General features: G+C 36.8%; 7 protein-coding genes across 14 annotated transcripts in view; 6 read left to right on the forward strand and 1 right to left on the reverse strand.

Moving 5' to 3' along the window:
- Positions 1-18501: 18501 nt before the first annotated feature.
- Positions 18502-19607, reverse strand: LOC110938259. The gene has a single exon (XM_022180723.1). The coding sequence runs from the start codon at positions 19458-19460 to the stop codon at positions 18573-18575; it is 888 nt and encodes a 295-aa protein (XP_022036415.1). The 5' UTR covers positions 19461-19607; the 3' UTR covers positions 18502-18572.
- Positions 19608-23598: 3991 nt separating this feature from the next.
- On the forward strand, positions 23599-24639 carry LOC110934254 (probable carboxylesterase 12). The gene has a single exon (XM_022177433.2). The coding sequence runs from the start codon at positions 23599-23601 to the stop codon at positions 24637-24639; it is 1041 nt and encodes a 346-aa protein (XP_022033125.2).
- Positions 24640-27606: 2967 nt separating this feature from the next.
- On the forward strand, positions 27607-28965 carry LOC110938258 (probable carboxylesterase 12). Its single transcript, XM_022180722.2, has one exon. It carries the CDS (start codon positions 27704-27706, stop codon positions 28742-28744), a length of 1041 nt encoding a protein of 346 aa, XP_022036414.1. The 5' UTR covers positions 27607-27703; the 3' UTR covers positions 28745-28965.
- A 522-nt stretch (positions 28966-29487) lies between these two features.
- LOC110938257 (probable carboxylesterase 12) lies at positions 29488-31049 on the forward strand. Of its 2 annotated transcripts, XM_035988859.1 has the most exons (2): positions 29488-30242; positions 30288-31049. In XM_035988859.1, exons 1-2 carry the CDS (start codon positions 29940-29942, stop codon positions 30894-30896), a joined length of 912 nt encoding a protein of 303 aa, XP_035844752.1. In that variant the 5' UTR covers positions 29488-29939; the 3' UTR covers positions 30897-31049. The 2 variants fall into 2 exon arrangements, with proteins under 2 accessions (XP_035844752.1, XP_022036413.1); XM_022180721.2 differs by having other exon boundaries at positions 29490-31049.
- A 20786-nt stretch (positions 31050-51835) lies between these two features.
- On the forward strand, positions 51836-53308 carry LOC110938256 (cyclin-dependent kinase inhibitor 7). 5 transcript variants are annotated; one of them, XM_022180718.2, is made up of 5 exons: positions 51836-52246; positions 52371-52487; positions 52570-52622; positions 52736-52990; positions 53098-53308. In XM_022180718.2, exons 1-5 carry the CDS (start codon positions 51974-51976, stop codon positions 53165-53167), a joined length of 768 nt encoding a protein of 255 aa, XP_022036410.1. In that variant the 5' UTR covers positions 51836-51973; the 3' UTR covers positions 53168-53308. The 5 variants fall into 5 exon arrangements, with proteins under 5 accessions (XP_022036410.1, XP_022036411.1, XP_022036412.1 ...); XM_022180716.2 differs by having other exon boundaries at positions 51837-52246; positions 52338-52487; XM_022180717.2 differs by having other exon boundaries at positions 51837-52246; positions 52338-52487; positions 52739-52990.
- Positions 53309-58978: 5670 nt separating this feature from the next.
- LOC110938254 lies at positions 58979-65630 on the forward strand. Of its 2 annotated transcripts, XM_022180714.2 has the most exons (7): positions 58981-59288; positions 60543-60600; positions 60900-60980; positions 61058-61093; positions 62012-62251; positions 63207-63348; positions 64904-65630. In XM_022180714.2, the coding sequence occupies exons 1-7, from the start codon at positions 59101-59103 to the stop codon at positions 65383-65385; spliced, it is 1227 nt and encodes a 408-aa protein (XP_022036406.1). In that variant the 5' UTR covers positions 58981-59100; the 3' UTR covers positions 65386-65630. The 2 variants fall into 2 exon arrangements, with proteins under 2 accessions (XP_022036407.1, XP_022036406.1); XM_022180715.2 differs by lacking the exon at positions 62012-62251 and having other exon boundaries at positions 58979-59288.
- Positions 65631-69189: 3559 nt separating this feature from the next.
- Positions 69190-72089, forward strand: part of LOC110938253 (B3 domain-containing protein Os01g0234100) — a 4514-nt gene continuing 1614 nt past the window's right edge. The window contains exons 1-4 of one of the 2 annotated variants that reach the window (XM_022180713.2): positions 69190-69399; positions 69489-69554; positions 71073-71107; positions 71191-71350. In XM_022180713.2, the coding sequence (XP_022036405.1) occupies positions 69349-69399; positions 69489-69554; positions 71073-71107; positions 71191-71350 (312 nt within the window). In that variant the 5' untranslated portion in view covers positions 69190-69348. Of the gene's footprint in view, positions 69400-69479; positions 69555-71072; positions 71108-71190; positions 71351-72089 lie in introns of both variants that reach the window. The other variant, XM_022180712.2, reaches the window with a different exon arrangement.

Below are 72089 nucleotides of genomic sequence, written 5' to 3' on the forward strand. Positions count from 1 at the left end.
TAGCAAAGTGCTTGACTTGTGCTCAAGTCAAAGCCGAGCACCAAAAGCCGTCTGGCTTGCTACAACAGCCTGAACTTCCCGAGTGGAAGTGGGAATGCGTAACTATGGACTTCATAACCAAGTTACCCAAGACCAGGAAAGGAAATGATACAATATGGGTCATAGTCGATAGGCTGACTAAATCGGCTCATTTTCTACCCATCAAGGAGACGTATAGCTCCGATATGTTAGCCCAACTTTATGTTGATAAGATTGTAGCCTTACACGGCATACCTGTGTCTATTATCTCCGACAGGGATACTAGATACACATCACACTTCTGGAAGAGTTTCCAGCAATCTTTGGGCACGCGTTTAAACTTTAGTACGGCTTACCATCCACAGACGGACGGTCAAAGTGAGCATACTATCCAAACGCTAGAAGACATGCTTCGTGCATGTGCGATCGATTTAGGTGGTAACTGGGATAAGAACCTACCCCTAATCGAGTTCTCCTACAATAATAGCTACCACACCAGCATAAAGGCTGCGCCTTTCGAGGCATTATATGGTAGGAAATGCAGATCGCCTGTTTGTTGGGCGGAAGTAGGAGAGGTCCAATTATCAGGACCAGAGATTGTTTTCCAGACAACGGACAAGATTGTCCAGATCCGGGAACGTCTCAAGGCTGCCCGCGATAGGCAGAAGAGCTACGCTGATCCAAAGCGTAAGGATTTTCACTTCGAAGTGGGTGAAAAGGTATTACTTAAGGTGTCACCCTGGAAGGGGGTGATGCGTTTCGGCAAGAAAGGCAAACTGAGTCCGAGATACATAGGACCTTTTGAGGTCATTGAACGAGTCGGATCAGTTGCCTACAAATTGAACTTGCCTGAAGAGCTCAATGGAATTCATAACGTATTCCACATCTGCAATCTCAAAAAGTGCTTCGCCGATGAATCATTGGTGATTCCACACACAGATGTGCATATAGATGAGAGCTTAAAATTTATAGAAAAACCTTTGTCGATTGAAGATCGACAGGTGAAGAAGCTTCGCAGAAAGCACGTACCGATTGTAAAAGTCAAATGGGATGCTCGTAGAGGTCCTGAATATACGTGGGAAGTCGAAGCTACAATGAAAGAAAAGTACCCCTATTTATTTGAGTAAATCTCGGGTCGAGATTTATTTTAAGGGGGTGAGGATGTAACACCTCGAATTTTTGTGTCCAATGATGTGTTAACATGTGTCATTTGATTACACGTGGCATCTATAATAAATAAAGGACTAATTTTGACAAACCTTGAAAGTATATAAAATCGAGGGTTATAAATGTCAACAAGGGTAAATATACTGTATAGTAACCCTAAATAAATGCTTGTACCTTCAAACGAATAAATCATAAATCATACGGAAGCGAAACGCGGAAGAAAGTGAGAGATTTCGAGCTACAGGGGTTAACGGTGTCAACATGTTTAATTGTACCTCTGAGTGACCCTTTAACGTTCCCAAAGCTTCGTAACAGTATTATACGCTCACTAGAATATACTGTATAAATTCCGCGAAGTTCCGTCTTAAAACGAAAGAGTTATACTCAAAATCGTATAAGAAGGGCTAAAAGCGTCATTAATGAAAGTTAAGGCTTTCTGTATAATTAATAAATAAACCGGGGACTTAATAATGCGGGTAAATAACACGAGGCCCCTATCGGTAAATAACCGAGAGCCAAACCGCAAAGTTACCCCTTCAAAACCGAAAGGTCAGGTAAATCATTACGAAAGATTTCGTTATTAATTACCAGGATTTCGTAATCATTTCAAAAGATTTTAAAAATCTGAAAAACAGGCCCTACGCGACCCGCATTGCATGTTGGTTAAGTTGAGGCGGGCCGCGAGCCTCCTCTTTTACTCGCCTGATATTTAGATCCCAGGCGGCCCGCATTGTAAACGCATGGAACTCCCATGCGGGCCGCATTAGACGCCCAGATACAGAAACATTGTAACTACTTGACCTTTGGACCCTTTGAACGACCAACAACCAATTAATGGGGCATGGGCACTCTATGCTCGACCCATAACACTTAGGGGACATCTGCCCATCATCCACACTCAGTGTAGCATGAGTTGTAATGATCTTAGAGCCTAAGTTTCACTATAAATAGCCACATTGGCTCATAACAATTCACACAACACAAATCAACTTCTCTGGTCATTCTAAAGAAGCTCCAAGCATCTTTCTCTGCTCTATAAGCAAGAACACACTTCTGTAAGTCGTTCATACTCATTTTGGTCCTGCATTTCCATAGTTATAGCTCATAAACGCAACTGTCGTAACTAACGGTTGTCATTACGATATCTTGCAAATGGTTCAGTCTTATGACGAATCAAAAGTGGTTATGAGTAGGTAATTATGTGGGTAATAAACCCCTAAAAAGGTTCCCCCTGATCACCACTCTAACTATGTCAAAAATCGAGTCAAACATGCGGTTAAAAAGTCAACAGAAAGCTATTTTAGCGATTTACGCATAATCTGTAATGTATATGTTATGAAACCTGTTTTGACACTTATAAAACATGATATTAAGTATATAAACTTGTTTGCGCTCGTTTGAATCGACCATTTGCTATATTGAACCGGTTCGGAGCCGAATGTCGCAAAAGTTTGACTTTTGCTTTGACTTCAGTTCTGACCCGTTTTAGTGAGGTATAAATATACCTTAGGACTCTCTTAGGACCAGGTCACATGTTGGTATAAACCTCTGTGGTCGGTTCATGAGTTATCCGAGTCTTTTGCGCATTTCCGTCATTCGCCTAAAAGTTGACCGTAACGGCTTTTTGAAATTAAAACGAGTATTTCGGACACGTGAACGGACCAGAACCTTGCTTATTAAATTATAAGCATGTCCGCAAAGTTTCACGTCAATCCGAGGTCTAGAATGAGAGTTATGCTAATTAGCGCAATTTAAATAAACTTTTGTAATAAACGGCGCAATTAGCATAACATCTATCTAAACCAAGATTTCGCCACCAAAACTTTTACCCACTGTATTAAAATAATATTTTGGGAATTTTAAAGATTTTTAATAATTTTTACCTCGCTCATAACCTACGGTTATGGCTACGGTTCGGTAAATACCGAATATGCCCTTTTCGGCCAAAACATGAGTTCTACAAGGTCTTTTGACCCGATTCCAGTTGCTACTGGTTTTAAATAATAAATAAAGTATTTTAAGCTTTATAAGCTGTTCGGGAAACTCAGATTTCCTGTAGAACTCGAAAAGCCCTTTTAAAGTCTTTAAAATGACCGAAAAGCCCCTACGGGGCATAATACTAACTTAAACTCGTTACGGGCGTCACGGAAGGTATCCTACTGATACCACAACCCATTTAAGGCATATTGACTTAGGAAATAAGCGTACGACTCTCATGGTTAACCGTTTCGCCTATTGAGCGCACGGTTCGGCTTATGAAACTAGTTTTCATAAATTAGCCGATACGGGTCAAATTATATTATTTGAACCCCAAATTCCAGAGTGTGAACCATAAACCCATATAAAACAAGTCTCTGAACTTGTTGGGGGCAGAATCACACTCCATTCTCGGTTTTCGCCTTTCACGCGATTAAACCATGTCTATATATATCGGAACCAACCGGTCTAGGCTACGGCCATTATAACGACTCGTTAGGATTCTAAGAGGTTAATTAAAACCTTCGTTCCAGATTAGGAGCCCCAGTAAAAGCTATCGGTGATTTAATCCAAATTAAGGAAATATACTTGCAAAGGTAAATACTTTTGACTTATTTCCCCTATACAGGCTTGGGTTACGGTATACTAATACCGCTTGATTGAGCATTATATAATTCCATCGCTTAGGTGGTTAATTGATTAAATATGATTGGCTCATTTAAACAGTTTTGTTGCTTATAAGCCTTTGGGGGGTTTAATGACCGTTGTCCCGGATATCCTTGGCATCATTTTACGAAATGGCCACGACCATCGACATCCCGGTGTAGGCGTACACCCGGTATAAAGTGTCGACATTAAATTAAAAGACGTAGCCGTTGGTTTTTATACTACGGTTTTACGCAAACGTGGTGTGTCTATAAATCTTTAACCCGGCACGACCCGGGCTACTGAACGCACAAAAGAACATGTAAAACGTTCACAAGATTTTATTATAATTTTCCCAAGTTATAAAAGAGTTTGTGCCTTGTGCATTCAAATCAATTTTAATAAACATTTTCAAATGTGTCAGTTGAATGTATTTACCAGTGTAAACTGACGTATTTTCCTCAAAAAGATTAAGTGCAGGTACCTAAACGTAAATTGGCTGGTATTAGCTCCCTAGCGTCGTGATAAGTCTCGCAAGCTTGATTGCAGTATCTGATGGAACAATACTTTATGTTTATTTACGATCCGCTGTGGATTTATTCAACTTCTGTAATACATTTGATATTACAACCAGAGGTTGAAGTTTATATATTTATCTTTAAGCTTCCGCTGTGCATTATATAATTGTGTGGTTTGACTATATTGTTGCCAACATCGTCACGGTAATCCCCCACCGGGCCCACCGGTGAGACACGTGGAAAATCGGGGTGTGACATTATCACAACTCAACTCAACCAGTATTACTTCACACCTTGAATGGCATCACAAACTTGGTCACCCATCTTTTAAAGTCTTTAAATATTTAGCAAAATGTTTAGACCTTCAATCTAAAATTCCAAAACTTCATTATAACTAATGTTCTACAAACAAAAGTCACAAGGTACTTTTCGGTACCAACTCATAGAGTGCATTAAAACCATGAAAACTTTTTATATTCGAAAATGTGAGGGCCAACTAAAAAATCCAACGATGGTTTTACTTATTATGTTAATTTCGTGAACTTTTACTCCAATTGCGTGTAGTTATATCCGAAGAAAATCATGTCTGATCTTTCCAAACTCTTTCTCCTGTTCAAGCTTTTGGTTGAATTTTTTTATTCAAACTACTTTGATCTCACTTTTCACTAACAATGGTGGTGGGTATGAAGGACTTATCCAATATCTTCAATCACAAGGCATCACAATTTTATCACATCTTTGTATACACCGGAATATAATGGTGTTACTGAGAGAAGACCGATGTGCCTGAAGGACAACATAGTTTTTAATGTCTAAGACCCTCATTTTAGTAGTGGTTTAGCGCAATTTCAACTTGAATTGATTAAATTTTTGTCTAGTGGTTTTTGCAGGCCCTTTGGTTAAGGAGATGGATTTTCAAGTTAAAAGACGAGCTTAATTGAAAATAGATCTATTATAGTTTAGATAAGTGTTTACCATTAAGCTTGTGATGTGTATATCTATATGCCATTAGTTTATCTTTGAATGAGTTTGTGTGGATAATCTAGATCTTTCTATGAGGTTTTGTATGTCTCATCTGATTAGTCTATCTCTAGGTTATATATTGATTGTTAATCTAGGGCTTGAAACTTAGTAGGTAATAGATAGATTTGTTTAAGGATTGGTAAGGTATATGGATTGCCTATGGAAAAGGGTAAACATGCATATAAAACATGTATAAATGATGGCACATGAGTGGTTTAATTCATTTAAACGATTAACTGTGTTGAAAACATTGGTTTAATATTCATTAGTTTTTTGTATCTTTACATCAAGAGAAGTTTGAAATTGGATTTTGAATTTGCTAAGTTAGATTGATGCTTTGTGAATAGAACCTTCACAATATGTTCTATAACTATCACCTCAATCAACTCAACTTACAAAAGTCATCAGTAAAGACTTTCCACTAGGTGAAACTAGGTTAGTTATCATTTTGCTAAACCTTAATCTTGGATACGTGATTACACATTCAATATAAATCTTAACGTGATTACATATTCAACATGATATGTTAAATTGATGTTATTATAGTTATGCTTATTACGTGATTACACATGCAATAATAAAAACTTAATTGTTTATGTTTTATTACGTGATCAAATATGTAATTTATGGTATTACGTGGTTATTATAGGTTGATTGGTTAATGTTTTGTATTGCATTGAATTGCATTTATACTTAAAACGTGATTAGACCGAAATATTATTCCGTGAAATATTATGTATTATATGTCTTGTTTTTTATGGTAAAGGATCCTGTACAAAGTCATACTTTTGTAAGAAGTGTGAGAAATAATTTGGTGATTACAAGTGTCCTCTATCTTAATTAATTCAAAAGGGTATATTAGTAATTTACCTTTCTTATCAATTAAATGAGTTTCAAGATAACTGAAAAAAAAACTGTCGTCCTATTTTTTTGCAAGATCCAATTCCATTTTCACCTATGTATCATTTCTTCATCATTTTAATCGCAACATCTTTTAATCGTATATTGTTCATATCTTCTTTTCATCATCTTTAAATTGCAATACAATGTTTTTTGGATTCCAGATAAAACACCATGACTTGAATCATAGTCAATGTCTCCAGAATGTATCCAGATGTTTTAAAACACCACGCCATGAACAATGTCTACAGAGAAAACACCATGACTTGAATCATACTCATGGTGTTTTAAATTCTGGGAATGTTTTGTATTGATTCTCCAGATGTTAATACACCATGGATGTAATCACAATACAATGTTTTTTGGATTCCAGATAAAACACCATGACTTGAATCATAGTCATGGTGTTTTAAAATCTGGGAATGTTTTGTATTGATAAAACACCATGACTTGAATCATAGATGTTTAAAACACCACGCAATGAAAAATGTCTCCAAATAAAACATCATGACTTGAATCATAGTCATGGTGTTTTAAAATCTGAGAATGTTTTGTATTGATAAAACACCATGCCTTGAATCATAGATGTTTAAAACACCACGCCATGAACAATGTTTCCAGATAAAACACCATGACTTGAATCATAGATGTTTAAAACACCACGCCATGAACAATGTCTCCAGATAAAACACCATGACTTGAATCACAGTCATGGTGTTTACGATTTTTATAAGATGTCTCCAGATAAAACACCATGACTTGAATCATAGATGTTTAAAACACCACACCATGAACAATGTCTCAAGATAAAACACCATGACTTGAATCATAGTCAATTTATCCAGTTGTTTTAAAACACCATGCTATGAATCTGATTACAGTTCTCGTTATGATAATGTATGACGAATATGCAACCAAAGACCTCCTACAATTAAGGTGAATCATTAATTCCGATATTTAAGGAAAAAGGAGTAAATGTAGGAGTTTTTTGGTCGTGTATGATATGGTTACCATATTTCAAACATTGAAAAAGACACTATTGCCCTTCAATTCTACATAAGGTCACTCTAATTAAAACACAATTTACATTTTTATACCCTATTGATCTCAACCATTAGATCAAATATCCAATGGTTTAAAACACTTCTTACCCTTCTTACATTTTAGACACTTTTTACCATATCCCTACCCTGTTTTTTTATTATTATAGTTATAGTTAGTACGTAATCACTTAGTGGGTTTTCACATAAATACTATAATGAAATCACGTAACGGGTATTCAAAATCACCTAATAATATATAGTCAATTATTGTTACATAATTACGTACTGATACATAATCACGTAATGTTACACTTGTTTCAAGAATAAAATGCATATTACATAATTACGTACTGGAACATAATCACGTAACTTATAGCTTGTAAGATAAAAGGTTTTTTTTTAATGTAAGAAAACTATACAATAGCCTACTCAAATTAAAGAGAATAGAATGCTCGTTAGTATATCGTAATTTAAAAAATATATATTATCGTATGAAAAAGTTATAAGTGTTTGAAAATCGTAGTGGAAGTGAGTTTATAATCACGAATATGGATGTTCCTGTTTTGCCATTTCCTTGCGTGTTTCCCTTGTTTTTGTCACGTGAATTCTATATTTGGGGCCACTTAATCTCAACTATTGGATTACTTGATCAATGGCTATAACTCTCTCCTACACTTTGTACGAATTAACTATCTTGTACATGATCCTTTGCCTATAAGATATTACTAGTAGGTGCACGCGCGATGCGTCGGGAAACACAGACACTACAAGGATGTGCATGGTTCGTTTGGTTTGGTTTGGTTCCATAACCGAACCCGAAACCAAAATCGAAGTAATCGATTAGTCTGTTTTATTAACCATTATGTTTTCAGTCAATCAGTTTGGTTCATTATGTTAAATTGGCGGTTTTTGGTTCGTTTCGTTTAATTTTGGTTAATAGCCAAAACCAGACTTTGGCTAAAACTTTTGTTTAGAAATAAATGAAATCGAGATATAAATACATGAAATTGAGGTATAAATACATGAATGAATGTATAAATAAATGATATAAAAGTATAAATATATTATATATGAAAAGGATGTATAAAATATGAAATACATAAACTGAAGGTACAAAAACTAGAAATGTATAGAAATATGAACTGTTCGGTTTGGTTTAGTTAATTTTGTTTAACAGGGTTACGAAAAAAACCGATAACTAGTTTTTGGTGAATTTAGTTTTTTTGGTTAATCAGTTTTCAGTTGATTTAGCTTTTAATTGGTTTCGGTTCGGTTTCCTCTGATTTAGCTTTTAATTGGTTTCGGTTCGGTTTCCTCTGTTTTCAGTTCAGTTTTAGTTAATGATTTAGTTATTGCTCACCCCTAGATACTGTTAATCGCGTAATATATCGAGTTTTTAATTAAAACAATTATAGCAATACTATACTTAAATTAAAGAGAATAAAATGCTCGCTTTATGGTGTAATTTTTTACAAAAAACATATATTAACATACGTAAAAGTTATGGTTGTTTAAAAAACATGGGATAGTTAGTTTTTTATAAGAGGGGTAAAGTGTAACTACTAAATAATTATCCATGATTTAATTAAACACGAGGAATTTAAAGTCTAATTAAAATGAATGATTAAAGTGTAATTTGTATTTGAAAGACTAATTTATTCTCATTTTAGGATTGTATCTTATACATTAAACTAGAAAAAAAATTCTTAACTTCTGGATATCTTATACTACTAAATAATTATCCATAATTTAATTAAACACGAGGAAATTAAAGTGTAATTAAAATGAATGTTTAAAGTGTAATTAGTATTTGAAAGACTAATTTATTCTCATTTTAGAATTATATCTTATGCATTAAACTAGAAAAAAATTCTTAACTTCTGGGTATCTTATAATGCTCTCTTCAATTCATTAATTATAGTATAGTTTTGGTATGTGTTGAGTCATAAGAATTCATATTCTTTTATATTTATTTGGCTTGACATTTTGAATACTAATTTTTAACTTTGGTTGAATATTAATTTTGAATTTTGGTGGGACTTTTTTGCATAAAGTGGCATGTGGCATGAGTCCTAAAGAAAGACAAGTTGCATCTAGGTTTATATAATGATCATCATCACCACCACCAAACCTTACCTTTATTAACATTGCTTTAGTCATTTAATAATATTAACCAAAATAGTATTATGACTAAACTTCCAATAATTGCTCTTGTGGATCATAATTAATGAACAGGCTGCCTCCAAGCAAGGAGGGGGAAAGAATGAAAGCTCAAAAATATTTCTTTTAAGAAAATATGAGTCTCTTTAATCATGTGAATGTTTTAGTTTATATAGAAAAAAATAAACTTTATAGGATTGTTTCAAAGGCTTGTATCATTTTATATATTTTTGGCAATTAATTTGCAATAATAAAGTTTACGATTTACTTGTCATATTGTCTCTTTCTAAAGTGATACTTCGAAGTCATCGGTAATTCTACATTACATGTTACAATTGGTTTAATATAAATTGTCTCGCCGGTATTTGAAAATTAGGTTATAATTGATTTAAAGGAAGATGATATTATACAAAGTATAATTGTAGGGAGTACAAAAGACAACATAACATAGTCCATTGATCTAAGAATTCAATTATTGAAATTTTAATGGTCATCAAAGAGCATGTTTGGCTAAGCTTAGACTATGTGTAATGGGGTTGTATATGACGCCCTTATCCTTCATAACGCCCTCATAGCGCCCCGAACACCACTACGGGGGGCGTTATGGGGTAAAAATTTTCTCCTCCCGTTATATATTTCGTGGCGCCATGCTTGTTGTTTGTTTTCCCTCCACTCACACAGACATATATATATACATATATATGTATAGTTTAAGGGTTTATTAATTAATTGGGTAATGATTAGGCGGGGGCTTTATGACTACGGGCTTAAATGCATAAGGCCCCATAACGCCCACACGCTGACGTGGCGCGCCACGTGTCGCATAACGCCCACAAAGGGGCGTTATGACTACGGATGGCCTTATTATAGTTAAAAAGGACTTTTGGAAAAGTACTTTTGGGAAAAAGGACTTTTTAAAAAGGAGATTTAAAAAAAGTGTTTTGATTAGCTTATTGATGTAAAATGACTAAAATAGGCATTCTTTTAGATATAAGAGGGTAAAGAAGAGGTATATTGGTAATTTGTAGTTTGAAAAGTTAAAAGCTGGCCAAAAAGTCACAATATTGTGACTTTTTGAAACCTCCTTTTTCTTCTTTGCAAAAAGTCATTTCTAAAAGGACTTTTGGCTTAGCCAAACACAAAAACAACTTATTGGCTTTTTGATAAGTCAATAAGCCAATAAGTTGTTTTGAAAAGCTTAGAGCATTCACATCCAACCCCCTAAAATTATACATACATTCCACTAAAAAACAACTCCTATATCAATATATTTCCATTAAAAACAAATACTTTTTCTCTCTCCTTTTCAATTAAATAATATTTTTATACCTTTATCATTACATTTTTCTCTCTCCTTCACTCACAACACTTTCAATATATATTAAAAAATTATAGTGGGTGAACAGTGTCCCCCCAAAATATACAGATGAACAGTAACATTTTCTCTTTCCTCCACTCACAACCACTTTTTATACTTTTTATATTTTAAAAACACCACACTGAGAATATGATGCCTTGGATGTGAATGCTCTTAGCCAAACATGCCCAAAGAATTGAATCACATTAAAAAAACAAGTGGGAAATGATAAAATAGTAAAAACCACTATTGTTGACTTTTAAACTCAGTTTCCCTATTGTTGCAGCGATTGCTTTTCGTTTTCTACAAGTTTTTTCTTGTATTGTTGGTTTTTTATAACTTTAAGCGGTTGAATGATGTTTTCTGTAGTATCAACCATTCCCTTGTCGTTATTGGCTTCTTTGATGCATTAGGGTTTTCTGTTTGAGAGTTCTTTATCGAAATTCAGAGGTAAACCTTCAGATGATCTTTTTTTTGGGTAAAAACCTTCAAATGATCTTTCGAAGACGACATGAACTTTTCTCTGAATGAAGGTCGTCTTCAATCTATAATTAATGTGCAAGAGCAAACATGGGTAAATTAACCATAATGCCCCTGAAAAGCAAGACACGCGGTTTAAATGAATATTTTTATCATAATTTTAATCTAGGTTGTTAAGTAAATAATTAGATAGACTAGATTGCTTCCTAACCTTCCTACAAAAACACAACTTATTATATCCCCACCCCGAATATGTTATATTTCTAGAGTTATAAAAGAGTAAGGCAGCGTTGGGTATGAAGAAATAGAAGGTGAAATGGAATGCATCATTATGATGGAATGAAAAGAAACATGTTTGGTTATCATATGGTAATGGAATGGAGTATTCCAAAGAATTGTAACTCCTTCCAAATATAACAATTTTCATTCTTTGGTAAGGGTGTTTTTTTTTTTTTTTTCATTCCTTCAATGAATTGGAAAGAAATATTATTATTATTATTCTTATTATTATTATTATTATATTTATATTTTTCATAATTTATCATAGTTCTCAACTAAAAGATGGGTCACATAGAAGTGTAAGGAGACGAGCTTGTCAGCTATTTAAAATCAAGCCTATAAAAGCTCGAAATGAATCGAGCTAAAACCGAAGCTCGAGCCTTGCATATTGGTCATTTCCATAACAAGCCTCAACCCAAGCCTTTGTGTACTAAAATCCTTTAGGCTGAGTTAAAACTTAAATAACAACTAGTATTAAACATCCCCCGCGTTGCGGCGGGGGCGAGCACTAATGTCACACTACTATCAGCGACCACCGACAATGAAGTTGCGGTGTTAATGCGAAGAAATTTAATCAAAACGTAAAACATATAATACAATAACCAAGTTGATCTAGGACTCGCGTGTTACGATGAACCTGCGCCTATTTTTTCCCGTTTGACAGGTTTATTGTAATCTATATATAATATATAATATATATCATTACCCCTATACAAACCATAATGCATACATTACAACAACCATTGCATCAATATGTTGCAAATTATATTTATACAAGATTTTGGCTAAATTAATTAGATTATTATAAATAATAGTAATTTACAAATAAAACAACACAACTTTGAATGAATCAAACCGATTGAATATGGTAAGATAATGAAACCATTATTTGATTAGGGTACAACACTTAAGCACAATTTACAACCATACATGCATACAAAACATATTCAATTTGGTAAGGTAAAGAAACCATTATTATTTGATTAAGGTACAACCACTTAAGCATAACTTACAACCTATATTTGACTAAGATACAACCACTTAAGCACATGTTACAACCAATGATGTTGTGATTAAGTTGTAAAATTATTAAAGTATTTGGGTTAAAAGTAAAATAATAATTAAAGACAAAATAAATTTTAAAGACAAAAAAAAATCAAGTGGGTATAACCATTTTTGCTAAAATTACAACTAATAATACGACAAAATGTTATAAATAAGTGTATTGATAGGGTACAACCCATTTTATTTTGAAAATTACAACTAATAATGCTAAAATTACAAGTAATAATAATGTGTGGAGAGGTGTGTGAAGTAGTATCACACAATCCATTTTATTTTGAAAAACCCCCAAAGGCTAGGGTACAACCAACCATTGCCTAAACTTGTTGCTTAATTATAGTTTTTAATGGCTTAAGTTTATGTATTGAGACTAAGGGCTGTTTGGCAAGCTTGTGTTGAGCCAATAAAAGGCCTAGCCAATTAAGTGGTACTATCTGAATCGCTCAACGTGTTTATAAAGCTTACATATTATTAAAATACTCCATGAACCATCAAGAGTTTTCTTTTAAGTAAATCAAGCCCACGCCATCTCTGATCGATTAAGATGTAGTCTCTGAGGCTACCAAATAACCCCTAAGTGGTATCCCAACCCAATACCCACAAACTATCTATATCTATGCAAGTCTATTACTGGTTGCCCTTTTGCTCATATAACTTCCCTTACCACGCCAATGAGGTAGTGGTGGAGTGGTTGGGGAAAAACTTGGTGTTTCTTGTGGCTCAGGTTCAACTCACACTCTCCCCATTATTTTCTGTGGCATCCAGGTGATGGGCGGGTGGAGGTCGGGTTTCCGCGCATTTGTGAGAGCCAAGAGGCTGGCGCCGGTCGAGCAGTCGACCTTGGCCACAACACCCGGTGTCACGATGATTGGAACATCATTCCTTGCCGTTCAAAAAAAACTTCCCTTACCACAATTTGTCTTTATGCATGTTTTAGTTTGCACACGTTTGTAGATCAACTTTGTGTGTGAGACTTTCATTGTCTTGATTTATGAGTGAGCGTGAAGGATCAAGTTGAGATTTAAGGATTTTGATTTGATCTATAAGTTGTGATTTTGGGGTTTTGGGGTTTTGGTTTGTTCCTAATATAGTTTTAGGGGCTGTTTGTTAGCCTCTGAATGGTCATTAAGAGGCTACCTCTTAATGGAACCATTAAGAATTTTACCAATGAAAAGATAGAAGAATGTGACATGTGATGATTTACCATTCAGATGTTACCTCTTAACCATTCAGACTTGACGTTACCTCTTATTCATTCAGAGGTTTTAAACCATTAAGAGGTAGCATCTGAAAGGTTATTAACTTGAGTAGATTTTGTAGTTCGGAATAATGTGATTTGGATACATGATTCACAAGTTAAAAAACACATTATGTCATGTACTTGTAATTTTTCATATAAAAAACATTATTACGAATATGGTCTGCATGGAAATGAATCAAGCAATGCAATAGAAATTATAGGTAAACCTACAAGTGGTTTTCCCATCACATCATTTTATATTTTTTTATTATTTAAGTCAGTGTTTTATCTACATGTTTTAAGATCATATATACGTTTACTAGGTTATAACCCCGTGTATTACACGGGTCGAATAAATGAATTTTATATGTAAACCCCTTTGTATTGTACGAATTGAATAATCTAATTTTATATATCAAATAATAAAAAAGTTATATCTTAAAAAACCTCATCTAATACACGGGTAATGTAATTTTGTATAGTAAATAATAAAAAAAGCATATCTATAAAAAAACCGCGTGTATTACACGGGTTTAATAAATCTAATTTTATATACCAATAATGAAAAAGTCATATATTTCAATATACTAATTGATAATACTCGATACGCGATGGATATGGTGATTGTGAAGATGATTCTTGAAAAGAAGATATGTTATTCAAGAAGCAAATCAACATCTATTTGATTGATAAAATGTTGGTACCAATTCTGATAATTTGATTTATAAATTATGTAATAAAATTGATATAATAATTTTTTTAGTAATGAAAATAAAAATATTTCATACATTAATACAAAGTTTGGTTTTCGTGATAAATAATTTGTTTTGTTTAAAAATATCTTAAATTAACCATTTAAATTTTAGAATCATATTTTATTAGAAAAATAGAAGAATGGTATTCAAAATTTAAAGTAGGATGAAATTTAATATTAGCTCATTATTCATTTATTTATTTAATTAATATAAGATAAGTTTGAAAGTGAGGCAAGAAACTCATTAAATAAATGCTTACATTGAATGATAGGTGTTACACATTAATGTTTTATTATATAGTATAGTATAAATATATATTTATATTAATATAGCGGAAGGTTCAAATAAGAAGAAAAATTTTGTAAGAATAAAAAGAATAAGTTTTAAACCAATAGAAATGCTCCATTTACTTCATTTAATACGTGCATTTAATGTTATTAATAAGGGCATATAGGTAAATTTCTAATTGTAATTAGTTAGTAAATAATTAAACTTGTAACTCACTTTTAAATATACTTTTTCAAGATAAAATAATTTAGGGTGAAGGGCAATTTTCGACATGTGTAGGATAAATTTTAGTATATGTGTAGGATAAATTCTTAAATGTGTATGATAAATTTAGATATGCGTAGGGTAAATTTCGGTAAGTGTAAGATACATGTAGGATAAATTTTGAAATGTGTAGGATAAAATGTTTTTTTTGCTTTATTAATTAGAGATAACATAATTAATGGGAGGAATTATAAACTATTTAATGTTTTACCATTATGTCATTTCTTCTTTTTCTTCCCACACTAAATTTCTTCTCAAATGAACCTTCTCCTATTGATATAAATAGATTATTATATTGTACTAAAATTTGTTAACAAAGTCTCAATAAATTTAACCCTTTATTTAAAACTTGTAAATGTAACGAAGTCTCAATAAATTTAACGATTTATTTAAAACTTGTAAATGTAGAAATGATAAATAATATTAGTTAATTTTATTTTAAGTTTCGTAAGACGTTGAGGGCTCAGATGTTAAAAAATTCCTTTTTGGGCTAAAAGGGTAAAAGTGATATAACCACATGGGTCAAAATCGTAATTTACTCTAATATCAAATTAGATAACTAAGTTTGAATTTGAAGTAAATAGATAAATATAAAAGTAATAATTAAACTAAATAATATTAAGTAGGATGATTATCTATAATTAATTAGAATAGATTAAATTAAATTATAATTATCCATAAGACATGGCTTAATATGATGACAAGTGTCCTCAAAGTGGTTTCTTTTATTATATGTATAGATTTCCAAGGACGTATAAAATTTACATTTATAGTTATAAAAAATGGTATGAAAAAATTGGCTATCCGTTTTTTGCTTATTCGTTATCCATTTTGTTGCATATTCGTGAATCGTTAAAATTATCTTTTGTATACCTAAATCTAAAATTCCTTTCACCTTTTTAATAATCTCAAGTTCTTATGAAAAATGTTTATTGGATTTTATCACTCCTAACTATTAGGTATTGGTTGTTGTCACTTCCAACTATCACTTTGATTCCTATCACTTTCAATTTAACACTTTGTGCGTTGTGTCACGCTGGAGTTAACCAGAAAACTAAAGAAGAAACCCTAACTTCGATTCAACGTGATCTCTTCTTCTACTTCTGCATCTAGCGTCATCAGAAAACATGAACTCCCACCACAAAACATGTTTTCTAGTTAACTCCGGAGTGACACAATAAACAAAGTGTTAAGTTGGAAATAGTGAGAGTTAAAGTGATAGATAAGAGTGACAGTGACCAATATCCAATAGTTGAAGTGATAAAATCCAATAACCCTGTAAAAATTCAAATAGATCCACATATAAAAATACAAATTAGTACACCAAATATTGTGATTTTGAAAGGAATATGGCCATTTACACTAATTACTATTACTACTAAGATGATATACTAAAAAAATAGATGTTGTGGTGATTTTCTATTTTAATATATATTCCTATTCCTATTCCTATTGAATAGTCTACATATTTTATAAGGGGATACGGTGTGGTTGCGAGATGGGGGCGGCAAACCCGTTTGCCGCGCGGCAAACACCGCCGCCGACCAAGTTTGGTCGCGGCAAAAGTTGTAAAGCGGCGAGGCATTACCGAAGCGAGAAGAAGAGAGAGAGGGTAGTGAGAGAGAGAGGGGTATTGTGGGTGGGGTCCATTCCTATCTCAACCAATCACACCTTTTCCTTTTTTAAAAAAAAAATAGTTTACCACTTCACCAAGTGTTTAAACCATTGCCAACATTTTTCACCAAAGTTTAAACACTTTTGCCAAATTGACATGGCGCGCTCTGATTGGTCGGTTTTTTGTTTTGCCACTTTAAAGTGTTTAACCACTCCTTATACCCTAACTAGTCTTGACATCATATATTTATAACTGATTTTGACTTCACATATTTTTGTACTTTGTCTTTACTAAATTGCATTTTACACACTAGACATATAATAATATGATTTAATTATTTATAGTAAAATATATATATCCGAATTTCTGTGGGTTAACTGGCGGTGGCAAACAATAAACTCTCGACATTTTACTCGTAATGTGAAAACGAAAAAGCCATGAATGGTGTGAGGTGTCTCTATCACAAATCTAATTATGACTTTAAGCTTATTTTACGTTTTAAAATATGCAAAATGCTTTACACCCTTGTGGCTCTCATCTTCTACACCCACCACATTTTATTATTACTTCAGAATTTGGGAAGTACACTTAAACAAATATTGGCTAACGTGTATAGACGCATGCTTCTTAGAGAGAAGTCTCAGCTTCAAATATTTTAGGATTATTTGTTTTAATATGTAACATTTGCCGTTCTAAAAAACTTTAAAAATATTGAAAAAGCGGAAAAACATTCCCGGCTTGAATGTTCATAATACACCGCTTTCTTGTGAGATGACGACTTTAGAATGGTTCCGGACATGTCTTGGAATTTTATAGTGATTGGAATGAATTTTTACCTGACTTAATATTAAGGATATGACGTGGAACAGAAGTTTATAGTAATAAATAGATATCATAGGTCGAAACTATTAAATCAAAGTTGTATAATGCATATTTCATTTTTTAGGGAGGATCCACTCTAATTTAATTATTTAATGAAAACTAAGAAGTAAATGTTAAAGCATTAAAGAGTCAATGTTAAAGCATCAAAGATTTATTATATACGTCTAAAGGTAGATTTGATCGGGTTTCGAAAGATCTAGCTAGTCATAAGAACGAAGCTGCCTTAATTATCTTCATTAGTTTTCGAATCTGAAATGTTGTGTTAGGGCGAAGGGGCACTCATCTAGCAACCCATAAGTATCTACCCGAGCATTCAATAAGACTGTGTCATCTCATCTAACTTTATTCAACCTAAATACGAAGGAACACCCACCTAGTTCAACTATCTACCACTCTCCTCCTATCCCGAGCAGTATAACCTGTAGAAGTAGAAGGTTACTCGCTTGAGTTGTGGCGGCTTACTCGCAAGTACCCACCCAACCTGAAAACTTTATCAAAGCTAGTTTCCAAGATACTAAACAAAAGTTGGCCAAGTAGATTGCTTTCACCACAGTGTTTTCACTACTTAGAAATTTAAATAGAGTTTTTGTTAAAAAAATATATATCATAGTTAAAGTAATTGTAATAACCTTTGAAATCCATTACACCTACGGTAACTTTTTTTTTTAATTTAAATTAAACCAAAAATAATATTTCAACACACTTACGAAAACCAAACAGTAATTACATTTTTTACTTATTATATATTTATATATTTAATTTAATATACAAAAAGATAAATTACAAATAATTTCTTCAGACCAAAACAAAAGAAAATAAAAGTTAAAATCGTTAGAACACGAAATTAAAATACAAAAAAATACAGAATATTATTATAATATGAATTCTCATAATCTTGTTCATCGTTGTTTCATAACAACAGTAGTAATCCCTTTAGAAATCTGATGAACACTACCAGCAGCACCATTGTTATGGAACCCCAAGCAACCAAACAACCCTGACTTGTACGGCAAGTAAGTCTTCCGCCGCATCTCCTCCGCCACCGCCCTGTTCGCCGTGTAATGCATTTCATGCGCCGACACCTTCCGACTCACTCCCGCCACCGACCTGCAACTCTCTGCGCTTCTAAAGCTTGAATTCTTCACATCTTCATCGAATTTCGTTGTTATTCTTGAGTATTTATTCACTGGGTCTTTGCTTCTTCTCGCACTCCCCTCTGACACACTCCGAAACAGTATCAGATTCTTCAGATTCCATTTACTGTACCAATTTGGAGAATTTTTGTTATTATTATTGTTGTTCTCATCGTCGGATAAAATATCGGAGATTCTGAACGGAGACGAGGATCGTGAGAGTTTGTCTCTGGTTGTTCTGGCGCTGGTGATGGTTTTACGGCCTCGTTTGGGCGGGTTTTGGGTTTGATCACCAAGTGTTTGCGTAAATGCCTGACTGAAATAATCTTGATCACCAGGTGTTTGTGAAAATGTTTCAGTGAAAGAATTGATGTTTTTGTTGTTACAACGAGATGGGTCATCGGGAACAGGCTTTAAGGGCTTGATTATACCGGCGTGGAAGAGTTCGTCGGCGGCGGAGATGGAGGGGGGTTGTGGGTTTCCGGTGAAATTGAATGCGAAATCAGTGTCGTCGTGTTGTTGGAAGCCGACGAGTGCGTGGATGGGGCTGGTGGGTGCGCTGTAGAAGAAGCTGGGGAAGCGGTGAGGGGAAGAAGGTGCGGTGGTGTAGGGGGTGGCCGCCGGTGAGGGTGTCATGATTTGTATCTCCTCCATGTAGCAATTTGGAACTGGAGATGGGAATGAGTGAAACCTTTTTTTTCTTTTATACGGACGGATTCATGTGGGTGGTGGGTTTGGTGAAGGTGTAAAATAAATATTTAGTCTTTTCATAACCACATAGAGAGTAAACCGGATGTCCCAAAATGAATTTTCTTGTGTATTTGTGTCTACGTTTTATTACCATTTTCATTCTTGAGTTTAATAATTTATTGCGACTTTCGTCCATTAATAATGAAAATGGTAAGATTTTAAACTTTTTGGATAAAAAAAGACACTTTAGGGACGAAAGTTGCAAAAATAGTCAAACCTTAGGGACGAACATGACATTTTACTCTTTTTTTTTTTAAATCTGGTCCAACCATTGAACCATGTCACCGGTTCAATCACCCAACCACCTGACTAATTCAATTCATAAATGGCCCAAACCATTGAACCAGCTCCATGCTTGGGTCCCGGTTGGATTGGACTGGTCGACAATCCAGTGCAGTTTTCAAAACAATGGTTTAGTTAATCACAATGGTTTTATGTATTCAAAATCTTTAACGTCATTGATATGGGGCAACAAACCTGGACGGCTGGAGGAGGACGACCGAAGGTGGTCGCTGAGGGAGGAGGAGGGTGACTGGGTGAGGATGAAGGCGTTGTGTTGTTGTTCACTTGTTACCGCGAGTGTCTGCTGTTGTTTATTCTTGTTCTGCGCTAAATGGGTGGAGGCGATGTTTTGTTGCAACCCTAAAGGGGTTTTTTATTAAAGAAAAAAATAGAAATAAAAAAAAAAAGCGGAACAAAAGTTTACCAATTGCCTAATACGGGATTCGAACCTGGGTGTCAAGGGAAGAAGAACGCGGATTAACCAGTGGACAACCAAAGTTTTTTTGTTTATTTGTTCACTATATATTTTACTTATGGGTTCCTTTTCAATTTGTTACATATATTTGCACTAAAAATTAAAAACCGAATGAATTCTTGGGAACCCAATGTTTGTTAATAAGTCCGCCCCTGTTGGTAATTATACATATAATAAAATAAAGTACTTACAAAAAACTAGTATGTAACTTACGGTTTATTAAAGTACTTATAACTACTTCTAAAAAATAGTATGTAAAATAGCTGAGTTACAAAATTACTTCAAAGCAAATTTGATAGAATGAAATAAGCACATTGGAATAAACTTATCAAATTTGGTTGTAGAAGTGGAGTCTTACTGAACATATCTTTTTCTTTAACGGGTTAAATTATATCAAATCTGTATTCGGCGAGGCTCAAACCTTTAACTTCAAGGGGAGCTGTTGATCCCAGATAAACAATCTTTGATCAAAATGGCAAATGATTTCAACAAAGATAGAAAATAGTGTGTGGAATTAGAAATTGAACTTTCAAGAAACCAACATACATGATTTTTAAGTTTATATCACTTTGAAATGTTTACACGGTGATTGTGGGATTACTGAATATTACAAACGAATATTTAAGAATTATGTGTAAGTGAGCAGCAGTTGAGTGTGTAGGATGTATTAAATACAAGGCACAACTCATTTACTCTTCGTTGATTTTATTCTCTATTAATAAAAATTGTTTGGCATGAATAAACATTTGTAAAATTCATGCAATTTGACCTATGAAAGTTATGATTTGGGTACATTTATTGAATCCGTTACTTCCGCTAGTTGTCTTAGGGTTTGTGCATATCTTATACAATATGCAAGTGGGATCATTAGAATTCTGATGATTTGATCATCAGATTTCTGATGATCTGTCTTAATAAGATCTAATGATATGTATGAGATTATCATCAGAATGATCAGAAAGTTCTGATCCAGTCTTCTTCATTCAATGTAGATGACTATCTGATCTTCCTTGATGATGATCCTTCTTTAATTTATCCCTTGTTATATTTCTCCTTTTGATTTGACTTATTGACTTGTTCAGCACCAGCACCAGATCTAATCAATGTGATCAGAATCTTCATCATTTTTCTTTAAGTACATATCTTAATAATGGATTCTAACAATTTCCCCCTAAGGGTTAAGTAAAAATGATCATTCAAACAAACATTTCAAACACAAAATACATCTTGTTTATACTTCAAACATAAAATAAAAGATTGTCAAAAGCATAGAGTAATTATAAGTGTTTCTAGATAGTGAATATGTCTGGTTTGCTGCACTCCCTATAGAGTGCCTTGTAAATCTCCATGTAATGAGTTCATTCTTCTATGAACTTCATGAGTTCCTTTGGACTTTAGCTTTTCCTGTTTCTTCTTCATGCAATCATTGATGTAGGCCAGGGTCTGACGACCGAATAAAACAAACTACAACTCCGGCTAAATTGCAGACATATGACGACCGAATCACTCGTAAACTCACGCATAAAATGGTATGCTTTTGTATTGATTTTGGGTTAAATCTACTTTAAAATTTGTATCGCAATTGTGGTTGTGATTTTGATGTGTATTATATATTTTTTCATTCCAATCAACAGGGTAAATTACATAAGGATAGTAAGTATACGGGCAACAAACTGCACCGCCATCCCCTTCTGAATAGAAACCCTAATCAGTAGTACTAAAAACAAAGTCTCGCCCCTGAGGGGTCGAAAAGTTGCTGTGGACCACACGCTGAACTCTAGCCAAGAACCGAACCGCCTCCGGCGCCAAGGAGCCGAACATGTCAAATGCAAGGGGGACAAAGACATGCTAATTATCTTCACAAGCTTTCGCGGATTCATCACCCGCAATGCAATGGACATGAACGAAAGTGACAATTTATTAGGGATGGACATGAAGGAAAGTGACGATTTATTAGAAAAAAAATTACTAAACCTGAATCAGAAAATGAAGCATACACGTTAAGCTTAACCCCATTTCAACTTCAAAAATCTAAATATTGTCTACAAAACCATAAAAAGAATATCTTAGGAATCAAGCAAAAACAAAATAGAATCCACTCTCATCGTAGCAATATCTAATGGTTAAAAACAAATCTGGAAGTACCAAACATACACCATGCTTTCTTTTTTCTTCTTTCACTTAGGCCTCAATGGGTCCTTAACAAAATTGAGAAAAAAACTCAAAAAAGAAACAAAAGAATGTGTACGATCACCGGATCAACAATGAGCAATACAAATTGTGTTAAATCGGTTCATACATTCTCTCTCACATAGGCCGTGTGTCAAATCAGTTAATAACAAACAACACATTCTCTTTCACCTAGGCCGGTCCTTCACAAAATTAATGGAAACGCAAAAAAAAAAAAAAAAAAAACCAACAAATTAAAATTGAACACCAAAGCAATCGCCGTAATTAAAAAGAAATGTAGTCCAATCGGAGAAGTCGGAGGAAGACGACAGACGAAGAATGAACATGTCCTGTCTAAATAAAGAAACAGAAAACAGATTAGAAAAATCAAATGCCCAAGTTAACCCAACTTCCCTATTAATTAAAAAAGGAGTACAAATTATAAACCATAAACCAACCCCTTGTCTCTTCAAAACCGAAACAACGAAATGTACGACACTAACAGCCTAGACATGTTGCTAATTATAGGTTATAATAATAATTAACAAGCCGCAAGGAAACAAAGATACAACAACGATAACTTACATTCTCTTTAATTCTACTATTAAACTATATATTATTTATAATCCAGCATGAGGTAAACCTTAACCATTTAAAAAGTTAAGCTTAATCTAATATCTTATTAGAGCATTCACATCCATTCCACCATGTTTTTACCCTATATTACACTAAAAACACTACATTTTCTCTCTCCTTTTCAATTAAATAATATTTTTTTATACCTTTATCATTACCTTTTCTCTCTCATTCACTCAGAATCTCTTTCGAAATATATTAAAAAATTATAAGGGGTGAACAATGTTCCCTCAAATATACAGATGAACAGTAACAATATTATTTTAATATACAATAACAATAAGTCAATAATATGATAAACGTAAAAATTGAAATGTGCATTTATGTCCAAAAAATGTGATAAACGTTAAAAAGAAAAAAAAGTCAATTCTTGTCCTTTTACCACAAAACCTTCACATACCAATATCGTAGAAACACTATATAAATGGACCAAGCATTTCATGAACCAAATTAATTCCATCTTATTAGTCCCCTCAAACAATGATGTGCTACAGAATGTTTATGGCTATGTGGATGGCTATGTGCTTGGTACCTATTGCCACCATATCACCGAATTCAGTGTTGATTAGATCCCTATCACCGAATGATATTGTCGTATACATTCCACTCCACATCATAGTATACCGTGATGGCCGATACGAAAAACTCGTCGGTTGTGATACCACTCCCGCGGGGGTTGATCCTTCTTCCGGAGTTCAATCTAAAGACGTGGTTATCTTACCCGACGCTCCTCTTTCCGCGAGGCTTTACATTCCCAAGTCCCAAAACCGCCACGTCAAAAAGCTACCCCTTTTATTCTATTACCACGGTGGCGGTTTCATATGTGGAACCGCCGCTGAACCAAACACGCATAACTTGTTAAATCTCATCGCGGCGGAATCCAACGCCATGATAGTTTCTGTCGACTACCGAACTGTGCCGGATAATCGCATCCCCACAGCCTACGACGATTCGTGGGAAGCAATCAAGTGGGCCGCCCAACACGTTGACGGGAATGGACCGGAGTCATGGATTAACGAATACGCCGATCTCGGACACGTGTTCTTTGCGGGCGAGAGCTCGGGCGCCAATATTGCCCACCAAATGGCAATCCGGGCCGGGTCAGAAAATATGGGTGGGAGCATAAACCTTGAGGGAATCATCCTGCTCCACCCATTTTTTTGGGGAGCAACATCCGTCGGGTCGGAAGATCCGAACTCCAAGTATATTGAGTATGTTGAAATGATATGGACATTTGACTACCCAGAAACAAGTGGGCTAGATGACCCGTTTCTTAACCCGGCTATGGATCCGAAACTCTCGAATCTGGGAGGCTCCAAAGTACTTGTTTATGTTGCGGAGCTTGATAACTTACGAAACCGGGGGTGGTATTACAAGTACATTTTGGAAAAAAGTGGGTGGAAGGGGAAGATAAACGTTATTGAGGACAAAGGGGTGGGGCATGTGTACTTTTTATCCGACCCTTCTCTTGAAAGTGCTCGAGCAATGCGCACCAACATTTCTACCTTCATCAACACTTAAGCATGATTGGTTTCAGTACTCACAGATATCAACTATAGTTGATCTTTCATGAATAAAGCTCGACCAATCTTTCTACATTTGTTTGTGTGTTTTTGTTTTAGTATCAAGAATTCATTGGGCCTATCATTTGCACAATTACACCATGGCGCTAGGGCTATCCAAAAAGCTCGCTCGAAGTTTATCTTAAAAAATATATATGCCTTTCCTAAGGCAAACTTATACCACGATACGAAGACACCCTTATCACACAAACGAAACGACCTCACAAAAATCGACGTGAAACCCTTATTTTGGTGACGACTTTCAATCCGCATTTACATCTTTACAAAATTTACCATTAAGATAGGAGTGACTTCCTAACCTTAATGACAATTTCGCCTCTCTCATTCTTGTGGACCCTTACCAATGAGTTGGATTTATTTCCTTATCTCGATGTGTAAGTAACAACCATGTTTAGGGAACGACATCACCAAGTTAGGAGTGACATCCACATCTTGGTAACTAGTCTCATTCCTCGATTTTAAATCCCACCGAATTCTTGAACTTTCGATTGACTAGGGACTTGTAGTAACCGGAAAGATGAATATCGTTAACCGAAATTTTCGGCGAGAGTATTCTACCTATTAGGCCAAAGCATGATTACTGAACTCAAAAGAAGGTTTGATTACTTTGGATTAGTCTTGATTCATTCCGAAACATTCCAAGTTTTATAATTGAATCTATTTTACGCTTATATCAATTTTTATGTGTTTTAAACTTTGAACCTCTCTCTTCTTTTCAAGTCAAAATTCCCGAATCACGCAACTACCGCAACCTAAAACAATAATAATACTCGAAGAACCAAAGAAATTTCAAACTCTTTCAATGTTGTTTAAATTACTATCAGTGTGGATACATGCTTCGTTTACGTGAACCTATTTGCAACCTACGTGCTACGTATCATACTATCATATTTGAACATGCAAAAATATTTTTACCATTGATCAAGTCTCATCATTCTCTCTCCCCAACCTTGTAGATGTCTTCTAGTCGTTTCTCCAACCCCAAGAGGAACTCCAACAAGAAGATGTTGGCATTCGTGGCCAAGGCAATGGCCCAAGTCATCATGAGCAAAATCCAAACCTCTTCTAGTCCTAACTCATCGGTCGATTCCAAGGACGAACTCCCCAAAACCACCTTCACCTACAAGTAATTGAACGCATACAACCCCATACCTTTCACTGGGAACGTTCGTGCAACTAAGATGCTTCAATGGTCTGACGCCATCGAACTCACTTTCATTCATAGTGAGTGTCCCGATCACTTGCGCACCCGCAACGCCACCGGGGTCGTCCAGTCGAGAGACCTCGATTGGGGGACGAATGAGAGAAACAGCCGCGGAAACGACGCCGCTTGGCTCTACCTTGAGACGAGGTAAAACAACTAATAATATCGGAGTTCTACCCGCCACACGAGTTGCAAAAACTCAAAAAGGACTTTTGGTCCCTCAAACAAATTGATGGCGATAACTTGACCTACACCACCCGGTTCAAGTAACTTACGTGTTACTTCCCCACCTAGTTAGCACCACCAAACACGCCACCGCCAAGTACATTAGGGGTCTACCTCCGGTCGTTCGCGACGCTGTACGCACCACCGAACCTCAAACTCTAGAAAAGGCTTTCCACTTAGTTGCCGCCTTCACTAACAACCACGTAGAGGATGGAACCTGGTCTCACAAGGGCTCTACCAAGACCGTTTACCAACCCACCATCGAACCTACCGCCGAGCCCTAACTTATTACCTGATTACTGATTTATTGGTAAAAAGATAAATTATACGCCTAGCTTCAACTCTAAAGATTATTTGATGTATAGAATTTGATTCTGTCTTATTGTTCTAGTAACTCAATATACTGGTTCTAACATGGTTGGTATGTGACGGAAATTTCAAAGTCAAGGTCTTGATTTTATTTCCATGTTTAAACCATTGAATTTTCTAGGATTAATGCTCTTCGTTTTGCGATGGTTACAGGTTTAGCAACTCCGATGACCCCATATCCGAAAGCAAAATAACTTCGACCTCATGTGTCCAAAAAGACCGACTATTTCTGTAAAAAGAAAATCCCTATTAAGAAAGCAAGTGAGGTATAGTTAACATCATGGTACATATATTTTAATTTAATGAATGGCTAAAATCTTCATCATATCTCTTTCATTCCAGGAACGTGACTGTTCCATCTTGTCCATTTCATATTTAGATTTGGTGGTTCTAGTTTTTAAGTTTCAATGCCAAGAAGTCACAAAATGTTAGGAAATGTATGTGTATACATGCTAAAGACAAAGTTTAACCAGGCATAATAAAATTATTAACTTGGTTTAAAGTTTGTAACTTTTCGGTTAATAAAAAATTGTTGTATATTGAAACTAAATTCTCAAATCACTTAGCCATCTTTTTTTATAAGGCAAAAGCACAACGAACTTGTTTTATTACGCCGATATGGGACGTTTATAGAAACTCTTTTTATTAATGCATAGCCACTTCGGTTAATTTTACATGGATTTTGGTTCATTTCAGTTAGGAACTTGATCGTAGCATAACATAGTTAAACCGTGCCTTGTAGTCTCTAATCTTGTTGTGATTGTAATGATTACACATAAAGATAGATTAATAGCATTTTGATAAACCATTTCTTTTTTATTTAATTGTTTAAATCTTCAAGTTGTTTGTCTGCCGTGCTTTTGACTATCGCGTTTCATATTTCCACCATTGCGGTACGGGGTATCGTGTTGTAAGTTGTCGCTCCCGGAACATCGCATGTTTACTACTGGTATAAATAACATTAGAACAAAAGTCCTTTGATAATAATATTATTTTGATATACAATAACAAGCAAATGATAATCGTAAAAAATGTAAAAAAAAGGAAAGTGCATTTATGTTCCTAAAGATGTGATAAACGTTTGAAAAAAGAACAACAAAAAGGTCCACAAAACCTCCACATACCAATATCGTAGAAACACTATATAAATGGACCAAACATTTCATGAACCAAATTAATTCTATCTTATTAGTCCCCTCAAACTATGATGTGCTACAGAATGTTTATGGCTATGTGGATGGCTATGTGCTTGGTACCTATTGCCACCGTATCACCGAATTCAGTGCTGATTAGATCCCTATCACCGGATGATATTGTCGTATACATTCCAAACCACATCATAGTATACCGTGATGGCCGATATGAAAAACTCATCGATTGTGATACCACTCCCGCGGGGATTGATCCTTCTTCCGGAGTTCAATCTAAAGACGTGGTTATCTTACCCGACGCTCCTCTCTCCGCCAGGCTTTACATTCCCAAACCCCAAAACCGCCTAGTCAAAAAGCTACCCCTTTTATTCTACTACCACGGCGGCGGTTTCATATGTGGAACTGCCGCTGAACCAAACACGCATAACTTTTTAAATCTCATCGCGGCGGAATCCAACGCCATAATAGTTTCTGTAGACTACCGAACTGCGCCGGATAATCACATCCCCACAGCCTACGACGATTCATGGGAAGCAATCAAGTGGGCCGCGCAACACGTTGACGGGAATGGACCGGAGTCATGGCTTAACGAATACGCCGATCTCGGACACGTGTTCTTCGCGGGCGTAAGCTCAGGCGCCAATATTGCCCACCAAATGGCAATCCGGGTCGGGTCAGAAAACCTGGGTGGGAGCATAAACCTTGAGGGAATCATCCTGCTCCACCCATTTTTTTGGGGAACAACATCCGTCGGGTCGGAAGATCCGAACTCCGAGTATATTGAGTATGTTGAAATGATATGGACATTTGCCTTCCCCGAAACAAGTGGGCTAGATGACCCGTTTCTTAACCCGGCTATGGATCCGAAACTCTCGAATCTGGGAGGCTCCAAAGTACTTGTTTATGTTGCCGAACTTGATGATTTACGAAACCGGGGGTGGTATTACAAGTACATTTTGGATCAAAGTGGGTGGAAGGGGAAGATAAACGTTATTGAGGACAAAGGGGTGGGGCATGCGTACTTCTTATCCGACCCTTCTCTTGAAAGTACTCAGGCAATGCGCACCAACATTTCTACCTTCATCAACACTTAAGCAGCCTAATTGGTTTCAATACTCACATATATAATCTACAGTTGATCTAGTTTCATGAATAAAGCTGGACCAATCATTCTACGTTTGTCTGTATGCTTTTGTTTTATTCATAGATATAATCTATAGTTAATCTTTCATGAGTAAAGCTGGACCAATATTTCTAGATATTATCATGAATTCATTGGGCCTATTATTTACACCATGGGGCCATCATCATTTAATCGTGTGTTAGGCCATGTCCATCGGGTCGTTTGGCTGCAAATCTGGTCCATAACTTTTGAAATATATGCAATTCCATAAATGGCAAATATATAAATATATATTGGTAAGGATGATTACATAACACTAATTATTTCGAAAACAAAAAAACTCTAAATCACTAAATTTTGGGCTTTAAGGTTCGTAATTTTTTTAAATTTTATATTTCTTACATTCATATGCGTATTATATATACATAAATAAACCATATATTTTTATATACACATAGCATACATACATGTAGGTAATTTAACCTACACATGACCAACATATATGTAAGTTATATAAAAACCGAAAATTTTCCATACTTCGTTTATAATTCTAGTGTAAGAAACAATAAATCTTACATTTGTAACATTTTCATTTACTTTTTAGATTTTTAGGATTGAAAAAATAGGTATTCATTTTGTTCTGCGTGTTCTCGCAATATTTAGTGTTCTGCATAGAACCTTCCCCATATTAGTAATAGCTTATAAACGTTTATTGTCGTGCATTGCACCCGGGTTCGGTTCAGGTTGTGGAGCGGGTTAACTGAGGATATAAAGTTTGAAGACCCATCTAAGTTCGTACAGTTCAAATCATATTACACAATACGCCACTTTCTCTCTTAGGGTTTCAAGTCGATCCCTGATTTAGAGCATTTGTAATCTTCTTTCGTTTCTTCGTGATGCCTCGCTTGAAATTCTCCGGACACATCACGTGCATGATGTCTCGTTTGAAAGACTCATCCCGCACATGATACCGCCGTTCCAATGGGACATAAGCTGGATATTTTCGTAAGTAATTTTGGTCTTTGACCATTTTGGTAATTTTCTCTTGAAAAAATCTATGAAGAAAAAAACAAAAGAGCTCACTCCATTCACTGGGATAAATGTAACACCAAACATATCATTGTGTTCAAACAAAAATATCATATTATCACACACATTATATCGAGATGGACTCATCAGCAGATCAAATCATCAAAGAAATCCTTCCATTCATTCGAGTTTACAAAGACGGCCGGTACGAAAAACTCTCCGGCAACGACACTGTCCCTGCCGGCATTGATCCTTCTTCCGGCGTTCAATCCAAAGACGTCGTTATCCTACCGGACACCCCCCTCTCCGTCCGCCTTTACATTCCCAAACCCCACAACCCAACGGTGAAAAAACTCCCCCTCTTAATCTACTTTCATGGCGGCGGATTCATCATCGAATCCGCCGCCTCACCTCCCTACCATAGGTTATTAAACCTAATAGCGGCAGAATCCGGCGCCGTCGTAGTCTCAGTAGACTACAGAACGGCGCCGGAGCATCCTGTTCCCGCATGTTTTAACGACTCATGGGAAGCAATCAAGTGGGTCGGGCAACATGTTGACGGAAATGGACCCGAGTCGTGGCTAAATGAGTTGGCCGACCTTGGACACGTGTTTTTCGCGGGGGATAGCGCGGGTGCTACTATTGCCCACCACATGGCAATCCAGGTCGGGTCAAGTGACCCGACCCGGAGTGTGAGTCTTCGGGGTGTCATCTTACTCCACCCGTTTTTTTGGGGAAAGGAACGGGTGGGGTCGGAATCAGACAACACACGTGCCACAATAGTGGGCGATCTATGGAAGATCGCCCACCCGGAAACAAGTGGGGAGGATGACCCGTTGATTAACCCGGCTATGGATCCGAAGGTCTCGGATCTTGGATGCTCCAAGGTACTTGTTTATGTTGCTGAGAATGATATTTTGAAGGATAGGGGGTATTATTACAAGGATATTTTGGGAAAAAGTGGGTGGAGAGGAGATATAGAGGTTATTGAGGATAAAGGGTTGGGTCATGTGTATTTCCTGTACAACCCTTCTGTTGATGCTTCTTGTACCATGCGCACCAGGATTTGTACCTTCATCAACGATCGGGCGTAATCTTGTCCCTTGTTTGCGTGTTAGATAAAATAAATCGTGTTTGTGTGGATATGACGGGTTTCGCTACACACGCAAAGTGTCCGTAGCGAATTAGTGTTAACATAATCTCAATCTAGATTGTAACTTTTTTTAATCATCAAAATATGTTTGTCACTCCTTGTGTCTAAATCAACTGTCATCTGGTATTGGAGTCCTATTAATTTTCTGATATTGGGTGGTTGTACATGTGGGTTGCTTGGTAGCTAATAGCTGGTGGGCCTTAGCCATCGGGCTAATGCTTTATTTTAAAAATTCAAAGTTCTGACTTGTATATGTGAGTATCTAATGGGATTTCCCCGCATTTTGCGGCGGGAATTTGGTCAACATTGGTTTGTTCGTTATAATACCGAAGCTCATTATTGCAATCAAGAGAAAACTCAAAAATAAACTCGTGATATGCCAACAATGGTATTGACACGTACTTATCTATCGAAAACCATAAATATGAATATCGGTCCCGGTTCTGATTCGGATAATACTTTTATTTGGTTGGAATCAATTTGGTTCGTCACGTTATCGGCACTTTTATAGTTTATGCTAAGTACTATATGTCATATACAACCCTGTTTTCAACATAAATTATATTAGAATGTCGCAAACCAGCGATGGGATTTGATATATATAATAATGTCTAGTAAAAAAATTAACAGAGTTGTATTCAATTTTTTTAGAGTAAATTACAAGTTTTGTCCTTTATGTTTACACCAATTGCAGGCGCTGTTCTTTAGCGCAAAAGTTGACGAGTTCTGTACTTAATGTTTCAAAATCATGCACGTTATGTTCTTTAGCCCTAATCCAATACGTCTTGTACAATACTAAAAAGTAAAAAGAAGATATAAAAGGTAAAAGTTGACGAGTTCTTGTCATTTCACCTTCCGATGGGTTATTTTGTAAAGATCTGTTAGTTATTCAGGGACTATTTTGTATAATACTAAAAAGTAAAAAGAAGATATAAAAACTCCCTTATTCACCACCCACCCTCTCCCTCACTACCTTCTGCTACCATCTTCTACCACCGACATGCTACCACCACCCAACAAGCACCACCTTCCACCTTCTGCCACCATCATCTACCACCCACCTGCTACCACAACCCAAGAAGCACCCTACCCTTTGACCCAGAACAAGTCGCTTCACCTTGTTTCCTCTCTCCGACCCTCAGACATGTTGCCACCATCTTCTACCACCGCCTTCTATGACGTGCCCGCATTTATATTTTGATTTGATGTAATCCATTTTGATGCATCTTTTATAATGGCGAAATAACTTTTATTGATTCATATGGCTTTAATTTATTTGTAGCATTCAAAGATACAAACTAATACATACTAACAAAACATTGACACCTAATATGCAAAATGAAATAACATAACACCTACCTTTTTTATTGATAACTACCGAAAAAATATTCAGAAAACAAAATGACATGCGGAGGAGACGAATATCACAACCCATAACGTGGATAAAAATGATGGACCAAGAGGTCGAACCTAGTCATTGACGACTTGACGTCAACAAGAAATAAGTTGCTACAGTTGACTCCACAATAATGTTAAAATGAAGCGATCATTATCGTTACCGACAAAAATGTGTGTAAGATTTCATGTTACGAGTTGAAATATACGGAAAATGGTTATAAACCAAACTTATCATTCATAACACTTTTGATACGGTCATAAATCAAATATCATTCATAACACCTTTGATATTTGTTGCTAACATTTGGTACTGATATTTAATTACGTGGTGGGTGACCTTTGCTTGTTTTTAAGCTAGTGACGGTAACAACTTTTAGTGTAGCAACTACAATATCAAAACACCATAAATATATAGTAAATGATAAACGCAACTGGTCCAACACTCCAACCTATCAATCAAGATTAAAAGTTATTTCAAGAAAAATATCAAAAAGAATTAGAACGGGACCCATAGATGATGTGATGTTCATTAAATTAGTGTTTTTTTTTTATTACGTGCAAGATGTCTCCTTTTTCATAAGACGGCAAATTCTTTTTTTTTAACTATAGAAAAAACGGGCCAGCAAGTAACTGGAATCCGACAGTTACAAGATTACATCGCGAATATTAAAGTCGCATCTTCTATCCCAATTCAAGTTACAGAATTAAGATCTACTCCTAACCCAAAGGAAAGAGTTCTCTTTTTTAATTTTAAGCCAAGCAAGAATCGCCCTCCAAATTTGAAGTACCGCTCCTGTAGTCTTCTTCCATTTCTTTGATCCCTTCAAGCCCGTGACTAAGTCTAGTAGTTGATTTGTCGAGGTGAGATGGTTCGGGAAAGTAATTTTAATTTTAAGCCAAGCAAGAATCGCCCTCCAAATTGATTTGGCAAATAAGCAATCCCACAATATGTGAAAGACATTTTCTTCTCTTAAACCACATCGCGAGCAAGTGGTATCCCCAACAAGAACTCCACGGTGCGCAAGACCTGACTTCCACGCTAAGCGAAAAACATTTATTTTGGGAGGAACCCATTTGTTCCACAAAGGCCATGCCTTGTTATCCTTATGTAATTTGTCCTGATGATTGGAATGAAAGAATTATTTTGATTAAAAAAATTATCGAGCCAAAAAAGGATGTTACAGCTCGAACCCACCGTACCTTAATTCAAGTTCAATGATAGATTTAGTTTGCAAAACTCCTTTTCCACCGATCCGATATCTTTTCACATCCCGGCATAACGCTAAATATGTCCATAGAAGTAAACAAAGGGCATCTCAAGAGGAATCCCTTCAACTGGATCAGTTGGCAATTCGTTTCTATTTAGGAGCTTCAAGGGATTGCATAATCAGCAACATCCTGAATCCTGATTCAAAACAATTAAGCATCCAAGTACTTAATGCAGCATACAATGCTTTAAGCTAAATATGTACTCACAACAACATATTTCTCAACCATGCAACATACAATCCTCCTTCTGAACCCTTTTTCTCTAACTTCAAGATAAATTAGTTCAAAACTTGATTCAGATTCTAAGTCCTAAATGTTGGAATCAACTGGATCAAAAACGCAGCAACACAACGATTTTGTGAGAACTCCTCACGACTCTTTTATATATTAATAAAGAACAAAGCAAAACATCCAAGTAATTACATAACCTAACCCATCTATTTATACTAAACTAATTACTTGCTAAACAAGCTATCCTAAACCAATACCAACTCTAATACTTATTAACCAATTAATAAAGTAACTAGATAAACATAATACTTTAAACTAATAATTATCTCTAACTATATAATTACTCCTTCCTATATCAAGATTAATCCTTCATTCACCCCCTTAATCTTGATATGGACACGTTATTCTTCAAAATAGTGACGGGTCATACTCTTCAGCCAAGTTTGCTACTTCTTCCTTTGACTCCTTCTTACTTCTTAGGACATTCACTTGCATAATGACATTTTTCTTGACAATTATAACATACGATAAACCTTTTATCCCGTTGGTATCGTCCTCCTCGACCACGACCACGACCTCTTCCACGATCACTTTGGCTAGACCATCCTCGTCCACAACACTTACAACCAGTCTCTTCATTCTACTCTTGACCATCGGTTTTAGAGTCTTGTCCATTGGTATTAGAACTTTGGCCATCAGTTTTAGATAATAATACCTTACTTTGATCATTGTCACTTGTCTCGTCTTGCTCTTTGATTCGTTCCTCATAGGCCTTCAACCTGCCTATTGCTTTTGTCACACCCCCATTTCCACGTGTCACCGATGGGCCCGGTGTGGGGTACAGTGACGTAGTTGGCATCGTCATAGACAATCAACACAATATAATAATAATGCACAGCGGAAGCAGAATAGAAACATTTCAACTTTTAAATAAAGTGTAATAATAAATATCACTGTAGTTGAAATGGATCCACAGGCGGATCAAAATAAAAATAGAAATAAATAGTTCAACAGATAATTGTCGTCCGAGTTTGCGAGACTATTGTGGACGCTTTCTAGGAAACAGCCAGCCTATTTCCGTATAGTACCTGCACTTAATCTTTTGGGAAAAATACGTCAGTTTACACTGGTAAATACAAATCGACTGACTCATTTTGAAAATGATTGAAAATTGATTTAAATGCACAAGGCATAAATATTTTTATTAACTTGGGATAATTATATAATATAAACTTGTGAACGAATTACATGCACTTATATCTCTGGTGGCCCGGGATCTACTGTCCGGGCTAGAGATTAAATGACACACCACATCAAAGAGTTATACACGTCGGGTGTACGCCTACACCCGGTGCTCTGGTCGTGGCCATCTCGTAAGATAATGCCAAGGATATCCGGGACACGGTCAATAACCCCCCAAAGCCTTTAAGTAAGACAAAACTGTTTAAACGAAGTCGCACAAGCTATTCAAGACTGTACACCTATAAGGAGCAGGACTTGTGCGCCCGATCAAGCGGTATTTTAAATACCGTACCCCAAGCCCGTATAGGGAAAATAAGCCAAAATGTATTTACCTGAGCAAGTATAAGTCACAAATGATAAGTGTTGGTAGCTTTTACCGGGCCTCCTAATCTGGAACAAAGGTTTATAATTAACCTATTAGATTCCTAACGGCCTTTTATTTAAGCTTAAGCTTTGACCGGTTAGTTTTAGGAATGATACGGTTTACGCACGATTAAGCGAAAGACCGGATAGAATGTGATTTAGACCCGACAAGTTTGAATACTTGTATAATATGGGTATACTAAATACATTCTGGATTTTGAAATAAAAATGATATCGTTTGACCCGTTTCGGTCAATTTACGCAAACTAGTTACGTAAACCGAACCGAACGCGAAAAGGGCGATACGGGTAGACCAATGATTCAAATGCAAGTTCCCTGAGATAATATGCTTAAAATATGATATTATATCAGTAAGTTATGTCCTATATTGCCCGGGATAATTTTAAACTCAATTCATGCCTTAGAAGGGCATTTTGGTCATTTAAAAGATAATAAAAGGGTAAAATCAGAAATCTGAGTTTCGGGTCTGGTTCATACAGTAAATATACTTAATATAACATATTATATCAGTAGAGTATGACCCATATATCAAATATATCATTTAAAACCAAACTATGCACCGTAGGGGTATTTTAGTAATTTCACAAGGGCTAAAAATGCCAAAACTGGAAACCTGAGTTCAAAATATCATACTTACTGTTATTATATGAAAATATGTGATTTACATCAGTAGGTATAAGTTTTATAGGTTTAAAACAAGTACAACGCTTACTATGCGCTTAAGACGCTAAAAATACGATTTAAGGGCGTTTTCGGGTTTTCACAGTAAATCTGAGATTTTTATATTTCCAGAAGTCTTATAATAATTTATTCATCATACAAAATCAGTAGAAAAAGGTTTCGGGTCAAACGGATGTGTAAAACTCCTTTTATGGCTAAAACGGTCAAAACCGACACAAGCCGATATGACTAGGTGATCTAGGATCCGTTCAGCCAAAAATTACTTAAAAATCATCAAAATTCCCAGAATATTATATATAATCAGTTGGTAAAAAGTTTTGTACCAAAACGTGGCCAGAAACGGGTTCTACGCAAAAAGGGCCGTTTATGTAAATTTATAACATAGTTTTACGCTAATGGCCATAACTCACAATCTGGACCACCAACTGATCCGAAACTTTCGGTGCACGTTTATATAATAAAAATAAAGATTTCTATCCTTTCACTTTTCCAAAAATCCCGTTTTAAATCAAAAAGGGCAAAATAGTCAACTTTATGCATAAACCGGAAACAAGCATTCGAATAGGCTAAGCATAGACTCAATCAAAGAAAATTCCAGAGAGTTTAACTAAAATAAAAGTAATCAAAAATACTTTCCAATACAGATCTTGAACATGCATGTACGAATCCGAATCGATAGTCTACGAAATAATCGTTTTACAAGACTTTCGGTTCCGATTCGTGTCTACACTATAGATTGTCGAGTTGATGATGATTAAAACACCTTTATATATATATTACAAGTCATTTTTAATGATCAATCAGTTTGCATGTCATCTATATCATTAATCATGTCATTTTTCACAAAAATCACTTCTGTTGACTTTTTAGAAACGGTTTGACTCGACATTAAGCATGCATGTAGTGGGAATCAGTTAGTAACCTTTAGAGGGTTTGTTTCCCACATAAATACCAATCTATAACAAGTTTCAATTCGAGAAATTACTGAAAGAAATCCGTTTAATCAGAAAGTCAAAGGTTATGAACACCCAGTTTGACTTTTAGCAATAATCACTACAAAAACGGATTAAAGAACGAATTGAAGGCTTACAATAGTTCTATAGGTGTTAAATGATCACTGGTAGTCGGCCTTGAGGATCAGATTATCTCCAGAGAAGCTTTGAGAGCTCTTGCAAGTCTTGGTGTTCTTGTTTACTATGAAAATGCTCAAGAAATGGATGCAAATTCGGATTTAAAGCAGGTAATTGAGGTTTACTGTTGTAGTAGGCTTGCATGTAATGTTATTGGTGCAAGAGGAGGCAAGACCAGCTGTAATACACTTGAATTCGGACCCAAATAACCCATAATTGAATTTCTGGTCGCTGGCAGTCCCACGCGGCCCGCTTGGGCTTTCCCAGGCGGGTCGCCTGACCCTTGTTTCAGCCAAACAACTTTCCAATGTTGACAGCTTTGACCCCTGAACTTGTACGTGATGTTTCGGCTACTTTTCTCGACCCGTAAACCCCCAAACTTGGTTTTTAAGGACCTTAGGACTTTTACCAACATGGTAATGCCCTCGGATAACTTTGCGCTCAACCGAAAAGTCCTGAATTCGACGTTGACGCTTTTAGCCCCTTAAGTACGGTTTTGGCCATAACTTTCTCATACGTTGACGAAACTTCATGAAATTTTTACCACATATTCTAGTGAGTATATTTTAGCTATACAAAGCTTCGGGTCTGCCAAAAGTTCACTCAGAGGTATAAATTAAACATGTTGACACTTTTGGCCCCTATAGTTTTACAATACTTCACTTTTGGGCAATTTCCGCGTCGTATGATCCATGAACCATCCGTTTAAGGTTATAAACATTATGTAGGGTTATCATAGAGCCTATTTATCCATTGTTGACACTTTGGACCCTTACGTTCCATAGTTTTCACTGTTTGTCACTTTTAGTCCCTCTAAAGTATGTTTTCACATAACGGAACCTTATGACACGTGTCAAGACATTATTGGACGAAATTTTTCGAGGTGTTACATCCTCACCCCCTTAAAAGAAATCTCGACCCCGAGATTTATTCAAACAAATGGGGATATTTTTCTTTCATCGTGGATTCCACTTCCCACGTGTATTCGGGACCTCTACGGGCATCCCACTTGACCTTAACAATAGGCACGTGCTTCCTTCGAAGCTTCTTTACCTGTCGATCCTCAATCGACAAAGGTTTTTCAACAAACTTTAGACTTTCGTCTATGTGTATATCTGTATGCGGTATAACCAGTGAATCGTCAGCGAAACACTTCTTCAAATTACAGATGTGAAACACATTATGAATGGCACTAAGCTCTTCAGGCAAGTTTAACTTGTAAGCGACTGCCCCGACACGTTCGATTATCTCGAAAGGTCCTATGTATCTCGGGCTCAGCTTGCCTTTCTTTCCAAATCTCATCACACCTTTCCAAGGCGATACTTTGAGCAATACTTTTTCACCCACATCAAAGTGAAAATCTTTGCGCTTAGGATCCGCATAACTTTTCTGCCTATCTCTGGCAGCTTTCAAACGATCACGGATCTGAACGATCTTGTCTGTCGTCTCAAAGACGATATCTGGTCCAGACAACTGGACATCTCCAACTTCCGCCCAACAAATGGGCGATCTACACTTCCTACCGTATAGGGCCTCAAAAGGCGCAGCCTTTATGCTGGAATGGTAGCTATTGTTGTAGGAGAATTCAATCAGTGGTAGGTGCTTATCCCAACTACCACCTAAGTCGATCGCACATGCACGAAGCATGTCTTCCAGGGTTTGAATAGTACGCTCGCTCTGACCATCAGTCTGAGGATGGTAAGCCGTACTAAAATTCAAACGAGTGCCCAACGATTGTTGGAAACTCTTCCAAAAATGTGACGTATATCTAGTATCTCTATCGGAGATAATAGATATAGGTATACCATGTAGCGCTACTATCTTATCGACGTATAATTGAGCTAACATATCTGAGCTATACGTCTCTTTGATGGGTAGAAAATGAGCTGACTTAGTCAGTCTGTCAACTATGACCCATATGGTATCATTTCCCTTTTTCGTCTTCGGCAACTTGGTGATAAAATCCATTGTCACCATTTCCCACTTCCATTTGGGAATTTCAGGTTGTTGAAGCAAACCTGACGGCTTCTGATGCTCAGCCTTGACTTGCGCACAAGTCAAACATTTGGCCACATACTCGGCCACGGACTTTTTCAAACCAATCCACCAGTAGTTTGATTTCAAATCCTGGTACATCTTATCAGCTCCAGGATGAACGGAATATTTAGAGTTGTGGGCTTCCTGGAGGATAACGTCCCGAAGTCCTCCATATACTGGAACCCATATTCGTCCGTTTAGTCGTAGCATTCCATCCTTGTCGTGGGATAACTGTTCCTCAGTTACTCCCAACTTTTCTGCAGGATAGTTAGCTTCCAGCACAGCTTCCTTCTATGCAGCTAACACCCTTTCACTCAAGTTATTTCTTACCTCAATGCGCTTGGCATTGATTCTGATCGGTTTAACCCTTTCCTTTCTGCTTAGGGCGTCGGCAACCACATTTGCCTTGCCGGGATGGTATCTTATCTCACAGTCATAATCATTGAGAGTTTCCATCCATCGCCTTTGACGCATGTTCAATTCCTTCTGATTGAACAGATGCTGAAGACTCTTGTGATCCGAATAAATTATGCACTTGGTTCCATACAAGTAATGTCTCCATAGCTTCAATGCAAATACAACCGCACCCAATTCCAAATCGTGGGTGGTGTAGTTCTTCTCGTGCACCTTGAGCTGTCGAGAAGCGTAGGCAATGACTTTGCCTTTCTGCATGAGTACACAACCCATGCCTGTGTGTGATGCGTCACAGTACACCACAAATTCATCTATACCATCGGGCAATGTCAACACTGGCGCATTGCTCAGCTTCTGCTTCAGAATGTCAAAGGATTCCTGCTGCTTAGGGCCCCAATCAAACTTAATCTTCTTACGGGTCAATGAGGTTAGGGGCGCAGCAATCCTTGAGAAGTTCTCGATGAATCTCCTATAATATCCTGCCAATCCGAGGAAACTGCGAATTTCGGTAGGAGTCTTCGGCTCCTGCCAGTTCATGACTGCTTCTACTTTAGCGGGATCTACTTGGATACCACGCTCGCTTACCACATGTCCAAGAAACTGGACTTCTCGAAGCCAAAATTCACACTTCGAGAATTTGGCATAAAGCTTCTCTTGATACAGAAGTTTGAGAATACAACGAAGGTGTTTCTCATGATCAGCTTGGCTCTTCGAGTAGATAAGGATGTCATCAATAAAGACGATAACGAACTTATCTAAATAGGGTTTGCAGACACGATTCATGAGATCCATGAATGCGGCTGGTGCGTTAGTGAGCCCAAACGGCATCACTAGGAACTCGTAATGTCCATAACGAGTCCTAAACGCGGTCTTGTGTACGTCTTCCTCCTTGACCTTCAACTGATGATAACCTGACCTTAGGTCAATCTTGGAGAAATAGCTTGCTCCTTGCAACTGATCGAACAGATCGTCGATCCTGGGTAACGGATATCTATTCTTGATAGTGACCTTATTAAGCTCACGGTAATCGATGCACAGACGCATCGAACCATCCTTCTTCTTAACGAACAAGATTGGCGCTCCCCAAGGAGACGAGCTAGGTCTAATAAAACCTTTGGCTAAAAGCTCATCCAACTGCGTCCTCAACTCCTTCATCTCCGTTGGTGCCAATCTGTATGGTGCTCTTGCTACAGGTGCTGCACCTGGTATGATATCTATCCGAAACTCTACTTGTCTATCCGGTGGCAAACCGGGTAGTTCTTCAGGGAAAACTTCAGGATATTCCGAAATAACAGGAATATCTTCAATCTTCGGCTTCGGCTCATCAATGGTAACTTGTGCCATATAAATGACACATCCTTTCTGCAGGCATCTGGATGCTTTGAGCATGGACACTTGCTCCGGCAATCCATGCTGGGTATCTCCTTGAATAGTAAGTGACTCACCAGATGGAGTCTTAACTATTACTTGCTTTCTATTGCACAGAATCTGGGCTTGGTTACTTGACAACCAATCCATGCCTATCACTATGTCGAATCCAGCTAGCTTAAAGGGAAGCAAGGATAACGGGAAGGAATGATTCCTAATGGAGATAACACATCCATCTAGAACAGTTGAGGCGGTTTCTAAGGTTCCATCGGCTAATTCCACCTCATATTTCACACTTAAGGTTTTAACAGGAAGGTTCAACAGTTTACAAAACTTATTATCTACAAATGACTTATCAGCCCCCGAATCAAACAAAACTCTAGCAAATATATCGTTTACAAGAAACGTACCGGTAATGACGTTATCGTCAAGGACTGCTTCCTTTGCGTCCATTTTGAAGACTCTCGCATTAGTCTTCTTCCCTTCCTCGGCCTTCTTCGCAAACTTTGGACAGTTGGGCCGAATGTGACCTTTTTCGTTGCAACCAAAACAGGTTGCATCCTTCACTTTCTTGCAATCCACAGCTTTATGGTCTGTGGACTTGCAGATTCCACATCGTTTCTCTGAAGACTGGGGTTTTGTTTCAAACCGACACCTCCCAAAGTGGTGTCTCCTACAAAACTTGCATCTGGGTTTTTCACCCGACTGATGATCACTTTTCCTAGACCCCGACCCTTTCCTGTGGTCGTTGTTCCCTCTATGTCGCTTTTCAGATCTCCGTGAGGTGTCATCCTCACGTTTTCGTTTGTTCTCCTCAGAGCTCTTCATGGCTCTCAATCTAACCACGTCTTGAGTGAGGGAGAGGGATAGATCTGCTACAGATCTAAATGTAGTGGGTCTTGAAGCTTTGACGCTGGCTTTAATCTCCGGTGCCAGACCCCCAATGAATCGAGCAATCCTACGCGGCTCCGGGGTCACCAGGTAAGGCACTAAGCGAGACAGCGTGTTGAACGTAGTAAGATACGCTTGGCAATCGAGGTTCTTCATGACTAAGGATACGAAATCCGATTCAATTCGCTCGACCTCGTGCTGCGGACAGAAGTTCTCTTTAATCAGGGCCACAAACTGTTCCCATGACAAACCGTACAGTGTGGCCTTACCGGCAGCTTGTAGGAGTGACTTCCACCATGCTAACGCATCTCCTTTGAATGATTGGGACACGTACTTAACGACGTCCCTATCAGCACACCCGCTGATATCAACTACAGTGTCCATCTCGTCGATCCACGTCATACAATCGACGGCTCCCTTTTCCCCAGTGAAATCTCTGGGCTTGCAGGATACAAAATATTTGTACGTACAGGACCTGCTGTACGTGTCATGCTTCAGCTCAATCTCCTGCTTTGGGACGCTGCTGTGGTTGGAGGAATGGTTATCATCCTCAACTTTCTTTGGCTCACTCTTTTTAGACGGCGGCTTACTATGAGCCCCAGAATGAGTCTTAGCCTTGACATGCGTCACTGAGCGGGTTCTACTCTGAGTACCACTAGATTCTCTGAACTGCCTATCCATAGCCTTGGCGACAGCATTATCAATCAGTGCTTGCAATTCTGCACCGGTAACGTGAATCTTTGCATTATCTGAGCGTTCCCCAGAATGACTGTTGGTTTCTTCCGATTTGGCCATCGTAGCTTTAAGCTACAATAAGGGACAAGGTCTTATTTAGAACCTAACAGTATTATCGTCCTAGACGATTTATTAACCATGGTATCAAAAACCTTAGCAGTTAATTTAATAAATTTCATTCAGGCTCTTATTAGCAATCAAGGAATGAAAATATATATATTGGCACCATAGGCCTAGTCACAACGGACAATTACTAAATTATAAATTTAGATTTTTATAGGACTATAAATTGTATAATTTAACAAATAATCCTTTACTAGACAGAGAGTCATAGGCCACAACTGTCATTATATAACATAGTTATAACCCGTAGGTATCAAGTCATTAATAGACTTGTGTACAGATAAAATCTGTAGATATTTCTTTACTAGGCAGGGGGTCATAGACCACAACTGCCACTATATGACATAATCATAACCCGTAGGTATCAAGTCATTAATAGACTTGTATACAGATATAATCTGTAGATAATTCATTTCTTGGCAGGGAGTTATAAACCACAACTGCCACTATATGACATAGTCATAACCCGTAGGTATCAAGTCATTAATAGACTTGTATACAGATAGAATCTGTAGATAATTTATTAAAAAGGGTGACGTGGGTGATTTTACGAATCACGCTTAGTCAGAATGTTAACATGTTTTCAGATGTTAACAGGGAGTTGAATCTTTTCAACCAGGTTTTACCGTCACGGCCAGGCCTGTTAATAAGGCATTCAAGCTAGGTTATACCTTACTAAGATTCTTATAAAATGGCAAATCAAATAAAAATTGATAATTTCCATTATTAAATGTTAAATTCATGCACATAATTAAATAAGAAATTCAAATTAACCATTTCAAATTTTTAACAAAGTACTAGTACATCTATGCCCTAAACGGGACTTTGAAATAACATAACTAGCATGAATAACATGCCCGCGCAGGGGCTAAACAAGTACAACAACAACAAAATAAAATAAAGCAAACCCACGCAGGGGTCAACAGGATAACATACCCACACAGGGGTAGAGAAAGATAGATATACCCACGCAGGGGTAGAGTACTGGAATAAATGTCCACGCAGGGACATGAGTACATGAAATGATAATCGAAGGATTCAACGATCCTTCTTGCTCTTACCCTTGAGCAAATCGAATACCTTCTTAAACATGCCACTGGTGCGTCGGCGATCCTCTCGCATATTGTGCTGAAACTCGCGTCGCATGCTATCAATCCCCTGCAGGATCTCCTGAACCTGCGGTGGCGACATCATAGGCGCCGGTGGTGGTGGCTGGTAGTGCTGCGGCTGCGGCGGCTGGTAAGGCTGCGGCTGCGGTGGCTGCTGGTAACCCGGAGGGTAACCAAAAGTAGATGGGCCAGCAGCCCAAGGGTCTCCAAGTGGACCACTATGTGGGAGTGAGCTGTAGTTCACAGCTTGCCAATAAGGGTCTCCCGTGTAATCATAACCCTGAGGGAACACCTGCTCGAACGGGTTGAACTGAGCGGCACTAGCATAAGCCGGAATCGGCTCTCCAAAATTCTGCGGCGGCAGAGGCGGGATCGGAACAGAAGTAACCTCCGATACGGGATGCTGAGACTCCCCTGTCTCAGACTCCCCGGGTAGAGATGTGTAGCGGCTGCTACTAACACGTGGAGGGGTGCTTATGCGAATCCCTCCGCGCGTAGACATGCGCGCATTCCTCCTAGGCCTCTGAGGCGGAGGAGGTAAAACTGGCGGCGGCGGTGGTGACGGAGTGATCACGTCACGCCACAGGGCCTCAGATAGGTCCTGCGGTAGAGGCGGCTGCTGCTGGAGCTGCTGCTGCTGCGAGTGGTGCTGTGAGTGCACCGGCGAACCATGGAGCGATTGAAGCATCGGAGTACCATGGAGTGATTGAAGCATCGGAGAGTTGTGGCTAGGGGTGAAGTACCAATCATGCTGCTTGAACCTCTCCTGGAAGCTGTCCACACCATTAAATGGTGATCCTGTGTATGGCGACCCATCCGATATCTCAATCGGGTGGTTTGGTGTGCCTGATGGTGGGAGCGAAGGGTCCGTCTCCTCGTCTACGTCTATCTCGTGACCACCAGAAAAGTGGTCCTCCTGTCCAAGTGGGTTATGGCCCACCGGCTCCTCCACATAAGCATTAGGGTTATACAAACCCTGGTAGGCTGGCGCTGGGTGCTGGTGTGGTGACTGGTGCAATGGTATGTATGATCCAAGCGAACCATGGGGCCCATTCTCTGAGTGGGGCCCAAACGAGTGGGGTAAAGACGGTGAAGTGCTGGCGGACACCGAGTGCCTAGCAGGCTCGGCGAAAGACCTCCAAAGGTCGTTGGCGGCTGTGTTGTGTGAGGCGGATGGAGCTCGCCTATGGGAGGGACCAGCCTCATGATCGTGCGATGTATGAAATCCTCCACGACCTCTCATCCTTGGCGGCATCCTGATCCTGTCAAAAGTCAAACAAGTTGCACAACAAAATATATATAAGACAATGCATTAATAAATAAAAATAAATTAAACGAAAAGTTGAACATTCCTAAGTTCTTTGTCTAGACTCGAAAATCGAGGAATGTGCAATTGTGTAACTGAGATTAAACACAAAAGACTAGTGTTTAATTCACTCAGCGTTGGCTCTGATACCAACCTGTCACACCCCCATTTCCACGTGTCACCGATGGGCCCGGTGTGGGGTACAGTGACGTAGTTGGCATCGTCATAGACAATCAACACAATATAATAATAATGCACAGCGGAAGCAGAATAGAAACATTTCAACTTTTAAATAAAGTGTAATAATAAATATCACTGTAGTTGAAATGGATCCACAGGCGGATCAAAATAAAAATAGAAATAAATAGTTCAACAGATAATTGTCGTCCGAGTTTGCGAGACTATTGTGGACGCTTTCTAGGAAACAGCCAGCCTATTTCCGTATAGTACCTGCACTTAATCTTTTGGGAAAAATACGTCAGTTTACACTGGTAAATACAAATCGACTGACTCATTTTGAAAATGATTGAAAATTGATTTAAATGCACAAGGCATAAATATTTTTATTAACTTGGGATAATTATATAATATAAACTTGTGAACGAATTACATGCACTTATATCTCTGGTGGCCCGGGATCTACTGTCCGGGCTAGAGATTAAATGACACACCACATCAAAGAGTTATACACGTCGGGTGTACGCCTACACCCGGTGCTCTGGTCGTGGCCATCTCGTAAGATAATGCCAAGGATATCCGGGACACGGTCAATAACCCCCCAAAGCCTTTAAGTAAGACAAAACTGTTTAAACGAAGTCGCACAAGCTATTCAAGACTGTACACCTATAAGGAGCAGGACTTGTGCGCCCGATCAAGCGGTATTTTAAATACCGTACCCCAAGCCCGTATAGGGAAAATAAGCCAAAATGTATTTACCTGAGCAAGTATAAGTCACAAATGATAAGTGTTGGTAGCTTTTACCGGGCCTCCTAATCTGGAACAAAGGTTTATAATTAACCTATTAGATTCCTAACGGCCTTTTATTTAAGCTTAAGCTTTGACCGGTTAGTTTTAGGAATGATACGGTTTACGCACGATTAAGCGAAAGACCGGATAGAATGTGATTTAGACCCGACAAGTTTGAATACTTGTATAATATGGGTATACTAAATACATTCTGGATTTTGAAATAAAAATGATATCGTTTGACCCGTTTCGGTCAATTTACGCAAACTAGTTACGTAAACCGAACCGAACGCGAAAAGGGCGATACGGGTAGACCAATGATTCAAATGCAAGTTCCCTGAGATAATATGCTTAAAATATGATATTATATCAGTAAGTTATGTCCTATATTGCCCGGGATAATTTTAAACTCAATTCATGCCTTAGAAGGGCATTTTGGTCATTTAAAAGATAATAAAAGGGTAAAATCAGAAATCTGAGTTTCGGGTCTGGTTCATACAGTAAATATACTTAATATAACATATTATATCAGTAGAGTATGACCCATATATCAAATATATCATTTAAAACCAAACTATGCACCGTAGGGGTATTTTAGTAATTTCACAAGGGCTAAAAATGCCAAAACTGGAAACCTGAGTTCAAAATATCATACTTACTGTTATTATATGAAAATATGTGATTTACATCAGTAGGTATAAGTTTTATAGGTTTAAAACAAGTACAACGCTTACTATGCGCTTAAGACGCTAAAAATACGATTTAAGGGCGTTTTCGGGTTTTCACAGTAAATCTGAGATTTTTATATTTCCAGAAGTCTTATAATAATTTATTCATCATACAAAATCAGTAGAAAAAGGTTTCGGGTCAAACGGATGTGTAAAACTCCTTTTATGGCTAAAACGGTCAAAACCGACACAAGCCGATATGACTAGGTGATCTAGGATCCGTTCAGCCAAAAATTACTTAAAAATCATCAAAATTCCCAGAATATTATATATAATCAGTTGGTAAAAAGTTTTGTACCAAAACGTGGCCAGAAACGGGTTCTACGCAAAAAGGGCCGTTTATGTAAATTTATAACATAGTTTTACGCTAATGGCCATAACTCACAATCTGGACCACCAACTGATCCGAAACTTTCGGTGCACGTTTATATAATAAAAATAAAGATTTCTATCCTTTCACTTTTCCAAAAATCCCGTTTTAAATCAAAAAGGGCAAAATAGTCAACTTTATGCATAAACCGGAAACAAGCATTCGAATAGGCTAAGCATAGACTCAATCAAAGAAAATTCCAGAGAGTTTAACTAAAATAAAAGTAATCAAAAATACTTTCCAATACAGATCTTGAACATGCATGTACGAATCCGAATCGATAGTCTACGAAATAATCGTTTTACAAGACTTTCGGTTCCGATTCGTGTCTACACTATAGATTGTCGAGTTGATGATGATTAAAACACCTTTATATATATATTACAAGTCATTTTTAATGATCAATCAGTTTGCATGTCATCTATATCATTAATCATGTCATTTTTCACAAAAATCACTTCTGTTGACTTTTTAGAAACGGTTTGACTCGACATTAAGCATGCATGTAGTGGGAATCAGTTAGTAACCTTTAGAGGGTTTGTTTCCCACATAAATACCAATCTATAACAAGTTTCAATTCGAGAAATTACTAGTGAGTATATTTTAGCTATACAAAGCTTCGGGTCTGCCAAAAGTTCACTCAGAGGTATAAATTAAACATGTTGACACTTTTGGCCCCTATAGTTTTACAATACTTCACTTTTGGGCAATTTCCGCGTCGTATGATCCATGAACCATCCGTTTAAGGTTATAAACATTATGTAGGGTTATCATAGAGCCTATTTATCCATTGTTGACACTTTGGACCCTTACGTTCCATAGTTTTCACTGTTTGTCACTTTTAGTCCCTCTAAAGTATGTTTTCACATAACGGAACCTTATGACACGTGTCAAGACATTATTGGACGAAATTTTTCGAGGTGTTACAGCTTTTCCAAATGGCATGCTCTCGATATCCGAATACTGCTCAATAGAACCCTAAATCCCCAACCTTACAAGAATAATTGAATGTATAAATACTAAACAACATATATATTTACCTTCATTAATAACAAGTTCAACAGGGTTTTCATTATCAACAATAAAAATACACCATTAAAACGACATCATGAAGTTTGATGATCGGTCTATGGTCATATATACAAATAAAAATCATATAAAAACTGTCTACAAGTGAACTAGATAAAGAAATCAGCAAGCTCTTGGTTAACATATGTGCAATTTATTTTAAAGAAAAATTTCTTCAATATCCATCACTTGATCATTGTGAATTATGACTATGGTATATAAAAGATATAGTAAACTATTAAATGAAATTATCATTTCTTACTTGTAATAACCTAAGCCCTCCAGCCTACATATAAGGCAAATTGCCAAAATATATTAACTAATTAAAAACATAAATTTACAACAAGCACAACTAAAAGAATTAACTAATCAACCCCTTCGATTACACATAACAAACAAAGCATTAGGATATAGAAAATAGATATTCAATATTTACTTCAAATATCAAAGTTTAGACAATACTTAGAAGTGTCCATGACTCGCTAAACCTAACCCACCACACCAAAACAAGTTGACCAGTTTAGAACTTTTTGGTTTGCTTAACAGTTTGTTTTGGGGATTTTTAATAGTTTAGAACTTATTTGGTTTGTTTAACAGTTTGTTTTGGTTTATATGATATCAGGCCCTCCCGTATGTGCGGGGGAGCCTGGTCAAACGTTTAGTCAAAGCTGTTTGCCTCGCGCCACACGGGAGAGACAAATGATCCCTCCGTGACGCGCGGGGGCTTTCTGAATTATTTTTATTTTCTGGTTTTAACGTTTCGTTTTAATGCCTAAGTTAATAACCGTTTGGATGGGTTTAAAATGACAAATAATACTCGCCTTAGTGAATGTGATGAAGATCAAGCTGCACAACAAACCAAACACATCTCATGAATATTCGTTTCCGAGTTTTTGTTAACTTGTTTTTAAACTTAAAACTTAAGTACATGTACTATAGATCGAATCATTGCTACCTTGAGTAGCTCATGTTCTAAAAAATATTATCTTTGGAGTAAACTGCCAAAATGGTCCCTGAGGTTTGGTCACTTTTGCCACTTTAGTCCAAAACTCAAAACTTTTGAATCTGGATTCATGTGGTTTCAATTTTGTTGCTATTTCCATGCGAAAGCAAAATCTGGTCAAATTTTTTCAATTAACATCCAACTTTTTAGTTAAAATATGGTCAGATTTTTTAAATTGTTATAATAAAACGTTAAAAACCATTTTGTCATTCATTAAAAGGGGGAAAAACAAAAAGTTGGATGTTAACTGAAAAAATTTGGCCAGACTTTGATTTTTGATGAAAATAACAACAAAATTCAAACCACATGGACAAGATTCAAAAGGTTTGAGTTTTGAACTAAAGTGACAAAACTGATCAAAACTCAGGAACCATTTTAGCAGTTTACTCTAATCTTTGTTTAGAAATAGTCCATATAAAATATTAGTTTTATACATATAGTGAGACGGATCTTACATTAGTATGATCTTTAACTTTTGTAGTGTGATTGAAGACCAAAACAACAATGATCAAAATTACTCGACCCTCAATAAGTATTTTTATCAATGTTTGGTAAAGTATAAGATTTCGAGTACAATGAATGCCATAAAGTATGATATTGGGCCATTGATTAATATAAACTTGTTGGTAGACAAGTTAGTTGTGTTTAATAAAACTCTTATCTACCATTCAGTGTCATAATTTCTCTTCATTGTCATCTCACCTTAAAATTTCAATCACATTCTCTCAAACATTTAAAGTTTCTTTAATCAACCAAACCAATCCCATTATATCGTATTTTCAAATCGTACATAACTTTTTTTACCTATTTATTTATGCACAGTTGATATAATTCACTCACCATCAATATTTTGATATTGATGGGAATATAGGATTAATCATGAAAATAACATCTTTTAGAAGTTAGTATTTATATATATGTGTGCCAAATTTATTTATTTTTTTAACGGCAAATTCGGATCACTGACGGACCACTGGAGTATCATCGTGCCACCAGCAGAACCACCCGATCATATCCATCTCCACTAGGCAATAATGCCTATACACCAATTCAGGAGGAAACCCAATAAATCTGGGAAAAACCCCCTTTATGGGAATTGAACCCATGACCTAATGGTCATAAGCCTTATCCCACCACCAAGATACCACTAGAGTATCATTTCGACCTGTATCGTTCGACGCGAACCATTTCGACACGAACAGTTTCGACCCGTTTCGATCCGAACCATTTCGACCCGTACTGTTTCGACCAGTACCGTTTCGACCCGAACTGGTGGTTGTGGGTGCCGGGGTGATGGATTCCAATTCATTTGACAACCAAACACAACAAAAATGGAAGAGTAAACTTCCGTTTTGCTCCCTGTGGTTTGGTCACTTTAACGGTTTTGCCCCAAACCTTTAAAAATAGCCATTTTACTCCCTGTTGTTTTGGTTTTGTTGCCAGTTTGCTCCCTGCGGGGAGCAAAATGGAAAAACAAACAATTTGGATGGAGTTAGAGGCGGGGAGCAAACTGGCAAAAAAACCGAAACATCAGGGAGTAAAATGGCTATTTTTAAAGGTTTGGAGCAAAACCGTTAAAGTGACCAAACCTCAGGGAGCAAAACGGAAGTTTACTCAAAATGGAATTGAGATTCGAATTCCAACAATTTCCAATTCCAATTGGAATGTTTAAATTCCAAATCCAATTACTTCAAATTAATTCCTATACAAATTCCAAATCCAATTCCAAATGATTCCGCGAACCAAACGCCCCCTAAGACACTTATGACACATAATTCGATATATAAGTTGATAATATGTATATTTAGTGACGGAAGCAAAACTTTTAAATTTAAAGATCATCATAAGATTCTTTTATCTGCTGATTACAAGTAGCGGTTCAACTTATATTTTTTTAGAGTTAACTGTCATTTTCGTCCCTGTAATTTGTCCAATTATGTCAGCTCAGACCAAATTTCAAATTTGTACCATGTACGTCCCTGACATTTTTAAAACATGTTAGTTTCGTCCAAAAAAAGCATGAGTTAACTTTCATTTTCGTCCCTGTGGTTTGTCTAATTATTCGATTCAAACTTAATTTTTTGGATGGAACTGACATAATTGGACAAACCACAGGGATGAAAATGGCAATTAACTCTTTTTTTTTAACTCAAGATTTTGTATTTTAAATTGAAACTAACTCCGATGACCAAAGGGTCAGCTGACCCTCTGGATCTGGTTCCGCCCATGCGTGTATTTACTTTTAAATATGTCAGCGGATACTCTTGATCCCACATGGTTTCGCTCATGAGCGTATTTACTTTTAACTCGGTTAACAGATTCTCTTGACCCCTATCTGGTTCGCCGCTACGTAAATTTACCTTTTAACTTAAACCAAAACATTTAGGATTGTGTATATATTATTACTTAAAATAAAAACCTAACTCATTAATTGTAAACCATCCGATCATATCTACGGTCCACCCCCTACCTTTATTTCCACTCTTTCTTCCCTCCGTCAAATTCTCAAGCACTTGTTACTGAAGCTTCAATTTCACATGAAACCTTTTACAGCATGTAACATCAATGATTGATATTACAGTTACCACTGGATGTAACTGCAGGCTACAAATTCCGCCAATGGAGCCTTCACTCTCACACGGAACCGTTCGCCGGAGTACATTTTCCGATATTACGACTTCCGGCACCGGTAAGAGAAGAAGACTTGATCGACAAGATGAGTATAATCATTTTCAGCTTCAGTATCAGTATCAACGTGACGTTGACGTGAATTTATTGGAGAATGTAGCTTCATCGTTTATGTGCTCTGTAAATGACGATTTGATCACAGATCTGAAGGTTTGAAATTCAAATTTCTCGTAAATATTTGATTATTCCTGTGGATTTTGATTATTAACGTTCAATTTTATCGATTAATGATTAATTAAAGGCTGAGTATGTTACCGAAACCGAATTGCAACAGCAACATGATGCTGACGTGAATTTGTTAGAGAATGTAGCTTCAGTATCTGTTACCTCTGATCATGCTAATTCGTCGTTTACATGCTCTGTAAATGACGGTTCGAACTCAGATCTGAAGGTTTGAAGTTAATTTTCTTGTAAATATCCGATTCTTCTTGTAGATTTTGATTAGTAACATTCAATTATATGTTGAATTCCAGGCTGAGTGTGTTTCCGGAACTGAATCGTTCATGTCCGTTCCTGACGGTTTCAGGTAAAATATCTAATCACACCGACTCATGATTCCTATTTGTTCATCTATATATAGAATTTCACAATAATTTTATTGAATTTCACGTTCGAGTAATCGTGTTTGTTAATCCGCAGTAGAAATACAAGCGCATCAAGTGTAATTTGTTTAGAAACAGAAGAAACTGAATCGGTATCAACGTCTAAATCTAATAATAATAAGAAGAAGAAAACGACGCCGGCGACGGGGACGGTGACAGTGGCGGTTGCAGAGGATGAGGCAACGTCTCGCCGCAAACCACCTGCACCGGCGGCGATAATGCCGTGTGCGGCGGAGATCGAAGAATTCTTCTCCAAGGCAGAAAAGTACGAACAAAAACGATTCGTTGAAAAGTAAGCACTCAATGTTAACGTGAACCTGTATCCACATGCGCATTATAGCATACACCAGTACAAACAGAATTTCAACTAATTTCCGTTTCAACTGTTTGATCAAACAGGTACAACTATGACATCGTGAAAGACGTTCCAATGGAAGGAAGATACCAATGGATTGAGTTAAAACCCTAATTACACACGTTAAATTCTGCTTAATTAGTTAATTACGCTACTAATTTCGAACTATATGTAACTAATTTCCTTTTTTCGCTTGGTTAGAAATTAGAAGTTTCTTTTCTGCAAGACATAACATATGATTTTACAGTTGCTTCTCTCTTTCTCTCTCCACTGGCTCGCACCAGTGTCTGCACAGTGACTGTAATTTTGTGGGGCCATTCTGCCACAAATCCCAACATGCATCCCACTCATATTTTTTTCAGATATTGTGGGATTTATTTTATATATAAAAGAACAAGAATAAATATTATTTTAATGGAAGAGGTATATACTAAAAGGTTGCCTTGTGAATTTGTGATCATACTTTTCACGTGAAAGCATCTCGTACCGTATAATCAATGATCGGTTGTGAAAATTTCTCTTCTGTGAAGGGTACTTTGCATTAAGCCTTCTTTCTTTATGTGTGTTTAAAGGTTTTATCTTCCTATAATCGTTGGCGAAGCTTCCCCCCCCCCCCCCCAATTTTTCCGAAACCGGGGGCGGAAACGTATATACCTAAAAAAAATTTATACGAAAGTACTATTCATAACACTACGCACCGAAAAGTTCGGGGGGTCGAGCGCCCCCTCGGACTAAGCCTAAGTTGCGCCCCTGCTTATAATCAAATAATCAATCACAGTATGGAATTTGTCAATTTAAAACTGGTTTAGTGACTCGCCTAGCACACCCTGGCATGCTTAGTATATTGTTTTTCGAAAACGTAGGTAGCGTCTCTCAAAACTAGTTGTTTCATCTTTTGCATGAGATTCTTTTAAAAGTGTTCACGGTCTTGCTCACCTGAAGTTAATGGAAATTGTATGACCAACGGTTAGTTATGGTTTAGAAGAGTGATAAACCAAACCCGTCGGACTGGGTGGGTCAGCCGAAGTGGCTAGTTTTACCAAACGGATTGGTTTTTTAGTCATTAGTTTGTATTTTTAGTCATTACTTTGTATTAAAAATTTTGAAATGATAGACATTCATCATTATGTACATAACTATACAATCCAAAAAGGAAAAAAATATGTATATAGTCGGTTGTGTACACGCCAATATTAAAGCTCCAAAATCAAACCAAACTCTGTTAATCTTCGAAACCAAACAAAGAAATGAAATGTTTAAATCTCAAAGTGGCCAAACAAACCAACTTGTTTTGGTTTCGGTGGTTTAATTTGTCTCAACAGTTTATGAACAACATTAATTCTCTCCTTTGTGTTTCTCTTGAGTCTTTATTTACATATATCTACAACATAGCATATGACTATATTTATATGAGTCAGTCAAAACCGCTCGTATTCGACTAGAGTTGTCTTTTGACTTGGTGGGTTTTACTCGAGGTTTTTTTTTTTCTTTTTCCTTTTTTGACTTTATATATTAAGTTATATAAATATATATTGTAATGAGAAATCGTCTCCTGGAAAATGCGTACAACCCAACAACCTCAAACCATATTCAGTTGATTTTTTATTTTTTTCTAACACAACCATTACTTATTTGTCTAGCCCTGTTCCACTTTAATAAATTTGATATTTCATGTTGTGTTTTTGTATATTTAAAAAGGGTTTCATAATAAATTAATTGAAAAACAAAAGAAGCAAAGGCACGTGCAAGGTGGGGTAGTGTGTGTTGCTAACTTTGATCGTGCTTCGGATCTCAGACCCGTGAATAAAACAAGAGAATGTTGCTTACAACCCCCAATAATTAATTTAAAATATGTTTGCACAAATAAAGATAATTTTCCTGAAAATGATATAGACTAGGTTTATACTATGCGTGCGCGTTTCGGCGCTTGGGTTTAACGAAGACAAAACAACCATGAGTATTTAAGCAAACAAATTCAAATAGAATGAAGCCATCTAAAACGTAATAAACCAATATAGAACACAAACAAAGCGACTTTTCTATATATATATTTCCATAACATGAACAAACATGCACTGATCAATATTTATTGTGAGTGAAAAAATTGAGTATGAGCTAAATAACCTAATCCAAGAACTGTTCGTGAACAAAATGACTTTCAGATCATTTACACCTTGTTGGCAAGTATATAATTTGCATATTTTGGCACATACTTCTTGGCCTCCCCACTCTTCATGTATTCCTGGGAAGTTGAGCATGTAATTATCTTCGCCCATGATCAACAGTGGTGGAAATTCAACTTTGGGATCATTTACACCTTGTGGAGATCCAGTTTTCTCTGCAAATTACCTACAATAGTTAAAATTATTGACTTATTAGTTCTAAAAAAAAGATAAAAAGGCCCTCATATTCAATCATCATGTATTATAACTTTATCAAATGAGGCAGGGTTCGGCTACCTGTAAGGGCGATTTAAGAGAAGTATTATGCGTATTATGCATTGAATATAGTTCACATACGACTTTAACCCGGTTTACCTATCCATTATGTGTGTTTCCTGTTTATTTATTAAATCTTCTAGTTCAACACTTACCGTCTAGGAACCCTAAAAACTGAACACGGTCACAAATTTTTTCTTTTTGGAACGCAAGCGTGGATCAACTTTCTTTTAATTGTAATATTTTAATTTTCGAAAAAAATAAAAAATAATAAAATTCAGGTTGAACGGGTCGTGTTCGGGTCAACCCGTGAATATTCGGGTCGTGTCCGGGTTCGTTGTACATTAGATTCATAGGCTTTCATTTTAATATTATAACAAACAGAAAATACCTTGTAATCTAGACCCTAATCTCGTTAAGCTATCCTTTATTCCTTCTCTAATTAGAGGTGTGGAATAAGAGAAATCAAAGAATGTATACATAAAGAGACGTAGTAAGAAGGATCGTGTCTAGACCACCTCCAATCACCACTTGACTGCAGTCGGAGAAGGTCTCCGCCACCGGCAATCATCACGACAGCCACCATCACCATTATAGACTTTGTATTACAACTGCAACCTTACCAACCACCACTACCAAGCTAACACCTCTGACCGGTGGTCGAAAAGAGTCTCCACAGCCAGCAACCACCATAAATCACCATCACAACATCGTCAGCCGACATACATACCACACTACCCTTACTGTTCACCACCATCAACCATCACCTTCGCTCTGCGACTCTACAAGTGATATTAACACAATACTTAAGATTAAAACACGTCTTATTTTTCCCTCTTACTTCTTTACTTTAAATTTAAAAAAAAAAATCAAAACACTTAATAAAAATTGAGTGAGTTTAGAGAAATAAAAATGACTTTAAATGGAACGCTTGAAAAGTTGGTTATGATTAGATGATTTTCCCCTTGTTTTCTATTATATTAACTGTTATAAACTATTTAATTATTTGTTTACTAGTATTAAGCCCCTGTGTTGTAGTGTTTGTCATAAAATTGTGTTAAGTAGTAGCAATACTATACCATTGCTAGCGACCACCAATACCGGAAAAACTCGTAAAAACAAAATAAATAAAAACGGGAAAAAATAACGCTGAGCAAAAAGCATTTATAAAATCTTTGAATCACGCACGCTCGTTGCTGAGAAATTAAACCGAAACGTAAAACATAGAAAAAAATAACTAAGTCCATCCAGGACGCGCATGTTGGACGAACTTGTCAAACATAGAAAAATAGATGTGATGCGACGGGCCAATCAAAGGGGAAAAAATATACGAAAAAATGTTGAACCCCACACGCACGTTGCGGTACATTAACTCACAAAATTTAGAACGAAACGAAAAACTTAGGAAAGATGAAAAGTATGGTGGACCAAAATTGAAAATAAAAAAGAGTTGGGATTAAATTGTAAAAGATGAACAACTTTAGGTTAAAATTAAAAAAACAAAGGGTCTAAATTGCGAAATTGAAGTTATTTATTAATTTTAGATAAATATAAGGATAAAAATAAGTGATATTTATATATTGGTTATTAATTAATATTAATATTAAAAGAAATTTATTAAACAAATATAAATAAAATTTATGAAGTTGAAGAAGAGATGACATGTGGCATTATTTGGAGTCTTTTATTATAAGTTAGATTAGATTAGATAATTATTTCGTTGTTTTTTTATTATTATTATCCGAAACTGACCTATTTTTTACCCAACCTGATTGTTGTAACATATATATAATCTTGTATCGTTTTTATCTCTTAAAATGTGGAAAATCTGATGATCGTAACTAAGTAATTGGGTTATTAAAGTTGGGCTGATAAACAATGGGTGAATAACTAAACCAGTTGGGCTAATACATGAATACGTGAGCGGCTGACTTTCTGTATTTGGGCTCTTAGATCATTAGATGGTCATATGGGCTCTTTGAAGTAGGAGCCTTGGTTCCAGCACTTACGGATTTAAAAAAAATATTAAGGGGCAACGTTTAAAAAAAATTATAGGGGCAGAAAATCGAAAAAAAATCAAATTTTTCCAAAATTTACACTACCGTCAGAGTGTCAAGAGGTTGTCTCAAGCTATATCCGCCCCTGGGTTGCAGCGTTGAAGCGGGGAAAAAACTGTGTTTGGTTTCTTGTGTGCAACTTTGATGCATAATATTTGTAGTTGGCTGTTTGTACCAAATTGTGATAATTTGAATTCAAACATTCTTTTGATGTAATTGTAAGACAAATTATTGTTGATTCTCTGACGATGTTGATGACATTCCGTGCTAAAGATACTCTTGATGTGTAGTAAATGTCACGTTGTGAGTTAGTAAATCAATGTATATCAGGTTTATGTAACCAATCAAAGGTTATATCGCCAATGACCTCTAGCTCAAGTGGTAGGAGAACTTGAGTTCTCCTTTAAAGACTCAAGTTCGATTCTCATTTGGTGCAAAAAAAATGAGTGAGGCACTGGTAGACGGTGATAGGAGACCCAGGGAAACCTGGGTTCGATCCTTGAGCCAAACGGGTTTTACTGGTAATTTACCATCGTGCCTACGGGCGGGTGGGTTACCGGGTTTTCCCCGAAATTGGTGATGGACCACTCAGGTTACTCTCGGAGTACTCCGTTTTTCCAGTGAGTGCCCTGAGAGTGCTCGGGATTGATTTGTTGGTCGTTTAAAAAAAAGGTTATATCACATGTCAAGGTAGCAAATGAACTTTGTTATCATGAACTCATGTTAAAACATCTAGATGATCCGCAGTAGTATGGTTATGCATTTGTTATTGCTTTCTATGTAAACTGGAAAGATGACATGTATCTAGTTTTCTGATGTGTCATTTCATCACAAAGAGACCCTATGTCTATGTATGTACTATATGTGTATTAGATGTCCTCTTGGTCAGGGGCGAAGGTTAGAAGGGGTCGTGCCCGCGCCGGGGGGGGGGGGGGGGAGTGGGAAGGGGGGACCACCGGAACTTTTCACTCAATAGTGTTATGTATGTAGCTTTCGTATAGAAAATTTTAGGTACATACGTTTTCGATCCCCTGTCGTAAATCTCAAACTTCGCCACTGCTCTTGCTACACAAACAAAGTGAAGTCATGTATCACGTTGGCAATTATTTTGCTTTTATGGCTATGGACTCACTTTAAAGATATATTTTGAAAACCACCTTTAATAATCCTTTATGATTTTTTTTAGTTTCTGAAATGTCCTATCACCTTTAAATACATATGTTTAGGGCAATAAAGAGATCAATTAAGTTTTCTCCTATATCTATATTTTTTTTAGTTTCTGAAACCACCTTTAGATAATATAGATATAGGAGAAAACTTGTAATTTACTCGTGATAAAATTATAAAAAATCTTTTAAGTGTGACAAAAACTTTGCGGTTGAATATATCATTGTCACAACATTATTTGATATTAATGAAGCATGATGTCAATGATAAAACCCCAAGCAAGCAAGCTATCCTACTGCCACCACACCACACCCATGACTTACAACCTCCTCCTCCTCGTGAATACCCAGTTCCCCCTTTCACGATAACCTTCTGATAATCAATTATGTTGACTACCGGAGGAGGTGGGGGCACCTTTTACTGGTTCAGAAACGATCAAGATATCAAAATTCAAGGAATTGTTGTGCTGTTTGCTTGGGGTTCGGTTCGTGAGCTTCAGCTGAAGAGTTATATCGATCTTTATTCGTCTTGTGGCTGGAATTCTCTTGTTGTTCTTGCCCATTTTTTCAATCCGTAAGTTGTTTATCTCTACTCGATTACCTGCTAATTTAAACTTTGGAGTATTATAATTGAAGATTCTGTTTGGGATACTAATATTTTTTTTTTTCAGAAATGTTAAAGCTTTATAACATAGATTCAAAGGATCCCTGTAATTTGCCTCTTTCAAATTAACTTTTACTAATTTAGGACCAATTTGAATGATCTAACGGTGTATATACTTTTGTTTTGGGGTCCTCATAATCCCACGCCCCAAAATCTTAATTTCACACCCTGTGTATGCCGTATGCGGGCCGTATAACGTTATACGACCCGTATAGAATAATTTGACATGATAAATATCGGGCCGCCGTATAATGTTATACGGCTTGTATAATGTTACACGGCTCGTGTACATAGAGAAAATATTAGGTCGTATAACATTCTATACGGGTCATATAATGTTATACGGCCTGTATACATGGGAAAAAAACATTCGTTGACATTTTTTTGTGCAACAATCCGTATAGAGTTATACGACATGTAGGGTTGTGAAAATAAGATTTTAGGGGTGTGAGAATATTGGGAGCCTTATTTTGATATGGTGGTTTACTTTTATATTGTTGGATATTCATATATTATTGGATCATGTAACGATGATGGTATTTAGGCTATAATTTGGATGTCGTCGTTTAATTTTAATGGATGTTTGTTTATTTACGTTCATTTTAGGATATTAACGAACAGACACGGCCTAGACATTCCATTCATTTAACCGTTGGTGTTCGGTTAAGTTACACGAACAAGACCCCCTTCAGTTGACTTACATCTTCTTAAGGGCTTGTTGAGTTATAGAGCTTAATCTTATGTTAATATATCTTCTAAATGATTAGCACATTCATGATGCACCATTAAATACAAAAATTGCGATCAAGATTGTGTTGTGCGGATTTGTAATTTAATTTCTAAAGAGTTAATTGTCATTTTCATCCCTGTGGTTTGTTTAAGCCAAATTTCAAATTTGTACCATTACCGTCCCTGACATTCTTGAAACATGTTAATTCCGTCCAAAAAAACTAAGGTTGAATCGAATAATTGGACAAACCATAGGGATAAATATGGCAATTAACTCATGTCTTTTTGGACGGAACTGGCATGTTTCAAGAATATCAGGGACGACAAAATGGTACAAATTTTGAAAGTTGGCCTAAACTGGCATAATTTGACAAACTACAGGGACGAAAATGACAGTTAACTCCTTTCTAAATCTTAAGTTCAATTATTATGCAGAGTTTTTCCTGAGAGAGCCACATCACTTGCATTCTCCGTCCTCAATGAGCTTTTAGAGGTAAGTTGCACTTTTTTTTCGGCCAAGTAGAAACGTTTTTACTTAGAAGACGGGTTCAGTTCAAACAGTGGCGGATTTAAGAACTTTTTTCACTGGGTTCCTTTTGGTAGATTCTCACGAATTCTCACTATTTTTTTCCGAATCATAAGAAGTTTTCACTAATTTTCTCCATTTTTTCTAAACCGAATGGGTTCCTGGGAACCAACAAAAGTGGCCTAGATCCACCCCTGGGTTCAAATATAATTTTTATTACTTACTAATCACGTCTACGATGTGTTTGAATTTGCATGTGGGTGTAGGAATTGAGGGCTAGACCATGCCCTGTAGTCCTTGCATCTTTTTCCGGTGGTTCTCAAGCTTGTATGTACAAGGTTTTACAGGTGAGTTTTGTTAACCCAAACAAACTTATTTTTAAACTTTTACGATCACATTAGTAATCTGTCTACTTATGATTCAGATTATCGAAGGTACATGTGAAGCGCATCTTAATCTGGTACGTACGTATCCCATGTCTCTTTATTTGTTTATAATAGGGCAAACTACATGTTTAAATTTCATAGGAAATAACCACTTGGCCATTATACTTAATTACAAAAGAAGGAATAATTTTTATAAAACAGTTAAAACACCGTAACACCCCGTGTTCCTTTCTTCTCGTTTAAACACGCAGTGGTGGGACCAAATCCGTAAATTCTTGAAAGGAAGGACCAAGTCGTTCCACAGTACTATACGTGTGATTAGCTTTTTTTTTTTATTAGGCAAATTGGATTTAAATAATCCCAACTTTTTCAATTTGGTCGATAATAATCCTAACTCAGTTATTGGCCGATAATAATCCGAACTGGTCCATTTTTGGCCGATAATAGTCCGCCGTTAAAAATAGCTTAACGGAGTTAAGCTTTTTTCCGAATTACAAACTGATGTTTTATGGATTTTGATCAGAACGAGGATACGAGTCGATTTATGTAAAACTTACCTCGAAACGATGCTTCAAACGGCTTGATTTTTGTTAATTGGAAGTTTAAACACCCGAATTGAAGCACCGTTTTCGTCGTTTGGGGCAGTATTTCGTGGTAAATTTTACATCAATCAATTCGTATCCTCGTTCTAATCAAAAGCCCTAAAACATCAGTTTGTAATTCGGAAAAAAACTTAACTCCGTTAAGCTATATTTAACGCAGACTAGTATCGGCTAAAAGTGGACCAGTTCGGATTATTATCGGCCAATAACTGAGTTGGGATTATTATCGGCTAAAAGTGGACCAGTTCGGATTATTATCGGCCAATAACTGAGTTGGGATTATTATCGGCCAAATTGAGAAAGCTGGGATTATTTAAATCCAATTTGCCCCCCGCCCCCCGCGTAAAAAACCAATGGGGTTGATGTCCTTTTCTTTTTTCTTTTGTGAAGGATGATAGTCGTTTAATCATGACCTGCATCTCTGGTCAAATGTATGACTCTGGTCCAGTTAGTGTAACCGGTGATTTAGGTGCCCGGTTTGCCCTAAGTTCCTCCGTTCTCAACGTGCCCGGGTCATCAAAATTGGTATCAATGGTTGCAAAAGGTGTCACATCGGGTCTAGATGCCATGTTTCTTACTAGATTTGGGTCCCATCGCTCAGAATATTGGCAAACACTTTATTCTTCAGTTGTAAGTTTTTTAATGCACACTTTTTTTGTGCATGTTTGGGATTTGCTTATTAAAACTGCTTATCTGTTTATTTCCTTTTGAAATAAGCTACTTGAAACTACTTATTTTTCTGAGTGAATTTCAAGGATTGTCCTTTATCTTTATACCCCTTTTCAGGCGCTGTCCTTTATGTTCAAAATTGACGAGTTTTCTCCTTTATGTTTTCATATCATACACGTTTTGTCCTTTAGGCCTAACCCAGTTAAGTTTTTCAGTTAAATTTGGTCATGTGCTTTGCACATGAGGGAATTTTTGTCAATTCAGAGGTTGCAGAAGCTTTGAGCTGTAAATCTGCCGTTGAACTTACCTTTGAATTGACAAAAATGCCCTCATGTGCAAAGCAAATGACCAAATTTAACTGAAAAAACTAACTGGGTTAGGCCTAAAGGACAAAACGTGTATGATATGAAAACATAAAGGACAAAACTCGTCAATTTTGAACATAAAGGACAACGCCTGAGAATGAGTATAAAGATAAAGGACAATCCTTGAAATTCACTCTATTTTTCTTAGAAGTAAGATGATTTGTACGCCAAAAAAAGATTATTTTGGACAATTGTACTCTTAGATTACAAGGAATATAAAAAGAGACCCTTGTGATATAAGGTTAGATTTGTCAAATGATAATTGTATGTTGTGTACAAATCAATATTTGTTGTGTACAAATCACCTCATGTTTCTATTATATGCATATTTAGTACGTGTTTGCTTATTATATTGATAAAAACTTAACTCTTTATGTCATCCTGTCACAAATAATGACAAACAGTTTAGATAAGCAAGTTAAAACACACTAGAAACTCCTTATTGTTGTATTGAAAATGCAAATATGCAGTTTTGATAAGCAGCCCTGAACGCTTAAACACGTGTATTTCTTTTTGGTTATTGTAACACTCCTTGTGATGTTAATATCTAGGGTTTAGGGGCCCCGTTTCTCATATTGTGTTCGGAAAATGACGAGCTTGCCCCTTATCCAGTTATTTGCTCATTTGCTCAACAAGTACAAGGATTAGGAGGGCATGTTCGACTTATTGGATGGAAGGATTCTCCTCATGTTGGTTAGTTTTGACTTTTGAACTCGTATGACTCATTACTAGTCCTATAATATTGTGGTAAAATTCTAAACTGATTCATCCAAAAATAATAATAATAATAAGTGTGTGTGATACTATATATATATAAAGTGAAAGTGTAAAATACAATATCCCTTAACGTACATTGGGTACGAGATGAAATAACGCATGTTGAAAAACGATAATCACTGAAAAACATAATCACGAATGTTGAAAATCATAATTACGCATGTTGAAAAACCATAATTACGCATGTTGAAAATCATAACCATGCGGGATTATGTTTTTTCAAACATGCGTGATTTATGTTTTTTCACCATGCATGATTAAGGTTTTGTGTGTTTATAACGTGCGTAATTTCATCTCCTACCCAATGTACATTAAGGAATATTGTACGTTAACCAACCCCTATATATAAGTGTGTATATGTATATATATTATATTTATAATTATTTTTATTGATTTTATTTAAAGATAAAAAACAAAATTTTAAGCATTAAAATAAAAGGGAATAAATGGGTAAATTGCCAAAATCGTCCCTGATTTAACGAAATTGCCAGAATCGTCCCTGATTTAACGAAATTGCCAAAATCGTCCCTGAGTTAACGATACATTTTAACAGAGTAAGTGGCTTGGATGGAAATGGCAACAAAAAATGAAACATCAGGGGTCCAGTCACAAAAAATTCTTATTTTGGATGTAAGAGGCAAAAGCGCCCAAACCTCAGGGACGATTTTGGCATTTTAATCTATTCAAATTTAAAGTAACAAGCTTTCAATTTTTTCTAATTTGAGAATTTGAACACTGTATTTATCCAAATCTAAATAAAAAATTAAGGAGAATCGGTTGCCTCATTATCAAGTTTCCATTTTTACCCTTAATTACAATCTTATCGCAAAACTACATTAATTTTTTGGGGAATTGGCCTGTAATAATCCCACCTAAACCTTATTGTCCATTAATAATGCCACCTCAGAATATTCCCCCCACCAGTCCCACCTTTCACCTATTTTTCCTACAATGGTCCCCCGTTAAAAAAACTTAACGGAGTTAAGCTTTTTTCCAAATTACAAACATATTTTTTAGGGCTTTTGATTAGAACGACGATACGAGTTCATTGATGTAAAACTTGCCTTGAAACGTGCTCCAAACGATGAAAACGACGCTTCAATTCAGGTGTTTAAATTTCCAATTAACCAAAATCAAGTTACTTAGAGCACCATTTCAAAGTAAGTTTTACATCAATGGACTCGTATCATCGTTCTGATCCAAAGCCCTAAAAAATCTGTTTGTAATTTGGAAAAAAGCTTAACTCCGTTAAGTTTTTTTAACGGGGGACCATTGTAGGAAAAATAGGTGACAGGTGGGACTGGTGGGGGGAATATTCTGAGGTGGAATTATTATATGCCAATTTCCCTTATTTTTTCATTGTACTTTTCTAAAGGGTAAAACTGACATTTAGCTATCGTGTCATGCACAATATGTGCATTTCTAAAACTGTGTTCTTTCATCTCATCTACACTTTTTTGTTCTGTCATAGGTCACTACAAGCACAATCCCACCCAATACAGAGCCGCTGTAACCGAATTTCTTGATCACTCAATGTCAATATTTAACCAAAAGCTTCAAAAAGTCGGAGAAAGAACCGGCATGGAGGGAATGCACGATAAAATATGTGAATTAATATGTGACCTCCAAAAGGCAGCAGTCGATTCAAACCAAAGTCTTAGAAGAGTAGCAACCGGGCCAAATGACCACTTTTTCTTACCAAGTTCAGCCGAGTGTCAAACTACCAAGGAATCGGGATCGTTACATGATGAAGAAAATGAACGAAAATCAACGGTCCATTTAGGAAGCCCACCGGGCCTGGGCCCACATAGTGTTCTTGGTCAAGTGTTGTTTGATGTGTGTGTGCCTAAAAATATTGAAGGTTGGGATATTAAGTTTGAAAACAGAAAGCCGTTTGAAACCGCGAGTAAACGGTCGTCACCTTTAAAACGCATGAGACGATCAAGATTATGAGACAATGAATCTGAAGGCGGTTTGTAACTTTGTGTGATCAAGTATATATGAAATTTGGAAGAAGGGGGGGGGGGTTGTCTTGTAACGTAAACCGTACAAGTTTGTGATTTTGCTCGAAATGTATAGCTATGACCAGACTGCGCGTATGGTGTTTTGTAATAGATAGCATGTTGAGCGTATAGAATAATTTAGAGAAAACTAAAGTACGTCTCTATCTTTAAAGGCTTATATAGTACATCTTTGTATTCTGTTGTGATAGAGATATAGATAGAGAGTTGGATGTGAGGGGTTTTTAAAAATAAACAAAATTTAAAGAAAAATGTTTTTTTTTTTGTTAAATTTGACGACCTTGTTCAAATCTTACAAATATATATTCAATGAGTTTTTCTTTATAACAAATCAATAGTTGCATAAAAAATTAGCATGAACAAAATGTTAATAAATTGTTGCAACTCATCCTCAGCCCATTTTGGCCTGTAATGGCCGTTAAAGGGGTGTTGGATCAGCAATGATAGGAAGTGCCTCCAACTCTTTGCACCAGTCAACAGCCTTGAGGATCGGCAGTTCCTCTTTGGCAATCTCCTCTGGGCCTCTCACGGTCATAACTATGGGGATAACCGCGTCCTTTATAAAAAAGAATTTCCCTTTCCAATCATGAAAGCTTTTCGGTGGTGTGCAGGGGCGGTCCGGAGGGGGTGCGGGGTAGGCGATGGTTCACGGCCCAAACCATCCGGGGGCCCAATTTTTTTTTTAATAAAGTTACGTTGTAGAACTTATAATATATAAGTACTAAATTGGGAAATGACAAGATGAGTCTCATGGTATGGTCTGGTGGTTCCTATGTCATTTTATTAGCAAATAGGTTTTAGGTTCTAATCTTGATAGCTTCATTTTTAGTTAATTATTTTTCTTTATTTTTGTTACCTATGCATTAAATGCAAATAACATTAATTGACTAATTTTGTGTTACATTAAATCAAAATGGGAATCGTAGTTATTTCTCAAATCTAGTTTAAAAATGTTTATTTATGTTAATTTCTTAAAATATTATTCAATCTACAATTAGTTTTGTGTGTTCCGTTTTTTTTTATGAAAAAAGTCTTTTTTTGTTTTTTTTTCTCTTTCAACTCTATGTATTTTCTAAATAAAATTGGATAGGTTACGATGGTTTTACATGATCGTAAATAACGATTTTTAAAGTTACGACGAAACTATTCCACATTTTCTTAATTTACCCTTACAACGTGTTTTCTTTCTACATTTCATTGTTCAAATGCGCATCTGATGTGCTTTTTATCTATGTTTCCACGTAAAAAAGTAGCCCGCCGCAAGATGCGGGTGATTCCACAAATTTTTAATTCATTTCATATATATATAAAACTTTTTTGTATATATTCTTTTTAAAAAGTTCATATTTTAGGGACCCGTATTTTATCTTTGCACAGGGCCTACATGTTTTCGAAGATTTTCGGAGACGGCCCTAGTGGTGTGAGCAAGACTTTCTTCGCGCTGCCACGCTGAGCAAAGGAATAAAACCCCATATTGCAATGGAGTTGGTAGAAAATGCAAAACTGGTCCACGGTTGGCTCTATACCCTGCAACCGGGAACAAAACTCGAAGTGGCGAATGTGCACCATGCCCATTGGGCTCAACTGAGATACATGAAATTGGTAGTAAGACATAATCTCTCAAAAGAACTTGGTGATGGGCAGCCTAAAATTGTCGTTGAAGAAGAAATTGGCAAATAGAGTTATGTAGCCGGGCGGAGCATCGATAGCGGTTTGACCAGCCGCTGGGTAGGTGGCGTCCCACACGTCGGAAAATCAAACCCATTAATGATATGTTCAAAAGCCGATTCAGGCCACTTCAACGGCGACAAACCACCAACTTGCTCCGACATTGGCTCTTCCACCTGCGATGAAGTCAACATCTCTCAAGAGTTCTGGAAATACAATGAAGGTTTCGATGAACACCTTGAAGACTCAAAGTGGATCTTCAAGAATGATGAAGATGAGAGGAAGGTTGAGGGAATTTTGGAAAGAAGGTCGAAAGAAGTGGTAAATCTTCTTACCCTAATCGAGCTATTTATACCCATCACATTTAATACAATGGGTAACCGTTCACCAATTGCGGCGCAGGCCCAATCACAAGGTGACATGTCAGGCGGCGAAAAGTTGAAAGGACGCTCCATGCGCGCATGGCCGTTACTCGTCTGACATGCACGGCGAAAAAAAGCACTGAAACTATGAGGCTGGAGGGTGTGGAGGTGCCACCCCTGCCACCTCACCTTCAATGGCGTCGGTGGGGCTCCACCACCCAAACCGTCATCTTAAGGGGGGGGGGGGGGGGCGCCATGGTGGTTTCGTCAAGATGGTAACGGAAGAAAGGGGGCTCCATCGAAGTTGATTGGCTTTAAAGGGGGCGGTATAAAGCCCCCTAGCCACACCCTCCACACACTACAAGTTAACGGAGGGGGCTTTAAAGCCCTGGTGTGACATGGCAGTGAGGTGGCAGTGAGATAGCGTGATAAAGCCCCTAACCACACCCTCCAGCCTGAAGACATGCCTTGCACAGTGTCAGCAGTCACACCAGCCGTACTTCTCATCAAACCTTATCTTCAAAAGATTCCCTCTTGAAATTCAAACCTTCAACAGGTGCGCAACAAAGTTCCTTTCACTCCAAAGAAAAAAGATCTCGCGCGCCTTGTGCCGGTGACCAGGTTAGATAGGTAAGAGATAAAGGACCATGTGCAACACCACATAACATCGAAGGATAAATTTAGTTGCGCCAAGCTACAAAACCAGAGGCAACACTCATCTAGTCCAGCGCTCCACCCACCTGTAGTCCGCGCATAAGAGCAGCATTAGACTGGGGGGGGGGGGGTGGGGGCTTGAAGGGGTATAGTCCCAAATCCTGCTCAAAGCATTACAAGACATGTGCGAATAGGATCATACCCAAACTTAACATACTATATTTAGCTAAAACCAGAGCATGCACGCAAGCTCGTACTGGCACATGCAGCACAGTGACTGATAAGACAAGCACAAACAGCACGGATGATAGGGGCTGCAGCTAATTAGCATGCGCCAAGCTCTGCTCAGACAACTCCCACGACGATCAATTGTGCAGGAGACTAGGAGAACCCATCACCTCTCCTCCTTGCAACGATACTTATTCTCACGTCGGAGGACGGTTATAAGGAGAACCCATCACCTCTTCTCTTTACAGCGAATCTCATGGTGTTTTGTTTTACAGATCATAGTCCAATCATTACCAAGAAAAGATTAAAGGATTAATCCATGTTGACAAAATGAGTCCCATAAAAATAACCCTTTCGAACATAGACTTAGTGATTTTCTTCATACACTTAAAAATCAAAATCTATTTTGTTTTCGAGTAAACTGCCAAAATGGTCCTGAGGTTTGGTCACTTTTGCCACTTTAGTCCAAAACTCAAACCTTCTGAATATGGGTCCTGGTGGTTTCAATTCTGTTGCCCTTTTTATCCAAAATCAAAATCTCTTTTTTATCTTTTTCCTCCCTTTTAATAAATGACAAAATTGTCAGATTTTTTTAATTTCTTATAATAAAACGTTAAAAAACCATTTTACCTATCATTAAAAGACAAAAAAACTGGATGTGAACTGAAAAATCTGATTTTTAATTTTGGATGAAAATAGTAGCAAAATTAAAACCAAAGAAAACCAGATTCAAAAAATTTAAATTTTAGAGTAAAACAATAAAAGTGAACAAACCTCAGCACCATTTTTTTTACTTACTTTTGTTTTTTCAAAACCCTTAAAATTGGCTCCAAAATCATCGTTTCATATTCCAAGACAGTGTGATGATTTCCTTACATTACCAACATCCCATCAATCAAGTTTAAATCTCTTTCCATTTCCTTCGTCTTCTTTTCAAACGGTAATATTCCTCCATTTTCCCACCCTGTTTTGCCTCTGCTTCAATGGCGATTCCCCACCCTTCACCCACCACCAAAACCCCTTTGTCTTCCAAGGTATTAACTTCTACTATTTCTCTTTTTCTCTTTCTCTTTTTGTTCTTATCAGAGTATTAAGCAAATGTGTTTGTTTGTAGTGGAAGCAGACGAAAACAGTGATTAAGAAAAGATTGCAGAAAAAAGCTACGAATGTTAAGCAGAGGGATAAGAAAGTGAGATCCTTTGTCTCTTTTCTTTGTTATTTTTCAGTTAAGCATTTTGGTGAACACCTTCTGTGCACTAATGAAACTAAAAATATCTACTTTTAAGAGACCAGTTTTGATAAAGAAACATGGTAGTTGATTCTTTTACCATGAAAATTATATTTGGATTTTTCTTATATATGTATATATCTTAGTGCTGCTTAACGAGTGAACTGAGCCAGTTTCTGCTTGAGCTCGAAGTTATAACGAGCCGAAGTCCGAGTTCAAGCTAGGCTTGTAAAAAGCGCGAGCCATCTCGTTTAAGTTAAAGTGCATTTACTGTTTATTTTATTATTTTAAGTGGCGAAGCTTGAGATTTCCGATCGGGGTGGAAGTCACTGAACATAAAATTTTTTATAAAATCGGGGGTCGAAAACGTATATACCCAAAAATTTATATACGAAAACAACATACTCTCCACTGCTGAGCGAAAAGTTCGCGGGTTTGGCCGCCCCTTAAAAGCTTCGCCCATGATTATTTATATTTAAATTGATATTAATATTAGGGTTGTTTCTAATGGGCTAATGTACTATATTATATGGGCTTACAACTGATAAATTGAATACTATCATAAACATTTAATTTTGAGCTTCATTTAAACGAGCCAAACGAGCGAGCTAAAGTATGCTTGAGCTTGGCTCGTTTACAACCCGAGCAAGCTAAGCCCGGCTTGTTTTTATAAACAAGCTAATTAGAGAGAGCTTCGAGTCCAACATTACATCCATCAGTACAAAAGTCCTCTTATTTGCAAACTTGAAGTGTTCTTTTATAATTTCTTTGCATCTCCAAATAACAAAAAGTCAATGCAGTTTGTTTCAACAGTCAACCAATCAGTTTGTTACTATTTTCAACCTTTTTGATTTGGGAAGAGTCAAAATTCTGTATGTGTATATTGCATAACATTAGTATATCAGAAATCAAATTGTTATGAATATTGCTTGGATCAATTTTATCATTTACTCATGATCATAGTTTTTTAAAGCCATGGCCTCTTGTGCCAAGGCCCAATTTCCTAGCAAGGCGAGGCAATTGCGCCTTAAATCAAGGCAATTGCGGTTTGATTCTCCAGGTGGTGGTTCATGTGCACATTTTAGTGAGATTCCTAGATTCTGTAGAGTTTCTGGCCAAATTCTCTAAATTCTGGCAAGATTCCAGCTAGATTTCTACTTTTATCTAACGAAAACTATTTGTCTACACTAATAAACTAGCATTTATAACTTTTGGTACTAAATAGACGATATAAAATGTTATATTATAGCTTTTATTTTATTTGAAGAATAGTATTAATTTTCTATTATATAAAAATATTTTAAGTTTTTTTGCTGTGCGCTTTTTTTTCCCTCAGGCCCGCGCTTCTTTTGCGCCTTGCGCCTAGGCCACAAGCGAGACCTATGTGCCTTGAGTGCGCCTAACGCCTTTAATAACCATGCTGATAAATAAAAATGTCACTTACTGTAAATAATCTTGAATTATTGCTAATTTTCTCAGGTGAGTTTTGATCTTGCATCCAACTTAATAGTAAGGTTAGTTCACAGTCTGTAAATGTTCTTTAGTAGGATTTGATTATTTCTAACTATGCATTTGATTTATTGTGCAAAACATCAAGCTATGACCCGAAGTCAGCTAATTTGGCCCGAGCCCCTGATTCAAAGGCCAAGTCAGCAGCTATTGAGCGGGCCAACGAGGTTCAAGCAAGCCTACCATCTGAAATACCTAGTTTTGTTAAACCTATGCTCCCATCACATGTTACTGGTGGCTTTTGGCTTGTAAGTTTTATTAGTTTATCATAAAGAATAGTGTAAAATTGTACAATGATCACTATAGAGTAAAGTTGTACAATGAGCTGATGATGAAGTTGTTAAATGAGTTCTTACTAGGGCTGGCAATTTTACACGAATACACGACACGAACCTATACGAAGTTAACAGGTATCGTGTATGGCCTTAACAGGTATCGTGTACCAAACAGGTAGACCGTAGACACAAGATTACCTGTTAATTTTCGTGTATAAACAGGTTAAATACCTGTTAATACCCATTAGTACACGATAAGAAATTAAATTAAATAAAACTCATCAGCCATGTGCGTGCGGGTTCCTTAATTCCTTTCTATTTTCATTCCTCATTCAATTAAAAAAAAATAAAACCCTAAACTCCCTTTGTAACTCTCAGATAGTATGTCGTGTTCGTGTTAACAGGTATTAACACGTAATTTTCGTGTATATCGTGTCGTGTTCGTGTATGAGATTTCGTGTATCGTGTCTTATCGTGTCGTGTCTTATCGTATACGGGTATACACGATATGCCAGCCCTAGTTCTTACACAGATTACTTGTACCTTTTGCATAGACTACTTGTACACTTAAGAGTTCAAGGCTTGTTTCGGTTACATTGAACTTCTTTCATGGTACTAGAGCTATTTTGTCGTATTTATTTATTTTAAACTCTAAACTTTTAGTCTTTAAAGTTATCAAGTTAAAATATTATCCTAAGTATTCTATTAAATA

The sequence above is a fragment of the Helianthus annuus genome, chromosome 4 (genome assembly GCF_002127325.2).
Source record: "Helianthus annuus cultivar XRQ/B chromosome 4, HanXRQr2.0-SUNRISE, whole genome shotgun sequence".
In the NCBI taxonomy this organism is placed as follows: Eukaryota; Viridiplantae; Streptophyta; class Magnoliopsida; order Asterales; family Asteraceae; genus Helianthus; species Helianthus annuus.

What these genes read in the sequence shown, in the direction of transcription:
- LOC110938259 (XM_022180723.1), bottom strand. Translation starts at nt 19,460, where the DNA reads ATGGAGGAGATACAAATCATGACACCCTCACCGGCGGCCACCCCCTAC.
- LOC110934254 (XM_022177433.2), top strand. Translation starts at nt 23,599, where the DNA reads ATGATGTGCTACAGAATGTTTATGGCTATGTGGATGGCTATGTGCTTG.
- LOC110938258 (XM_022180722.2), top strand. Translation starts at nt 27,704, where the DNA reads ATGATGTGCTACAGAATGTTTATGGCTATGTGGATGGCTATGTGCTTG.
- LOC110938257 (XM_022180721.2), top strand. Translation starts at nt 29,940, where the DNA reads ATGGACTCATCAGCAGATCAAATCATCAAAGAAATCCTTCCATTCATT.
- LOC110938256 (XM_022180716.2), top strand. Translation starts at nt 51,974, where the DNA reads ATGATTGATATTACAGTTACCACTGGATGTAACTGCAGGCTACAAATT. An exon ending in TCCGTTCCTGACGGTTTCAG is followed by an intron (nt 52,623 to 52,735) that starts GTAAAATATCTA and finishes GTTAATCCGCAG; the next exon opens with TAGAAATACAAGCGCATCAA. An exon ending in CAAAAACGATTCGTTGAAAA is followed by an intron (nt 52,991 to 53,097) that starts GTAAGCACTCAA and finishes TTGATCAAACAG; the next exon opens with GTACAACTATGACATCGTGA.
- LOC110938254 (XM_022180714.2), top strand. Translation starts at nt 59,101, where the DNA reads ATGTTGACTACCGGAGGAGGTGGGGGCACCTTTTACTGGTTCAGAAAC. An exon ending in CTTGCCCATTTTTTCAATCC is followed by an intron (nt 59,289 to 60,542) that starts GTAAGTTGTTTA and finishes ATTATTATGCAG; the next exon opens with AGTTTTTCCTGAGAGAGCCA. An exon ending in GAAGGATTCTCCTCATGTTG is followed by an intron (nt 63,349 to 64,903) that starts GTTAGTTTTGAC and finishes GTTCTGTCATAG; the next exon opens with GTCACTACAAGCACAATCCC.